The sequence below is a fragment of the Sminthopsis crassicaudata genome, chromosome 6 (genome assembly GCF_048593235.1).
Source record: "Sminthopsis crassicaudata isolate SCR6 chromosome 6, ASM4859323v1, whole genome shotgun sequence".
Lineage (NCBI taxonomy): Eukaryota > Metazoa > Chordata > Mammalia > Dasyuromorphia > Dasyuridae > Sminthopsis > Sminthopsis crassicaudata.
The window spans coordinates 117,720,930-117,781,877 of record NC_133622.1 but is presented as its reverse complement, the minus strand read 5'-3'; the positions used below and the strand labels follow the sequence as shown (position 1 = coordinate 117,781,877).

The 60,948-nt window shown below is 34.9% G+C and overlaps 2 protein-coding genes across 2 annotated transcripts; both read left to right on the top strand.

Annotated features, from left to right (window-relative positions):
• The first annotated feature begins 511 nt into the window (after positions 1 to 511).
• On the top strand, positions 512 to 19,599 carry RRH (retinal pigment epithelium-derived rhodopsin homolog). The gene is made up of 7 exons (XM_074274058.1): positions 512 to 1,162; positions 8,364 to 8,554; positions 10,407 to 10,506; positions 13,298 to 13,451; positions 14,529 to 14,697; positions 16,274 to 16,452; positions 17,706 to 19,599. The coding sequence occupies exons 1-7, from the start codon at positions 1,132 to 1,134 to the stop codon at positions 17,791 to 17,793; spliced, it is 912 nt and encodes a 303-aa protein (XP_074130159.1). The 5' UTR covers positions 512 to 1,131; the 3' UTR covers positions 17,794 to 19,599.
• Positions 19,600 to 20,719: 1,120 nt separating this feature from the next.
• LRIT3 (leucine rich repeat, Ig-like and transmembrane domains 3) lies at positions 20,720 to 41,623 on the top strand. Its single transcript, XM_074273952.1, is given in 6 exon segments — positions 20,720 to 20,844; positions 27,093 to 27,568; positions 34,571 to 34,876; positions 36,867 to 37,018; positions 37,020 to 37,281; positions 37,313 to 41,623. Coding segments are annotated over 6 exon segments (2,073 nt in total). The 5' UTR covers positions 20,720 to 20,728; the 3' UTR covers positions 38,074 to 41,623.
• Positions 41,624 to 60,948: the final 19,325 nt, after the last annotated feature.

The window sequence follows — 60,948 nt, the reverse complement described above, 5'->3', positions numbered from 1 at the left end:
TCATCTGGAGATTGGTCCCTAGCCTTGGGTCATAGAAAGCTAATTAAAAAAAAAAAAAAAAAAAAAAAAAAACCACCTTCAAATCTTTGCTAAATTTTGCTAAATTCTTCTGGGAAGTTGTTTCTTGGTGTAATGAACATTTTTTTTTTTTTTTTTTTTTTTGCCAAAATTCTCCCCTGATTGGGACTGTGAATTCTTTCACAAAAATCTGTGACACTGGCCTGGGAACTTCATTGCTGTTAGGATATTTCTCACCCCTCATTTCTCACACCTTCAACAAATACATCTCAAGTACACTTGGTGTCTGATTACAATGTGACATGGAAGAGAAATGGGTAAAAATCCTTACTTTGCAATTTTAAATCAAAAGTTGAAAATATCACCTCAATTTGTTCACTACAATTAAATGGAGTTCAATAAATTATTTTATTAGAAATAAAAAGAAATGCTGTACTGCAGTGTTTTTTGGCTTTTTTTTTTTTTTTTTTTTTTTTGGTCGTCTGTTGTTTTCTCTGACAGTTTTTACAAGTTTATGTATATGATGGATATTTGGGCTTGGGTTTGTTTTCATAGATTTTTCTTATTTTTTTTAACCAGATTTCTGATTTTACTGATATGGGGGACTCCTGGTAAGAAACTTCTTCTACCAATGAAGTTTGTTTGACAACTTCTCTGCAACTTAAAGTGATAAGGAGTTGCTTAATAATGTGAAATGGAAATACAGTATCTTGAAAAGGAAGAAATGCATTGGATGACTTGGTGGCAAATCCATAGAGGAAAAAAAAGCATTCTTTATTATCATTGAAAAAAATCTAGCAATTTTCTTTTAGAATTTTAAAAAATTGCTAAAAATGGCACTTTCCCCAGAATTAATATTTCTTTAACCAAACAATGATTTTTATCAAACTATGATTTTTATTCTAAAATGCAACTGAAAGGACATCAGAGGTAGTAAGACAATAAAGGACAGTTTTGATATTCATAAAACATTTTTATACATTTGCAGCTTTGTGCTACTATCTCACATTTCTGAAATAACCCCTTATTTTGAACTTGTTAGTAATTTGAAATATTCTCTTATATAAAAATAAGTTTTCTTTAATCAAGCTAACTTATTGATTTTGAATCTCAATGTTGATTCACACAATTTTTTGGGAGGAGGGTAAGTAAAGAAGTGTTAAAATTTCTTTGAAATTATTTTTGTATACATTTTTTGAGACCATATGTTCTTTTAAAATAATAGTAATAGTGATGGGGTACAGCTTCTGGAGGATATAGCAGTTGAGGAGGTCCCCTGATCTTAGAGTGCTTCTCTTCTAATAATCTGTCAATGATTTTAAAATCTTCTGGCTTTAGAATCAGTGATCCTGAGATCCCCGACCTTAGAATGCTAATATTCTAACAATCTGACTTTCAATAATTCTAAAGTTTTCTGGCCTTAGAATAGGCCTACAAGCATTACAGTCTGACCGTCAGATCATCTGTTGGTAGCTTTTAACCTACCACCTCTCAAACCTGTAAGCCATAAAATTAGCATATAAATAACATGAAGCTCTGGTCTAACTTTGTTCTATAAATCTATCTTCTTTCTCTTGGTTCCTTGCTAAATTATTTTAGATTGTAGGCTGCTTCAATTGGGTTTACATTTACAATAAACTTTGCCCCTTAAGTTGAATATGGGTTCAAACCTGCATATTCTTTTGAGATTCTTTTGTTATTTCTCTGCCAGGACTTTGCAACTGAAGAAATCAGTCTTTCTAGCAAAGCTGGCTTCTCATCCAACAATAAACTTTACTTTTTGCCACCTAAAACTCTTCGGGTTTGTCTTTCATGAAGCACCTGCCCCGACCAAAAGGGGATTCCCACAACTCTATGACTGCCACTAGAACCTCATCAATACCTTCTCTTCTTTGTCTCATCTTCTTGGAAATACATTTAGGAAATGATTCCAACTTAAAGACTTGATGGGTCAAGTGGATTATTTTTGTAATTCTTGTAATGCATGGCCAAATATTTTTAGAAAAAAGATTCTACCAATTTAAAATTCTACCACCACTTAAGGTGTGTACTTACTGTCCATAATTGTATAACACTGAATTTTGTTACTTTTAATTCTCTTTGCCAGTTTGATGGGGCTCAGGTCATACTTCAAAATTGTTAATATTTATAATACTTTATTCCTTCAACTGAATATTTTTTTAGGTGATTTACTATTTATACTTCCAATTTTATTTATTGGTTGGCCATATCCTCTGGCTGGAATCATTGGACATTGAGTATTATCTTTAAATGATGCTATTTGTTCCTTTTAAGGGAAGGAGTGTGGAAGAAGAAGAGGGAAGGAAAGAATAATAATTTATTTATATAGTATATGTTATGTACGAGGCACTCTCCTGTGTGATTTTTTAATAATAATTTGATAATGACAGCTAACATATAATATTTAATATGTTCTTATAACTTTATAATTTATTATCTCATTTGGTCTTCATAGCAAAAGGAAAGTTCTATTATTATCCCCACTTTATACATGAGAAAACTGAGGTTAAGTCACTTCCCAATATTCATTTAAGCTAATAAATGTCTGAGACTGGATTTGAACTTATGAATACCAGGCATGGTGTTCTATATACTGTGCCACCATCTGCCTTATAAATATCATATGTTAATTTTTTATGTTATATTTGCAGAACAAATGTTAGTTAATTATTTTAAATATTGTGGATTTTTTGTTATACAGAAATATTTACCTTGTCTCCAATAATTTCCCCAACTAGATCATGAGATGGCACCACAGTGTACAAAGCACTGAATATGCAGTCAGGAAGATTAGAGTTCAAATCCAGGCTCTTTAAATTCACTATCTGTATCATCCTAACAGGTCATCCAACCTCTTTCTGCTTCAGTTTTCTCAATTATAAAATGGGGATAATAAACTATTCCTAGAATACTTGTAAGGATCAAATGAAATAATATTTGTATAAGTACTTAACAGAGAGCCTGGCACAGGTACTTAGATTCTTAGTAAAATGTTCCTTCCTCTTCCCCCCCCCCTTTGTTCATTCTTCTCTTTCTTTCCCCTTCCCCTTCCCACTTTCCTGCTTCCCTTCTTCCTCCATCTCTTTTTTACTCCCTCCTTTTCTTTCAGTTGAATCAAAGGAATTTAAGTTTATTAGAGCATCATTAAGATTAAATAGCTAGGTGATGTTAGGTTCTTACTAAGTGCTAATGAGATAATGAGATATTAGGTTCTTACTAAGTGCTAAGTCAGTATTTAACAATTCTCTGGTTTTGCCCTTTAAGGGGAGTTTTACCCCTTCGAACTTCTGGGGAGGAGCTTGCATGTTTAAGAGGAGCAAGTTCATTGGTTGAAGTATTTTTTCCCAGAAGCCCCTGAGTTATTCCACGCCCATTCTCTGGGAGGATAAAAGAAGCAGCATTGAGCAAGGGAAGAGAGTCTTGTCTGGGCCAAAGTTGAGGTGGCTCTCTGGAGGAAGAAGAGTCTACAGGAAGAAGAATCTGGTCAAGAGATTGAGTTGGGACAGCAGATCTCCTCCCAGAGAGTGATCGGCAGTTTCTGGAGACAACAGAACATTAAAAATATGAGGGTCCAGGGTTCAAGTCCCTGTTCGGGCGCCAAAATGCGAAGGTCCGGGTCTAGCTCCTCTGAAGGGCTCAGAATAAGTCCTTGTCAGGATAAGCAAAAGTCCTTGCCCCACATTGGGCAACAATATGTAATGTTCTGTTGTCTCCAGAGACTGCCGATCGCTCTCTAGGAGATCTGCTGTCTCAACTCAATCTCTTGGCCAGATTCTTCTTCCTGTAGAGAGCCGATCGCTCTCTGGCCTAGAATAGAGACTTCTTCCTCCAGAGAGCCGCCCCAACTCTGACCCCGACAAGATTCTCTTCCCTTGCTCAATGTTGCTTCTTTTATCCTCCCAGAGAATGGGCATGGAATAACTCAAGGGCTTCTGGGAAAAAATACTTCAACCAATGAACTTGCTCCTCTTAAACATGCAAGCTCCTCCCCAGAAGTTCGAAGGGGTAAAACTCCCATTAAAGGGCAGAACCAGAGAACTGTTAAGTACTGACTTAGCACTTAGTAAGAACCTAATATCTCATTATCTCATTAGCACTTAGTAAGAACTTAACAAGGTGGTATAATTGATTCTGGTCTTGAAATTTGGAAAGCCTGAGTTCACATCCTACTCCAGATATTTACTGTATGATCTTAGACATGTCACTTAGCCTTTATTTTCTTCATCTGTAAAATGAGGGAGGTAGACATAATGATTTCTTCGCTTCCTTCCAGTTTTAAATCTTTGATCTGATGAAAAGATAAATATAACATTCCTTTTTATTCCTTTTTTCTTCTAGATGACTTACAAATTATACTACCAAATGAATATTTTCATTGTGATATTTTCACCAGCACCTTAAATTCAACATGCCCCAGACTCAACACATTAACTTCCCCCCAAATCAGTATTGTTATTTAATTTTTCTATTTCTGTTAATGGTGCCATTACTTTTCTAGTCATTCAAGCTTATATCCTTGAAACTATCTTTGAATTACTTCTCTCTCATCCCACATCAAATCTGTTGCTAAGTTCTACTTTCATAATATCTCTAGCATGTGGACTTCCTCTCCATTTCTACTGCAAACATTCAAGTTCATTAAGACTTAAATATATAGATTTATATAGATAATATGCAGAATATATAAATAATAATTGATTACATTAAGAGTTGATATTGCTAAAAATTAAAGATGTAGTGATACAAGTAAAGAAGACCCAGGACAGAGCTTTGAAGAACATGTACAATTAGGAAAAACATTTGTATAAGCACCCCTACTTCATGTCTTTTTCTCAACACACTTTCTTACTATTCTTAAGATTTCAGCTTGACCTTTCTTTTAGGATAAGAGAAAATCCAGGAAACTTTTCAGATAGCCATAGTTCCTATAGTTCTTGAATCAGTATACATAGAGAATTTCTGTCCTATTTTCCACGCATCCATCTCAAGTTCACTGAGTCCTTGGGTAAAGGATGTTACATATAGGCTATGATACATCAAGCAAGACTGGAGAGTAGTGATCAGAATGGGAAGAGAGATAGGAGTACCTGGAGAGAGCAATATAAGGAAAGAAGGGAGAAGAGAACATAAGTCATCAATGGTGTCAAAAGCTACAGATAAAGAAGGAAAAAGATTGAGAAACAGCCATTGAAATTAACAATTTAGACATCATTAGTAACCTTGGAGAAAGCAACTTCTTTTTTGTGGTCAATAACCAGATTTAAAGTAGGGAGTGAGGGGGTTAAAGTAGAAACAAGTATGAGGTTAGGAAATATCCAACAATTTGGTTATGTAATGGAGAAATGATTTGGGATAATAGTTTAAGTGAATGGTAGAATTATGAATGCATTTGTTCATTCTTTTATTTGTTTATAGAATGGATGATGTCTGAGCTTGTTTGTAGGTATTGGGGAAGGAGTCAGTAGATAAAGAGATTGAAGATGAGAGAATTGGATGGATGTTCCAAAGGGCAAGTTGCCAGAGAAGATAAAGTGATGAGATCTAGGGCAACAAGTAAAGGAGCCTTGGCAAGAATGATTTCTTCTAAGATGGATACAAAGAAAAGGAGAATGGAAAATCATGTAGAATGGTTTTGAGATGTAGAAGGAGGGAGTGAAGAGCCAATTATTTCTTTTTTTTTTTTTTTTAATTTTTTATTATATATATATTTTTTATAATATTATCCCTTGTATTCATTTTTCCAAATTATCCCCCCCTCCCTCTATTCCTTCCCCCCGATGACAGGCAATCCCATACATTTCACATGTGTTACAATATAGTCTAGGTACAATACATGTGTGTGAATATCATTTTCTTGTTGCACAATAAACATTAGAATCCGAAGGTACATGCAACCTGGGCAGACAGATATTAGTGCTAACAATTTACATTCACTTCCCAGTGTTTCTTCTCTGGGTGTAGCTACCTCTGTCCATCATTGATCAACTGGAAGTGAGTTGGATCTTCTTTATGTTGAAGATTTCCACTTCCATCAGAATACATCCTCATACAGTATTGTTGTTGAAGTGTACAGTGATCTTCTGGTTCTGCTCATTTCACTCAGCATCAGTTGATTTAAGTCTCTCCAGGCCTCTCTGTATTTCTCCTGCTGGTCATTTCTTACAGAGCAATAATATTCCATAACCTTCATATACCACAATTTACCCAACCATTCTCCAACTGATGGACATCCATTCATCGACCAGTTTCTAGCTACAACAAAAAGAGCTGCCACAAACATTTTGGCACATATATGTCTCTTTCCGCTCTTTAGTATTTCTTTGGGATATAATCCCAGTAGTAGCGCTGCTGGGTCAAAGGGTATGCACAGTTTGATAACTTTTTGGGCATAATTCCAGATTGCTCTCCAGAATGGCTGCATTCTTTCGCAACTCCACCAGCAATGTATTAGTGTCCCAGTTTCCCCACATCCCCTCCAACATTCATCATTATTTGTTCCTGTCATCTTAGCCAATCTGACAGGTGTGTAGTGGTATCTCAGAGTTGTCTTAATTTGCATTTCTCTGATCAGTAGTGATTTGGAACACTCTTTCATGTGAGTGGATATAGTTTCAATTTCTTCCTCTGAGAATTGTCTGTTCATATCCTTTGACCATTTATCAATTGGAGAATGGTTCGGTTTCTTATATATTAGGGTCAGTTCTCTATATATTTTGGAAATGAGACCTTTGTCAGAACCTTTGTTTTTAAAAATATTTTCCCAATTTGTTACTTCCCTTCTAATCTTGTTTGCATTAGTATTCAATTATTTCTTTTCTCAGGCAAGTGTGAGACAAGGAATTTTTTAGAAGAAAAGAAAAGGGATTGTATAGCAGAATATAAAAGTTTTGGAATACCAACCATGGAGAGTTAAAAAAAAAAAATAGTAAGAAAAATAAATGGATTGCCTTGAAGCAGTGAGGATCTCTGAAATTCAAAAACATTTTGAAGCTGTGTTACAAGGTCAACAGACTGAATTATTAAATTAGTGACTTTACCTGCTGATACCTTCTCTATTTTTTTTTTTTTTTTTTTGGTATGTCTGTGCTAGAACTCTTGCAGTCAACAGCCATGGACCCTTGACACCATCAATGGATATTAATTCTCTAATTATTTAAGTCTTCCTTTGTTTTTGCCAATATAGTTTTATAGTTGACTTCTTAAAAGTCACATGGATTCAAGTAAGCTAATCAATATTTAATATTTGTTTTGTTTAATATTTCAAATTTGTAGTTTTATTGTGAAACATAATAATTATAACATTTAGTTACTATAATATTTAATGATTTAATATTTTTGGTTATATTATATTTTTGAAATGTTAGTATTTTATTGCTCATTTTATTTAACTTTTATCTATCTATCTATCTATCTATCTATCTATCTATCTATCTATCTATATATAAATATATATATATCCAAACAGTTGTTTTGCTGTACAAAAAGAATCGGACTTTGAAATAGTATACAATTAGCCTGTGAAGGAAATCAAAAATGTAGCTGGACAAAAATAGAGGGATTGGCAATTCTATGAAGCGTTTCATAGTCATCTCCCAGAGTTCTTTTGCTGGGTGTAGCGGGTTCAATTCATTACTGCTCTATTGGAACTGATTTGGGTTCATCTCATTGTTGAAGATGGCCACGACTATCAAAACTGATCATCATATAGTATTGTTGCTGAAGTATACAATGATCTATTGGTCCTGCTCATTTCACTCAACATTAGTTCATGTAAGTCTCTCCAGGCCTTTCTGACATCATCCCGTTGGTCATTTTTTACAGAATAATAATATTCCATAATATTCATATACCACAATTTATTCAGTCATTTTCCAATTAATGGGCATCCACGTAGTTTCCAGTTTCTGGCTACTACAAAGAAGGCTGCCACAAACATTCTTGCACATACAGCTCTTTCCTTTCTTTAAACTCTCTTTGGGATATAAGCCCAGTAGTAACACTGCTGGATCAAAGGATATGCACAGTTTGATAACTTCTTGAGCATAGTTCCAAATTGCTCTCCAGAATGGCTGGATGTATTCACATGATTCTATTTTGTTAAAGATATTCTAAGATTTGTAGATTTTTCTCAAGTGCAAATATTACCCCTTGCTTACTAGTGCTTCCTCCAAATCACTGTATTTGTATCAGTGAAGGCCAGGAGGTCAGTATGTATACAAAATCATACTATGGTGATCATTTCTGGCTACTTTGATATTCATCTTGATCTTGCTTTTAGACATATCCAAATTATACTGAATGCCTTGTTTTTTGTGTCTTTGTAGGTATGATAAGTATTCTCAGCAACGTCATTGTGCTAGGCATTTTTGTTAAATTTAAGGAACTTCGGACAGCAACAAATGCAATTATCATAAATCTGGCTGTTACTGATATAGGGGTTAGCAGCATTGGTTATCCCATGTCTGCTGCTTCAGACCTATATGGAAGCTGGAAATTTGGATATGCTGGATGTCAGGTATTTGAAACTTTTGCCATTTTAGAGAATAATGTGGAACAAAATAGTGGTTCTGCAGTCAAAAGACCTAGGTTGAAGTTCTTCTGAAATTTACTGAATGATCTTGGGCAAAACTTTCCTTTGTCCAAGTTGCCTCAACTGGAAAATGAAATTGTTCTACCTAAGCAAGGATTCTTAACTTTTCAGGAGTCTGTGGACTTAAAAGAAATTTGATATCTTTATGTCAATACAATTGTTCTCCTTTGATTCCTGATATATTTTATTTCATTCTTTTAACAATATATATATTCCAAGAAGGGATCCAAAGGCTTCACCAGACTGCAAATGGTTTCCCTTGATAACACAAAAATGTTCAGAACTTCTGTATTAAAGAAACTCTGAAATTCCTTTCTGTTCCTAAACTATGATCTTAAATATTGAAAGCAATTTTCATTTTTGGAAAAAAAAAAAGAGTAATTGGAATTTTTTTTAAGCAGTTTTATTTTAAGTGGAAATTAATCACAACAGCTTGTTGGACAGTTAGGAATTTGATCTTAACCAGAATGACATCAGAGGATTGAATGGTTCCCCCCCCCCTTTTTTTTCATCAATCCAAAGGGAAATATGCCATAAAAGAAAGAATACTAAAATGGAAATCAGAATATGGGGTTCTAATTCTGATCTAGCTATTAGGCAGATATGTCAGAGGTTGAGGAACCTAGCAAAGGGGGAAACATTTCCAAAGCTTCAGGTGTATGTAGATTCTCAAAAGTTTATAAATTTCCTTGATAAGAGGAAAACCACCAACTGAGCCTGCTGTAACCTGAATTTATTGGAGAAGGGAAGGACTGCTAGGGTCCTTGGGTCTTGGACATATTACATTTAGCACCCAAGTCCCATCAAATAAAAGCAGTGTTTTGCTTGAAAAAGAGAATTTTTAAGGGGACTAAAAGTCACATGCATTATAGGGAATATTATGAAGAGATCTAGAATAAATTTTGCTATAAAGGACATGGAAAATCAGCTGAAATTGTTAGCTTAAAAGTAAAGACATCAAATCATCCAGCATTTTATTAAGCATCTAAAATGGTGCCAGGTATTATGCTAAATCCTTGAAGATAAAGAAAGCAAAAGAGTCTTTGCTCTTATATAGCTCACATTCTAATGTGGGAAATTATATGCAAATACTTATGTATCAGCAGAATTATACACACTCACATATGCATATATTATATACAGAGAGAGAGACTAATTTGCAGGTAATGTCTAAGGGAAAGTATAGTATTAAGATTAATTAGAAAAAGCCTATTGTAGAAAGATTAGATTTTTAGATAAGATTTGAAGGAGGCCAGGGGAACCAAGAGGGCAGTTAAGTTACACTGTGGATAGAGTGTTGGGTCTGGAGTTTAAATCCAGCCTTAGACTCTTATTAACTGTGTGACCCTGGGCAAGTCACTTTATCCTGTTTGTCTTAATTTCCTCATCTGTAAAATGAGCTGGCGAAGGAAACCACATTAGTACCTTTGCGAGCAAACCCCAAATTGGTTGAGTTAAATTGGTTTAACAGTTAGCCAAAGGTGTTGTTTTTTTTTAAACCATTAAAAAAACAAATGATTTTCTGTTAAAAAATATTTTAAAGTAGAATTGTCATCTTGAGGACATTTCTTCAGTTATGAGTTCATCACATGCTTTCCTGAAGTGAACTTATTAAAACAGTAGAAACAAACAAAAAATCCTGTTATTTTACTGATTAAAAATTAGTAAAAACTAAAATATGTCTGAATATAGATAAAATATTTTGAATCTGTTAGTCAGGTAACTGTAATTGCTTCTTGGGAGGGTGATTAAAATTGTGTCTGATTCTTACTTTCAGATTTATGCTGGTTTAAACATATTTTTTGGAATGGCAAGTATTGGATTACTCACTGTTGTGGCTATTGATCGGTACCTGACCATCTGTCAACCTGACCTCGGTATAGCTCTATTCTCACGAGCTTTCAAAAGAGATTAATAATGAGAACTGTGTCACTGCACCATTGTACACATCCATATCCAAAACAATTTTGATGGTTCTGAGCCACATTCAGTATTATTTTTATGCAAGGGCCCAGTTTTTTCAGGCCAGATTTAAATGATCCTCTTGATTCAATTATCTATTGCAGTGGTTTTTCATCTTTTTGGTCTCAGGACCCTTTCCACTATTAAAATTGGGTTACATGTATAAATATTAACCATATTAGAAATGTTTTAGGATTATTTTGAGTTGGCTGACTAGCATTAATAAGTGCCTATTATGTGCATTGTACTGTGGGTTATGATATGCTTGGGATACAAAGACAAAAAAATCCCAAATAATCTCTGTTCTCCAGGAGCTCAGCCTTTGTTTTGACCTCATGAACTCCCTGAAAGGATTTTAGACTCTCAAAGGTCCTTAGATCAAACTTTAAGAACCACTGAATTGGCATATAACTTCTTTAAAAATTTTTTCAAATTTCCTTTTCATATTAAACCTCCATTTTCAACCCAGGCTTTAACTTGGTCCTTTCTAACAACTTCCTATTAACTATAAAGTAACTATACAACCAGAAAGAATACTTGTAAGTACATTCATCAGTAATTTTGTTATTTACTCTTTAATAAAATATGCATATTTTATTAAAGCTTTTTATTTTCAGAACATATGTATGGATACTTTTTCTTTTTTTTTTTTTATAGCTTTTTATTAACAGAACATATGCATGGGTAATTTTTACAACATTGTCCCTTGCACTCATTTCTGTTCAACTTTTCCCTTCTCTCCCTCCACTCCCTCCCCTAGATGGTAGGCAGTCTCATATATGTTAAACATGTTAAAGTATATCTTACATACAATATATGTGTACAGATCTGTATAGTTCTCTTGTTGCACAAGAAAAATTGGATTCAGAAGGTAAAAATAACCTGGGAAGAAAAACAAAAATGCAAGTAGTTCACATTCATTTCCCAGTGTTCCTTTTCTGGGTGTAGCTGATTCTGACCATCACGGATCAATTGGAACTAAATTGGATCTTCTCTTTGTTGAAGATATCCATGTCCATCAGAACTGATCCTTACATAGTATTGTTGTTGAAGTGTATAATGATCTCCTGGTACTGTTCATTTCTCTTAGCATGAGTTCATGTAAGTCTCTCCAAGCCTCTCTATATTCATCCTTCCTTCTGGTCATTTCTTTTTTTTTTTTTTAATTTTTTAAAATTAATTTTATAATGATAACATTTTTTTTTGACAGTACATATGCATAGGTAATTTTTTACAACATTATCCCTTTGCACTCCCTTCTGTTCTGAATTTTCCTCTCCTTCCCTCCACCCCCTCTTCTAGATGACAGGCATTCCCATACATATTAAATATGTTGTAGTATATCCTAGGTACAATATATATGTGCAAAACCGAATTTTGTTGTTGTTGTTGTTGTTGTTGTTGCATAGGAAGAATTGGAGTTGGAAGGTAAAAATAACCTGGGGAGGAAAACAAAAAATGCTAACAGTTTACACTCATTTCTCAGTGTTCCTTCTTTGAATGTAGCTGATTTTGTCCATCATTGATCCACTGGAATTGGATTAGCTCTTCTCTATGTTGAAGATATCCACTTCCATCAGAATATATCTTCATACAGTATTGTTGTTGAAGTGTATAGTGAATATTTGTTTCTACATGTAAGGTAGTTGCTTTCTTCATTATTTTTCCATTTTATTTAAAACAATCTCCTGCATGATTCATCTTCTAAAAGATGATCAAGAAATCTTATACCTCATTTGTATCTCTTTAGGTTTTGATATTGAAAATAACACACTAACCTTAGAATCTCAATTGCATTTTTAGGAAAAAGATCATCAGTCTATTTCTATCAATCTATCTATTGATCAATGAGTTCATAGTAAAATCACAAGTATGATGCTCAGATGGTATAGAAAATCTTTCAGTCCTCTACAATGAGATATAGCAGGACAGATGCTGCCCACATAGCATCGGGACCACATTTAGGTAGTATCATAAGGTAGCTCTTGGATCAGGGTTAATCATTTTCTCTCATATGATCTTTATTCAAAAAATTCTTATAATATTCTGGACTCCAGGTCACATTTCACCTTAGTATTAGTTTTGCTTTGGTTGAGATTCTAGTCTAGACTGACATCACAGAGGAAGCTGAAAACTCTGAGGAGTTTATTTTTTATTTTTAATCATTTTCCAGAAATATGTTGGCGAATTCCATCTGGTCATTTCCTACAGTATGGGAATTCTATAATTTTCCTTACCCATTTGCTGACACAGTTTAATTTTCATTTTTGTAATATCCGGAAGAAGGCAACTGGTAGTCATTTAGCAGATTGAATTCTTCATTGCTGTGAAGGCAATGAAACTGGAGTCAGAAAAGAAGGGTGATAATCTTATCCTTCAACATGGCAAGTAGAAAATTGTCAAAGGCCAGTGTCAAAGAAGGGTGAGTAGAGATTTCTTTGTTAAATTGAATGTTCTAAGTATTAGAGAGATAGAAGATAGGTAGATACTAAGTAATGAGTAGGTCACAAACTAAATTAGTTTATCTGCTTTTGATTGCACAAATACCTTCAATAATGAAATATGTTTGCATACTCAAAAGTTAGAGAATAAAAATGCTAAAATGTAACCCCCCCATCTAATTTAATAAATATTTTACTCAGTCTCAGTTTAAAAAAAATATCAAGCGAAGGTTTATGTGAAGGCATTATGTTTATTGGTCACTAGGAAGAAGAATGACTTCTTTCAATTACACCATAATGATTCTGACTGCTTGGGTGAATGGCTTTTTTTGGGCCTTGATGCCTATTGTAGGTTGGGCTGCTTATGCTCCTGATCCAACTGGTGCTACCTGTACTATAAACTGGCGGAAGAATAATGCGTAAGAGTTTTACTATGTTAAATTACATATTACAGATTTAGACATTTTTTATTCCTCTGGGTTTTGATTTAGTTCACTTATTTTTTCACTTTTTGTTTCTGTTTAAAGAATATTCCTTACCCTTGCAAATGTTTTGAGAGCAAGAAGATTTCTTAGAATGCTCTGTAGCAGAGTTTATGATGGTGGAGATGGGCTGAATGGGAGGTGAAATTTCACATAAGTTTTTCAGATTATATGGTTTTTGAGAGCAAGATGAGATGTGTGGAAGTTCCCTTTAATTGTTTTTCGGGAGCAATATCCAGTTCCTATTCTGCCTATCAATATGGACAGGTTATTGGTAAAGTGGATAGGGTATTGGATTTGAAATCAAAAAGACTCATTTTTTATGAGCTCAAATCTGGCCTCAGACACTAGCTATGTGATCCTGGGTAAGTACTTAACTGTTTGCCTCAGTTTTCTCATCTGTAAAATGAACTGGAGAAGAAAATGACAAATCACTCCAGGTTTTCTGCCAAGAAAACCCCCAAATGGGGTCATAAAGAATAGGACACCACTACAAAACAATTGAACAACAACATATATCTATGTCCTTTCCTTTCTTGATATTTCTTGTGAGTGGAGGGATCTCATTTTTCTTTGTTATTTCTTTGTAGGAGTATCTGGAAGTTAGGACCTAGAATGGAGAAGAAGAGAATTGGGAATGGGGTGGTAACACAGAATTCATAATGATGACACTTTAGGTCCTATAGTCTACTCATTCTTTACAATCTTTAAGAGATTGCCTAGGAATAAAACATCTTTTGGTTGTTGTGTAGACAAAATGCAGTTCCCACAGGAATTCTGGGAAAAAGCTAACAGAAGTCCTGCTATATGGTTTTCCTGGGAAAATGAAGTTCCTCAGAAGAATTTTAGTATAAAAACCAGAAATAGATCTTAGATTAACTTTAAAATAATGAATTTTCTTTTTTTAAAAAAAAGTAAAAAACTTAGAATTATGAGTGATATATAGATAGGAAAAATTTTCTCTATTTTTTCATTTCAGAATTCTTTAGGGTAATAGTTGTCTTTATTTTTCAGATCTTTTATTTCTTACACGATGACTGTTATTGCTACAAATTTTGTCATGCCCTTAGCGGTCATGTTTTACTGTTACTACAATGTTTCTCAAAAGATCAAACAATATACACGTAGCAACTGCCCTGAATACATAAACAGAGACTGGTCAAATGAAGTAGCTGTAACCAAGGTAAGAGGAGATATTTCTTTTAAAAAATTACTTGATATTCACATTGCATCCCAATCTATCAATCACATTTATACTCTTACATTGCCATCACTTGATCTCCATGTCTGCTGTTCTCCCTTACTCTTATCCCTCAACATGGCAAGTAGAAAACCCTAAGGAAGCAACCTGTGGCACAAGACTATGCTAATTTTTTTTTTTTTGTCTCAAAAACATTTGCTGCCATCACATTCTCTCCTCTTGTTACCTGAATGGGAGCTTCACTGCCTTTCCCCTTCCTCTCTTCCTGTGCTGGCACACACCCCTGCCTTCAATTCCCATCTCTGGCCAGTGCTTACTCAGCATTCCTCAGTCATGTCAGAGGAAAAGGGGAGGGATCAGAATGCTGACATAACACATTCTAGAGATTGCCAATCTGTGTTCTGGGCAGCCAAGTGGCACAGGGGATAGAATTAGTAAGCAGAGAGTCAGAAAGACTCATCTTCTTGAGCTCAGATCTGATCTCACTCACTAGCTATGTGACCTTGGGCAAGTCACTTAACCCTATTTGCTTCAGTTTTCTCATCTGTAAAACACTTTGGAGAAGGAATGGCAAATCACTCCAGTATCTTTTCCAAGAAAACTCCAAATGAAACTCATGAAGGCAAGCATGACTAAAGTGACTGAACAACAAAACACATGTTCTAGGGCTGCCTAAATTTGTTTAATATTCTCAAAGTTATACTTAGAATTTGGTTAATGTGTTCATGATGTGCTTGCTTCTGATACTGGAGCTGTCTTTGAACATATAAAGAAGATGAAACTGAGGAAGTTATATGTGAATTGTACACATATAAATTATACAATATGAAACTCACAGTCCTAAGAGAAAGAATAAGAAATGGGCCTCTGATTTCATTGATATAGAGAATTTCTAGGTGAGGAATTTCCCTTCAACAAACATTTATTAAGTATTTACAGCATGTTAGACAGCGAGCTAAGCCCAAAAATGTGCATTCCAATGAAGGAGACAGTATGTGAAATAATTAGGTGTATATTAGATATATGCAGAATAGATGAGAGTAATTTGAAAAAAGCCATTAGCAGCTAGGGGAAGGTCATCATCTTCTGAGGCAGATCTCGCTCAATGGCCAGAGTATTGGGCCTGAAGTCAGGAAGATTAGTTCAAATTTGGCCCAGTCATTAGCTGTATGACCCTGGGTAAGTCACTTAACCTTTATTTATTTTGGTTTCATTAACTCTAAAATAGGAATGATGGTAGTACTAATTTGTAGCTTGTAGTGAAGATCAAGTGAGATAATATTTGTATAAATTACTTAGCACTGTGACTTGCACATGATAGGCACTATATAAATTATATTCTTCTATTTATATTCAATTATATTCTTAGAGATTTGCCTTATAGCAAAAAAACTTAAGAGACTTACCTAAGGGTCCTCATAGTCTATAACTGTCAGAAGCAGGATTTGAACTCCAGTCTTCCTGGCTTTAAGGGCAGCTCTCTAACCATTATACCACAGTGCTTTGCCCTATATTAAGTCAGAAAAATGTTTACATTGATAAATGTTTTGTTTTCCAGATGTCTGTGATAATGATTTTAATGTTCCTGTTTGCTTGGTCCCCTTATTCTGTTGTGTGCTTGTGGGCTTCTTTTGGGGACCCAAAGGAGATTCCCCCAGCAATGGCTATTATTGCCCCTCTCTTTGCAAAATCTTCCACATTCTACAATCCTTGTATATATGTGGCTGCCAATAAGAAGTAAGTGCTTCTAAACAGAAAGTATAAAAATTGTATTAATGTAACAATGTAACAGAGGTATGAATTTATGGCATAGAGTTGGAGTTGGTGGGATCATCAGATTTGTTAAGTGAAGTCCAGAGAACTAAGTGATTTGTTCAAAGATACCAGTGATAGTATGTGTAGTGAACCCAGGTTTTACTAACTCTGGTTAAGTAAATTGTACAGTAAATAGAGTGCAGGACTTGGAGTCAGGAAGATTTGAATCCAAATGTTACCTCAGATAGTTATAAACTGTGTTAACTTCACTTAACCCTATTTGCCTTAGTTTCCTCATCTGTAAAAATGAGCTGAAAAGGGAAATGGCAAACCACTTCAGTATTCTTTCCAAAATCCCAAATGAGGTCATGAAGAATTGGACATGATTGAATCAGTTGGACAACAGCAATTAATTATATCATGCTTCCTCTTTAAATTCAATCAGTAAATATTTATTAAGCACTTACAATGTACTAGTCACTGCACTAAGCACTGGGGAGGGATACAAAAAGAGGCAAAAGAGAATCCTTGCCTTCAAGGAGCTTACAACAGAGGTGACAAAATGCAAACATGTATAAAAAGTAATCTATATAAAGGATAAGTAGGAAATAATTAACAAATAGAGAGTCCTAGAATTAGGAAGAGTTGGGGAAGATTTCTTAGAAAAAGTGGGATTTTACTTGGTTCTCACAGAAAGCCAGGCATTCATTCTTTGGATCTGAGGAGAAAGAGCATTCCAGGCATAGGGGACAGTCAGAGAAAATTCTCAGAGCCTGAAAATGGAGTGTCTTGTTTATGAAACAGCTAAGAGGCCAGTTTCATTGAATGAAAGAGTTTAGCTTGCTGAGTAAGGTATAAGAAGACTGAAAAGGTAGGAACCAGGTAGATTTTGAAAGGATTTAATAGCAAACAGAGGATTTTGTATTTGATTTTGGAGATGATAGGAATAATATTTCAACTGAAAGGCAGTAATAAAGATAATGGACTAAAGTCCTCAAGCAAAAAATGGTTGCAGTTTTCAGAAAAGAAGTATCCTATCACATAGAGAATGAAAATTAAATGACTAAATTTTTTTTCCAATTTATGGGCAGTAATCTGAATTTAGTCTTTAGACAGTTTATATTTCATCTATTTTTAAAGGTATTCAAATAGAAATGTCAGACTTAGAAATTTTTAAAAATTAATATTTCAAGCAAATTATGATGTAACAGACTGATTTCTTCCCTTCCTCATAGGTTCCGGAGAGCGATCTCTGCAATGATTCAGTGTCAGACTCATCAATCAATGTCTGTATCCAAGGCATTACCAATGAACCTAACTTGAGATCAGCTTTTGAATTATGAAAGCAAAAAGAGCCAAACTGTATAATTTTCTTTATTTTTGGCTGTATTTTAACTTTATTCTATTTAATGTTCCCAAAAAACTGATTACCTACTTGGATTCATATACTAACTTGGATTCTCAAAAGCTGGGATGTTTGTCTACTTTTATTTCATGTGGCCTTTAGTGTGTAATATAGTATTATATGGTGTTCCGTCAGTATTTATTGAATGGAATGTTCCCAGCTAAAAAGACCCTAATATTTTATCACATTTTTACTGTAATGCCAAGGAAAACTGAGCAAGATAGAGATTAGAGGGTATTTAATAATTTATTAAATGGGAGAGATTTACTGGGACCAAATGGATTCATCATAGTTTGGTCCCAGGACTGAATAAGACTATCATCTCCAAGAATTCAGCCAACAATGTGAGTTCTCAATGACATATATAAACATTGCTCAGACTCAGGGGGTAGACTGAAGTAGGGTAAGAGTCAGAGTGCTGAGACCGGAACAGGACTCTCTGACAATCCGGTTCTGACAGGGTGAGGAGAGGCATGGGGGGAGGAACCCCAGAGATGGGGAGAGGCATCTTGATAAGACTGGTAGCATAGAGACATTCTGATATTCTAAAACATAAGATCTTTTATCCTTATCATTATTTTTTTATTATTTTATCCTTATACTTAAATATTCTGATAAAGAAGGAGGGGAGGTTTTACAGGACTGAGAAGCAGAGAAACTGAGTCAGGTCAGGATAATTGGAGAAACATCTGTTTGACAGTGGACAAATCACTTTACCTTATTATCCTAGGCAACTTTCCAATTCTATAAGTTACAGAGGAGTTGCTAGTAATTCTCCAATTAGTGAAATCACAGGTTTTTATTTTTTTTAAAAAATCATTTATTACCTAGATATTTTTGTTTGTGCCTATGGGGTTCTCTGTTTGAAAGTAATTGCTAATAATTTCTTTTTCTTATATTTAATTTTTTTCAATCAGTAAACATTTTTTTTTTCTGCTTCCCATCCCTGCTTCTTGAAAAAGAAGAAAAACACAATTCTTGTAACATATATTCATGTTCAACTCAACATTCCATCAACCACATTCAAGAATTTGGATGGGCCTTTCTCCATTCCTGGAATGCACTTCTTTCAAAATTCTTTTTTTTTTCCAAGTCTCTTCTCACCTTCTTTATGAGGCCTTCCTTGATGATCTCTATCGTTAGGGCTCTGTCTTTCCTCAGATTACCCTGTATTTATTATTTATGTATTATATGAGTATCTCTTCTACTATAACTTGTAATATATTGAAGTAGTACAGGGACTATCTTAATTCTTCAATGTCTTGCACCCGAGTAGATGCTTAATAAATGCCTAATTGTTAATTGAAAATTATTCATCTGATCCTTTCATTTTAAGGATGAACATAGGTCAAGAAGTATCTGATTCCTTCTGAAAGATGGCTACAATTATGATTATTTTCTTGGATTGGAAACAATATGCAGTTGTTTGGGGCATAAAAGGACAAGAATATTGCTTAATTCTGTTAATAAAAATATCAATTCTGAATATATCTTTCTTAGTATTTCTCAATTTAAAATTTTCTTGAGTTTTCATTCAAATATATACTTAAAACAGAAAATATTAACACTGGCTAGAGGGATTATTGTGCTTTAGAAATACTCAAATGTAAATTATCTATCAAATTATTGTCAGGTGAAAGTCTTATTGTTCATTGCACAGTAAACTATACAAGGTGTCCCCAAACGTTTGAGGCACATTTTAAACTATTAAAACTTAAACTTCTATTGGCCTAAGATTTCTTTCTTTTTTTTTTAAATAGTATTTAATTTTTTCAAAAACATGCAAAGATAGTTTTCATCATTAACTTTTGTTAAACCTTAAAAACCTTAAACATAAGGTTTTTGTTCCTATCTCAGTTTTAATAGTTTAAGTTACCAAAGCTCATTTAGCTGGTGATATCCTATATATACTGCTACATGGGAGGGGGACTGTCTCAGATAGGAATTGTTAGATATAATTATTAAGTATAATTTTGCCCACTAGAAGGAAGTGAAAAGATAAGGAAAAAAGACCAGTTAGGAAAACTGATGAATGGGGTTTTTTGTTTTCATATATATTTTTTGATAAATAGTTTTTTAAAGAAGGTATTAGGGAGGTAGAGTGGTAAAGTGGAAAAGCCAATGGAAGTAGTATCAAAAGACTTGGGTTCAAATTTTAGTTCTACCACTGACTATTTGTGTGATCTTGGGCAAGGTTTAACTTTTTGGGGTATAACAGTTTCCACTTCTATAAAATAAAGGAGTTAAATTAGTTGCCTATTCCAATTCTAAGTGTATAGTGGCATATTCCAATTCTAAGTGTAAAAATAACTCAGGATCTAGCTATTTTATTTTCTGGGCACCTGCTAAACTATTGCTAACCAGGAGATGGCAACATTATTAACTCACAACAACAAATTGTATTCACTTATACTTTTAAAATCCAGCTTTCTTTGTACTCTCTTTTGGAGTCATAAGCAAAGTCAGTATATTTTGTAAGAAGATGTAGTGATAATCTTAAAAGTCCAAATAATAAAATCCTAGCGATTTTTAGCATTGAATAAATACTTCAAATTGCAACCCACTTTCATTGGAAAGGGGTTTTAAAAAAACATGCATTCCTTTCTAAATCTCTAAGTAGAGAGCTATCAACATTTTCCCATTGAGCAATTTATTTTCTTTTCCCTTAGAATATGTTATTTTGCTGAAGCTATGCTAGATTGATCCCTTGTGAGATACATTTGAAGGTTAAGTAACTACAGATCTTAGTTAATCCTTTGTAATCTCTGATAAACGGGCATGTGATACTCACAGGCTCCGGAATGCTTGGGATTTGGTTTTTAGCTTTTGTTCTAATATACTTTAATAAGAGGGATGCATCTACTGGCTTATTTGAGCCTCTTGTTTAGCATTTTTGAAGGAATGAGCACTTCTTGTCCTTCGCAATGCAACTGTGATTCCCTCAGCAGAAGTGATGGTACTGGCACAAGGTAAGCATTTATTGCCATTATTCAGTTTAACTTTATAAAAAAAGATGTATACTGATAATAGCATAATGCAGCCATCTCTGCCATAACAATGATAAGAAGCAGTATTTTTATTAGCAGCCAGAGAGGAGAGGTTTAAGTTGCAGGAGGTGTATTTTACTGCTCTATGATTATTTGCCGACAAATAATATTTACTCCTGTCTTTGTTTAGTGTTCAAGCTCTTAAAACATTTCCAACCCCTATAAAATCACAGAACACACTCTGAATTGACTTATTTTCCCCCGATTATTCATAGGCAGAACACTTTTGGTTTTTTTGAGCAGCGGTCTGATTTTCTTAAGCACATAGGTAAATCTTATCATTGGGAGAGAGCCCAGTAAGCATAAGACAGATTAGTCTCTCCATACCAATTGTAGCTTATCCACAGAAAAGTGTCCCTAGCCTCAGTTGGTTTGGGTTTCATATTGCATAATTCTGATCATGACATCCAGGAGGTATTATGAAGAAGAGTGGGAAATAATAATGTTGGTGTTGATGACAACAATGGTACAGCTAATTTTGTAAAATTTATATAGTATTTATTATGTGCCAGGTCTTGTGCTGAACACTTCTAGTTATTATCTCGTTTAATCCTCAAAACAACCCTGAGAAATAGGTGCTATTATTATCCCCATTTTACATTTGAGGAAATTAAGGCAAGCAGATTATAGGAAGCTTCTTAAAAATCAATGAAATTTCAGGATACATGATATTCCCTCAGTCTAAATGGAATTCAAATGCAGTTTTTAAAAGAATATTGACTTCTGTGTTGCAGAAGCCACAAGGCCCAGAGACTTGTAGGTTACTTAATGTGTTATTAGAGAATATTTGCTTTAAACAAATATTAGAATCTTTTCTTTAAGAAATGCCAAATATTATTCTTATCCCTAATGAGGTAGTGGTTTAAACAGTGGAAATCCTAGTCAAATGAGTCTCCCCCAAGAGGAAAAGAGAACAAGCATTTGTTAAGTGTCTACTATGTACTAAACAAAGAGTGTTAAGTGCTTTACAATTGTTCTCATTTGATCCTCATAGATTCTGAGAGGTAAATACTATTATTACTTCTATTTTACAGGTGAGGAAAACAAGGTAAACAGGGTCACACAACCAGTAAGTGTCTGATATTCGATTAGAATTCAGTGCTTCCTGACCTCAGACCCATCATTCTATCCCTTTTGCCATCTACTTTCTAATCCATTTAATGGTATTAAAAAGCATAAACCTGTGTCAGAAAGGGTTACCTCCCATGGAACTAGACAAGTACTCTGATCCTTTTTAGAGAATCTGCTAAATGTTGTAAGTAACAAAAAATTACATAAGATAGGTGAAGGAAGGGGGAACATGTCACAATGAAAATCCAAGACCTTGCCCAGTATGGCCAAAATTTAACTTTGATGAGTAGGGATACTAATCACTCACCCCCATTCACCTTTAAAAATAATCAGTGCCCCTCTTCTTTTTTTCCTACTCATTATGCACCAGTTTGTATACTGGCAAATCAATGATATGGATGAGAGAATCTATTAAAATACAAGAATCTTTGGGACTCTGAATTTGAGGCTGGAATTGATCCCAGAGTACAGGAGATGCCTATCTGAAACCAGTTCAGGCAACAGAGTCAGGAGCCCTGAGTGTGAATGAATCCCTCTTTAGTATTGAATGACTATGTAAGCATGATCAAATCACTTAACCTCTGATGAAAATCTTATTTGCATTTCCTAACTCTCGGGGTTTTGTGAGAGAAATGTTTTATAAACTTTAATCTCATATAAATGTGTCTGATTATTGTTATTATGGTCTTTTCTTCGACCTTATTACAAAGTATCTCTCTTATACCTTCCCTTCCATCCAGCAGGGTAGGCAGCTACATTTGCTTTCTGTTCAGTAATATTTGTTAATAGATTGTTAATAATTTGCATGGGTATTTTTAGTTGCATTTTATGCAGTACTGATGTGAGTTCAGCACCAATATGATATGGATGATATAGATACCAAATGATGGTAGGCACCAAAAGTTTGGGGTTTAGTCATGGGAAGAATTCACAATGGCTATTCTCTTTGGTGAAAGGTAGATTTATTTTGCAAAGAACTTACAAATAAAATGAAGGGATACAAAAGACACCAGGAATGGTAAATATGAAACAGAGTGGGAGAACATATGAAAGACAATTTCCTCAGTGTAGTTCACAATTAGGCAATAGAAAGAGAGTACCCGTTAGGTTGGAGCATTCTCTTAGCTGGCAGGCTAAATCCTGAAAGGATCTTAGTACATTAAACAAGGTAAACAGGGTCACACAACCAGTAAGTGTCTGATATTCGATTAGAATTCAGTGCTTCCTGATCTCAGACCCATCATTCTATCCCTTTTGCCATCTACTTTCTAATCCATTTAATGGTATTAAAAAGCATAAACCTGTGTCAGAAAGGGTTACCTCCCATGGAACTAGACAAGTACTCTGATCCTTTTTAGAGAATCTGCTAAATGTTGTAAGTAACAAAAAATTACATAAGATAGGTGAAGGAAGGGGGAACATGTCACAATGAAAATCCAAGACCTTGCCCAGCATGGCCAAAATTTAACTTTGATGGGTAAGGATACTAATCACTCACCCCCATTAACCTTTAAAAATAAGGAGAAGAAATAGGATTGAGAAGCATAATGGAGTTAGGGAAGATACCATGTGGCATGGGGGAAGGGTAAGAGGAAAGACCCGATGAGGCAGAATGCTATGGAGAGCTGACCCTTAAGAAGTCAGCAGCTAAGGGATGGCCCATAGTAGATTTTAACTTTTTATGGGAAATATAGCCAAAGAGGAATTCAAACAAATATTTTTTTTTTTCCTGAGACAATTTGGGTTAAGTGATTTGCCCAGATCACACATCGGAAAAAGTGTTAAGTGTCTGAAGTCAAATTTGAACTCAAGTCCTCCTGAGTTCCTCCTTCAGAGCTGGTGCTCTGTCTACTGCACCACCTAGCTGCCCCTCCCATAATAGATTTTAAAGGGAAAATTTAAAGACAGCGACGTAACAAAATGCTCAAGAACCCCACAGAGGATGGGTCTCTGGAGTTTGACGTAACTTGGATTTTTGACTGGACAACTTCCCCAGAGAGTGAGACCATGAAGGAAACTTTTTTATCAATGCCTTCTTGTTTGCCTCAGGGATCATTTCTTTAGTTTCTGTCTGTCAATACACTATTCAGTTCTACATTGTGGTTAAAAGTTGTAGAAGAATGGTTTTTATCCTCTTCTTCAGAATTTGCAAGACTATCATTTTAAAATTTTGATTATGATATAGAGAGTGAAAAAAGGATAGTCATAGTATAATACAGTCAGCTCTTCTCCATTCATCCTCTCTCTTTCTCTTTGTCTCTCTCACTTTCTCTCATTTCCTGTTTTTCCTTTCCCCCTCCCCTTTTCTCTCAGTAGTTAAATGATATGATGGTTTTGGAATCAGAAAATCTTGAGACCAAATCCGACTTCAGATATTTACTACCCATGTCCCTAGCCAAGTCCATTAACCTCTGTTTCAGTTTCTGCAAGTATTAAATGGGTATAATAACAGAATATAACTTGCAGGGTTCTGGGGAAGGTCAAATGAGATAATAAAACATTTCTTGGCAAATAGTAAGCACTATATAAATGCTTATACACTCCCCACCCCTCTTTCCCTTTTCTCTCTCCCCTCCCTTTATTTTCCCCATTCCATACATTTTATATATATATATATATATATATATATATATATATATATATATATATATATATATATATATGTGTGTGTGGGGGGGGTGTGTGTGGGGGTGTATATTACATATATCAGACTTGAAGTTTCCTTAGTATATAGAACTTCCAGCAAACTCTCCCTGTCAATAAAGATCAGTACTTACTCTAAAACTGAGTCTTAGAGAAGAGTCTGGGAGTGCTGAGGATTACATAGCTATTATGTAGTGGAGGTGAGACTTGAACCCATGTTTTCTTGACTCCAAATAGTGTTTGCCTCACTCTGGAAATATTCTTATTTTTCAAGCGAGGAAACAGGCTCAGATAGTGTAAGGAGGTCCCTTGGCTAGCATGTGGCAATCAGTTAGGCTTAGGCTTAGGTCTTCAGATCTGTCCTTTTTTTTTTTTTACTATATATTGTATCTCCTCCTTTCGATTACAAATACATACTTTTGAGGTCATAGTCAAAGAAATGTTGTCCTTTGATTAAAGCTCTTATATATGTAATTAATAACCACTGAAAAAAGCATAGCTTCTTAGAGGCAGCTAAATAATGCAGTGGATAGCTATTGGACCTGGAGTCAGGAAGACTTAAGTTAGAATGTGTCCTCGGACAGTTATTAGCTAGGGAAGTCACATACCCACTGCCTGCCTTGGTTTCTGCATCTCTAAAATGGGGATAATTATGAGGATAAAATGAGATAAAAGATTTTGCTTTGCATAGCAATATGTAAATCAACATGTAAATACTAGTTATTATTATTAATCTATGCAATTTATACCTTTCTGGGATGGAGAAGCTCAGGAATCAATGGCTCAAAATAGAGATAAAGAGTCCTTTCCCATCCTGGGTATTGCCAGCTTTCCTAAAGTTATTTCCATAAACTTGTGGAACCTCATTTTCTCTGTGACCTATCTCAAGATACTACAAAAAACTAAGGCCACAAAAAACCCTTTACAATCCTTTTTTAGTATTAACTTCTCAGATCAGGCCTCATGTGGGTTTTTTCATTTCTTTTTTGGGAGAAAGGGTTCCCAACTCTGATTTCATCTATATGAACTCCCTACCAATGTAGATATGTTACTATTCTGTAGTTTATAATCTTAGATAATCTTAGGATCAGCAAACTGCAGGCCATGAGCTGAGTATAGTTTTTATGTGCAAAAATGCAAAGTGTTAACATTTTAAAATATGCTTAGGATACTAAACACAGAGTTGTACATGTCCCCAACTGCACTTGAACACAGGTTTTATTAACTCAAGACTGGTTCTCTAAGAGTCATGAAACCACATTGCCTCTCTTGGAGTTTGGCATCTCATAGTAAATAATTGAAGCTGGAATAAAAGGGCCTGGACTCTGCACATTCATCAAATACCTATGTGCTAGCATTATGTGCTAGGCACTTTGCTAAGTGCTAGGAATAGAAATAAGAAAAAAACAAAAAACAATTCTTGTCTTCAAGAAGCTTACAGTCTAATGAGGGAAGACATCATACAAAAGAAAAATGAAGTGGAGTCAGGATGGAGAGAGAAGGGATGGGAATGGAAGTAGCTGAAGAAGGAACCTAGTAAAGTCCAAAAGAGTAGTTAAATTTCTAAGGCAGGATTCTAACCTGTGTCTTTCTAACTTAAAATCTAATGTTCTATCATCTAGATCAGTGATGTCAAACTCAAATAAAAATGAGGGGAGGCAGTTTGGGAAACATATTAGGGCAACTAAGTGGTATGGTGAGTAGAGCCTCAGGCCTGGGCTCAGGAAGAGGAGCTCAAATCTGGCCTCTGGTTCTTATTAGCTATGTGACTCTTAAGTCATTCAATCTTGTTCAAACCACTCCAGTATCTTTGCCAAGAAAACTAAATGGAGTCACAAAAGGTCAGAAATGGCTGAACAACAATTGCCTAAGGAAATCACACATATATATATATATATATATACATACATGCATATATATAAAATTCATAAATAAATAAGACAAGAACTATATTTTAATCTGATTGGGCTGCACTTGGGAATGTTGTGAGCTTTATGGGGTCCACAGGCCACATATTTGACAATTCTATTCTACATGACATGGGATTTCTAAAGTATGACTCTATGTTCTGACATCTGCCAAACCTTCTAACTTAAACTGTGAGATAGCATTTCTTTATCCCTAGTTAACATATGTGAGTAAATTACTTCATCACTTTCAGGGCATGCTGTGTTATTAAGGATTGAATTGAAATTAGAACTCATCATTTCTACTTTATTTTTTGCTAGCAAAAAACATGCATTTTGTTCAATTAAACAGCTGCATAATTTAAAAACATCTCAACCCTCTTTGAAACTCTTATTTAAGGCAGTGAACCTATATCTTTATTTCAAGTGAATGGCCTTTTAAAAGTAGGTCTCTTTTAATGAAAGAGTCTCAATAAGCAGAACATCTCACAAAATTGGCATTTGAGGTTGTTTCTTTCTGTTTGTTGACCTTGCCATGGCTGTACTTAGGTTGGTGTTGTGCAGTGACCCAGATATGTATGAGATTCCTACGAACGTTCCCGTAGACACAATGAAGCTCCGAATAGAAAAGACTGTCATACGCAGGATCCCCACTGAGGCCTTCTACTACCTGGTGGAACTCAAGTACCTCTGGGTGACTTATAACTCTGTGGCCAGCATTGACACCAGCAGCTTTTATAACCTGAAGCATCTGCATGAATTACGCTTGGATGGCAATTTGCTGACTGCTTTCCCCTGGGAATCTTTGCTGGAGATGCCCACTTTACGAACTCTGGATTTACACAACAACAGAATAATTAATGTGCCAGCTGAGGCTACCAGGTACCTGAAGAATCTTGCCTACCTGGATATATCAAGCAATAGACTCACCACTTTGCCTCCTGATCTCTTGGACTCCTGGACACACTTCTCAAAAGATTTAATATCTAGAGGCATGGACTTCCCACCATCAAGAATCATATTAGGTAAGCACACCAGTTTCTTTGTTTCTTTTTTATTCACAGATAATGGCTCTGAATGGCAGGTCGCTGTATTAGGGATTATAGGCATAGACCACTGGAGTCCAGCATCCTCTTTATATTTTAAAAAATATTTCTTGACACTCTTTTTGTAATGCTGGAGAAATTAAGGCAAGATAGAGATTAGAGAGTTTTTAACATTTTCATTTGGATTTCTGAGAGGGAGAGATTTTCTGGGACCAAAGGATCCATTTTGGTCCTAGGGCTGATGTCTCAAACATTCAGCAGCAGCAGCAGCTTCAGTATCAGCATTGAGTGTGAGATTCTGTTGACATATATATGTGGCTCCAAGATCAGGGAGAAAGGGGTGGAGTCTGAACACTGGTAAACATGGGAATTTCCAGAAACAGACCATCAATCCGGTTCTGACAGGGTGCAGGGTGAGGACCATAAATTCTTGATAATTTAGGAGGACTTAGGAGCCAAGAAGTCTAAACTCCTCCTTATCTGGATTATACATTTACAGTTTATGACTCTTTTGGAATGCCAGAGTGACCAGATCTCCACAGCCCTAATTATCTCAGGCCTCATGGTCAGGAAGCAGGGGGGAGGAGGGTGGTTGCAACCAGGGGGATTGAGGCAGAACAATTTAAGGAAACTGAGGCAGGACAGAAAAGGAAACTATGGCACAACACTTTTGTTTAATATTATTATCACTAACTCCCATGCTTCCTCAACAAAAGCTCTTTTTTATGGATAATTGTTGACATATGTATATATTATTATAGCTTTTTATTTACAAGACATATGCATGGATAATTTTTCAGCATTGACAGTTGCAAAACATTTTTTCCAACTTTTCCCCTCCACCTCCTCCAGATGGCAGGTTGACCATTACATGTTAAATATGTTAAAGTATAAATCAAATACAATATATGTATACATGTCCATACAGTTATTTTGCTGTACAAAAAGAATTGGACTTTGAAATAGTGTACAATTAGCCTGTGAAGGAAATAAGAAATGTAGATGGACAAAAATAGAAGGATTGGGAATTCTATGTAATGGTTCATAGTCATCTCCCAGAGTTCTTTCGCTGAGTGTAGCTGATTCAGTTCATTACTGCTCTATTGGAACTGATTTGGTTCATCTCATTATTGAAGATGGCCACGTCCATCAGACTTGATCATCATATAGTATTGTTGTTGAAGTATATAATGATCTCCTGGTCCTGCTCATTTCATTCAGCATCAGTTCATGTAAGTCTCTCCGGCCTTTCTGAAATCATCTCGTTGGTCATTTCTTACAGAACAATAATATTCCAAAATATTCATATACCATAATTTATTAGCCATTCTCCAACTGATGGGCATCCACGTAGTTTCCAGTTTCTGGCCACAACAAAGAGAACTGCCACAAACATTCTTGCACATACAGGTCCCTTTCCCTTCTTTAAAATCTCTTTGGGATATAAGCCCAGTAGTGACACTGCTGGATCAAAGGGTATGCACAGTTTGATAACTTGTTGAGCATAGTTCCAAATTACTCTCCAGAATGCCTGGATGTATTCACAATTCCACCAACAATGTATCAGTGTCCTAGTTTTCCCACATCCCCGCGAACATTCCACATTATCTTTCTTCGTCTGAAAATTGTCTGTTCGTATCCTTTGACCATTTATCAATTGGAGAATGGCTTGATTTCTTATAAATTAGAATCAATTCTTTGTATATTTTGGAAATAAGGCTTTTATCAGAACCTTTCACTGCTTCACAACAGTTTTTGAAGATAGGTATTATTATCATTTTACAGCCAGTAAATATCTGAGGTTGGATTTGAGCTGAAGTTTTCCTGACTTGAAGTTCAATGTTCTATTTGCTGTGCCACCTAGCTGCCACATAAGTATAAGTATCTCTAGAAAGGAAAATATGTACATACACACATATATTTACAATACAAATACATAGTTAATGTTAAACATTGTTCCTTATATTGTTAAACCATCAGTTAATCAATTATTATTTGTGCTCACCAAGTGACAGGCACAGTGCACAAGTACAAAGTAAAAAACATGAGCCAATTTGTCTTTTTTTTTTTCCCCCCTGAGGCTGGGGTTAAGTGACTTACCCAGGGTCACACAGCTAGGAAGTGTTAAGTGTCTGAGACCAGATTTGAACTCAGGTCCTCCTGAATTCAAGGCTGGTGCTCTATCCACTGCACCACTTAGCTGCCCCCCAATTTGTCTTTAAGGAGCATATCACAGCTTCTTAGAAAGACAAAGACTTGTTGGAAGTTTTCAGTAAATAATGGATTACTTTAATTTGCACTTATTGATTTCTATTCAAGGATACTAAGGCAAAATAAATTAATTTATTTCATCTGCTTCAATTGTAGTTAATTTGTTATTTTAAATGAATGCAGTGGAGCTAACAGATTAGCTTCTGAGTGGCTAGTACCAAACCTTTGGAGATTATCAATAATCTTCAATTGCTGTGGCTATACTTACTTAAAAAAATTCACCACTTGCAAGAATCATTTCAGGGCTAGTATGCAGGGATACCTCATTTTTGTGGGTTACTCTGTTTTTTCATCTTTTTATTTTGCAAGAGTTCTCAAATTGTGGATTACTTTAGTTGACTTAAAATGATTTTATGTAGTATATTATTTCAAAATTTCAAAGTATGAAACAAATATATATAATTTTACACATAATAATGCTCATTTATATATATATATTTATTTTATGCTTTGAAAAATTTGAAATTAATATATGTATCTATTATATATTCTTTTAATATTTAATATTCATTTAATGAAAATTGATATACTAAAATGTCAATGAAACAAATATACATTCATTCAATGAAAATTAATATAGATCTATTTTATGCTTTAAAATTTTTGAAATTATATTTTCATAACATTATTTTGATTTAATTATACTTTAATTATAGTTACTGTTATACACACATATATTATTTACTGTTATTCATATCTATATATTTCCTGTTGAGGCAATGTGGTAAAATGAGATAATAATTGGATTGGAAGGCAAAAAAGACATTTGGATTTTTTTACTATCTTGTTCTGTGATCTTAGAGGAGGGAAGGAACAAGCCTTTATTAAGCATCTGTTAGGTGCCAGGCACTGTGTTAAGCACTTGTATGTATTTTCTCATTTGTATCCTTATTTTACAGTTGGGTAAGCTGAGGCAGCCAACTATTAAGTGACTCTCTCAGTGTCCCCCTAAGTTATCTGCAACCAGATTTAAATTCAGGTCTTCTTTACTTCAGGTCCACTACCTAACCACTGTACCAACTAGCTGTCTATCAAAATACCTTAAGCAAATAATTTCACTGGTAAAATATTACCTTCCCTGCTGCTCAGTTGTTTTGCTTCTGTTTTCTCTGCCAAGAGAATGACCTTTGGACTGAAAAGGACAGAACAAATAGAACTAACATGCCCAAGATATGTGAAATGATAATTAAGCAAATGCTTTGCCATTCTCAATGAATTCAAATTTCCCTGCCTCAGAGGAATTACTCCTTTTGATATTGCAAGAAGTGAGGGTGATAGTTTGAAAGATGTTGGAAGACAGGAGAGGTACTATAGACTGAAGAAAAGCAAGTATGTCTATTTTCAAAAAGGGAAGAAAATGATATAGGCCAGTGAACTGATTATGATTATGTAATTTGTCCTAGATGATAATACAATATAATGTAACTATGGTTTGGAATGAATAATAATATGATTTATGACTCTAAGCCTCACTTTGATTCCTGGGAAGGTGGAAAAGGGTAAATAAGCATTTACTGATCACCCACTATGTGCCAGCACTGTATTATACTTCACACATATTATGTCATTTGATTATCTTTCATTGTCACTCTAGCCAATCTGGCAGGTGTGTAGTGGTATCTCAGAGTTATCTTAATTTGCATTTCTCTGATTAATAATGACTTGGAGCATCTTTCCATGTGACTAGAAATAGTTTCAATTACTTCATCAGAGAATTGTCTGTTCATATCCTTTGACCATTTTATCAATTGGAGATTGGCTTGATTTCTTATAAATTAGAGTCAATTCTCTATACATTTTGGAAATGAGGCCTTTGTTAGAACCTTTGACTATAAAAATGTTTTCCCAGTTTATTGTTTCCCTTCTAATCTTATCTGCATTAGTTTTGTTTGTACAAAAACTTTTCAATTTGATATAATCAAAGTTTTCTACTTTGTGATCAATAATGATCTCTAGTTCTTCTCTGGACATAAATTCATTCTTCTTCCACAGGTCTGAGAGGTTAAACTATCCTATGTTTCTCTAATTTATTTATAATCTCATTTTTATTCCTAGGTCATTAACCCATTTTGACCTGACCTTGGTGTACGGTGTTATGTGTGGGTCAATGCCTAGTTTCTGCCATATTAATTTCCAATTTTCCCAGCAATTTTTGTCAAACATTGAGTTCTTATCCCAAAGGATTTTTTTTTTTAAGAAACTTGCGACATAGCTACTAAATGTCTGAGATCATATTAAAATTAGGTCTTCCTTAGTGCATGCTCACTGCTCTATCCACTACCCCATCTAGCTGCTTCCAACAAAATTCTAAAATGTATTATTAAAGAGAAAATGAACCTCCAGAACAGGCAAGTGTAGTAGTCACAAAGAACCAGTAGGGTTTATCAAGCACAGATCACATTAGACTGTTGTTATTATTTACTATATGGTAGAACAGGGTAAAGTTTAGAAAAGTTTTTGAATAAAGAATCTCATGTTCTTCTGGCAGATAAAATGAATCAATTTGGAATAGATGATAAAAATAATTATATGGTTTCAGAATTGCTTATATGGCTAGACTGAAAAAAGCATTTATTGATAGTTTCTTATCAGTTTGGCTGGAGGTCTCCAGCAATCCCCTAGGGAATTTCTTGAGCCAGAGCTGTTATAAGCATTTTTATCAGTGACAGTGAAAAACAAAGCCATAAAGTAGCATTCTTATCAGACTTACAGATACAATACTGGGAGTGATAACAAACTGTTAGAATTCAAAAAGATCTGTGTTCTTCTAGCTATCTGTTTTACCATAATTAATCTTTTATTTGTCTGATTGTTTTGTTCACAATTTAAAGGAATGATATAAAAAAATGGGGCTAGAAAATTGGGCCAAATCTAATAAGATGAAATTTAATGGGGATAAAGTATAAAGTCTTACATTTGAGTAGAAGAAATTGACTTCCTAAGTACAGGAAAAAGACATAGTTACAAGACAGTAGCTTGTTTGAAAAAGATTTGGGGATGGGGCTTAGTGCACCTTATGCTCAACATGAGTCAATAGCATGATATGATAGCCCCAAAAAGGATGAATGAGATCTTGGGCTGTATTAAGAGGCATATCCTCCAGGCTGTAGGCAGTGAAAATCTTATAGGCTCAGGTCAGATCAGATCTAGGGTTTGTCTTCAGTTCTGACCACCATATTTTAGAAAGAACTTTGATAAGCTGGAAAATATTGAGAAGAGGGCAAAGAGAATGGAAAAAGACTCTGAATCCATTCAACCTAAAGATCATTTGATAGAGTTGATTTTTGAGTCAGGTGATATGAGTCAGAGGAAGATATAATAAATTTTCAGGTACTTGAAGGGCCATCTTGCAGAACATTAATTATTTTTTTCTCTATGTGGCCTCAGAGAGTAGAATTAAAAACTGGGTGGAGGTTGTAAAGAGTCAAATACAGATTTGATAAAACAAGAAACACAATTAGAGTTGTCCAAAAATGGATCAGGCTGTCTCAGGGTCACAGGCTGCTCTTTACTAGTGTTTACTAGTGTATCACTAGGTGATATAGTGGGTAAAACTCCTAGACTCACAATCAGGAAGACCTGAGTTCAAAACTAGCCTTAAACACTTATTAGCTGTGTGATCTTGGACAAGTCACTTAAGTTCTGTCTACCTGTTTCCTCATCTGTAAATGAGGATAATTAAAAAAAAAAAAATCCATAGTTCAGGGGTTGTTGTAAGGATTAGTGTTGTGTAATAATAAGTAAAGTTAATAAGCAAAAACTCAATGACTGTCCAAAAAATGAGATAACATATATCATGCATTACAAAACTTAATGTGCTATAAAAATGTGAGTTGTTGTTATTATTACTTTTTAAACTGTTAACACATATTAAACCGTCAGTCACTAAAACTAGATTTTTTTTTCAGATAAATTTTTGTCTAGCTATACCTCTCATTGTGGATTGATTTTTCAAACCTTCAGCATTTGTGTTGACTCCTATTTAATTGCATCTTTACACACCTTCTTATCTCAAATATCTCCCCTTTCTAACCCATTCTTTTAAAAATAAGTTTAACTGATGCTATTGTCATCACTTGTTCTCTCCACCAATTGATGCATTATTATTATTCCCAATGATTTTTCTTAGAACTTTTCCTTGTAACAAAGTACAATTAGGAAAAACAAAGCAGTACATCAACCATTTCTGAAAATGTCTCTCTTATTTCATATCCATAGTTCATCATCTTTCAGAGGAAAGGTGGGAGACACATTTTACCATCTGTCTTCTGAAATCATACATAAGGGACCTTAGAGACTGTTGAGTAATTTATTTTAAATTTTTAAATCTTTTCCTCCTATTTCCTCCTTCCCTTCTTCCCTAATAGAATAACTTAAAAAAATTCTGCACAATATGCATAGGCTAGCAAAGGAAATGATTACACTGGCCATGTCCAAATATGCACGTTCCATTCTGGACTTCAAATTCATCTCCACTCTGACAGGAGGGAGGTGGTATGATTCATTTTCAATCATCTTGACTGGAGAGAGAAGTTAAGGGACTTACTCCATTAGTATCAGAGTTAGCATTTGAACTTTTGTCTTCTTAACTCCAACTCCAGTACTCTATCCATTGCTCCATGAACTCTCATTTATGAAAACAGGCTTGTTTTTGGGTAAGGCTGACAGAATGATGTACTCATCCTCTCCTTCTTATGTTTTCTACTTAAGGTTTGCAAGACAATCCATGGTTCTGTGATTGCCACATTTCCAAAGTGATGGAGTTGTCAAAAGTTTTAGATCCCACTGTGGTGCTTCTGGATCCTTTACTGGTCTGTGATGGACCAGAGAGCCTCACAGGGATCTTGTTTCAAGGAGCTGAACTGGAACAATGCCTGAAGCCATCAGTGATGACCTCTGCCACCAAAATCACATCAGCTCTAGGAAGCAATGTTCTTTTGCGTTGTGATACCACAGGGTACCCCACACCACAGCTCATTTGGACCAGGGCAGACAACTTGCCAGTTAACTCTACAGGTAGTTATTTTCTTTCAACCATTCTTAAGACATGGGTCAGGGTTCAGGGGTGCTATTTAAAAAAGTTTAACATTAATCTCATGTCTGAACTTGAATTTTAAGACCAGCAAATTCATTTGAGAAAGATACTCTGAAATTATTGAAGAAAAAGAAATGGAGAAATGTCTTTTATTGGAGGTAACAGGATCAATATCTACCAGTCTTTCACCTATCCATGAAATCCCTGCAATGTAGTTTAGGCTAGTTGTTTACTTAAAAGGTGAGGAAACTGTTCTCAAGGCTTGGTTGGCTCCAGTGTGCAAAGGCTCAAATAAAAGCTGTTAACTGACATGGTATTCAAGTCATTGAAGTACATAAAAGGCTCACTGACATGATGTTGAAGCCTGTCAGAACTGGTAGATGTCCCAAATCAAGAGTGAAACTGACAGATCAGATAAATAAAAAAAAACTCCCAAGCTTTTTTCTTAGCTCAAAAGAATCATCTTATGTCCTCCTCAGCTCCAACTTTATGACTCAACTGTGATCCTTAATTCTTGAAAGAGTACAAGCTTTGCCATATCTCTCCAACTGGGAAAGCTTTCAAAGACAGGACTGATGACAGACTTTATTTTTGTTATTCAAGAACTAGCCTATCTAAGTAGCCTTAGGAACAGAAACTTGTTAGCAACTCATGAAACTATATACTAAGGTAGGAGGGATTGCAATCTGCATCAAGGAAGTAAGTACCCCATTTGTGCAAACAGACTCTTAGAAGTATTTGGAGAAGGAAGCATAATGTTATTATGAATAATGAATTCATATTTAAGGATATTTTTCTAGCTCTGACATCAGCTTCCTCTATGACCCTGGATGAATTTGTTAAACTAACTAACATCTTTAAGTATTTGGATGATTATGCTATAGTAAAGATGAGATTTACTTTTTTTTTTTTTGCTGTAGAGGGCAGAACTAGAAGTTCTGGATGGAAGTTGTAGAAGTAAATTTAGACATAAAATGAGGGGAAAAAAACACTTATGAACAATTAGTGATATCTTAAGAAGAGGTCTCAGGGGGAGAGCCCCCACTTACTTAAGTTTATTAAACAATAGTTCAAACTACTGCCTTTTTTTTCTCACACATCTCATTAGACAATGAAAATTCATGCTATCAATGCTCAGAAGATCAATTACTGTAAACCAAAATTAATACCTTTTATTAAATTGATGACATAAATCAACCTATCAGAGGTTGGATTTACTTGTGTGGGTAAGTAAATCCAGTTTCTCCACAGGTGTGGTATTTGCAGGTTCACTGTGAGAAGCAGAGTAAAGTTTGTGGACCTTTTTCAGATTCATAGAAATCTCGCTCGCATAAATGAAAAATGATGAATAAAAGTTTGGACCTGATATTACTTTATGTATATAATTTTTTACACAGGGAAAATAAATAAACTCAGACCATGGAATATCACTTAATGTGATATTAAAATCATAAAACTTGTAAGGTTGAAGTCTTTTACTCTATTTTACAAATGAGAAAACTGAGATCCAAAGAAGTCAAATTGCTATTCAAATTTTTAAAAATTAAAAGGTGGAAACATTCTAATGTGATTTATAAGATCTTATGCAGATTTTTCATGTACTGAATGGTAATACTTGGCTTATTATTTATCAGGTCTTTTTTAAGAACCATATTTATTAGTCTGCTAATATAATCCCCAAAGAATCCAAGGTTTATCAGGATGGTGAAATTATTTTTAAGTCCAAGCATTTGGGACTTAAGAATAAATAATGAGGAATAATCCAATCCAGAAAAATGTTATACTTTGCTTTCTGTTTAAATGATGGTACTGTTTTTTTTTTTTTCAGTTAAAATATTTTTAAAATACTGTTAATCTAGACATTGAGGTAAAAATTCCCGCAAGAAGCCACATAGCTAGCTGGTCACTTCTCAGTATGGTTGATCTAGACTCTCTCTTCTTTCAATAAACATCTGGTTTTCTTTCTTTCAGTAATTCAGGAAACTCCAGAAGATGGAGTCAGATGGTCCATAATAAGCCTGACTGGAATTTCTTATGAGGATGCAGGTGATTATAGCTGCAAGGCCAAAAACCTGGCTGGTACATCAGAAGCTATTGTTAGTGTTACTGTGGTTGGCATTGTTTACCACAACCATCCCCCCTCAAAAATCAGGAAAGAAAGTTGGAGGAGATCAGCTTCTGGAAGAAGCCAAGCATGCAACTGAAAAGACTACATTCAGAACTACATTGCCATTCTCTCTACCTTCTTCTTCCTTTTCCTCTTCTTCTTCTTTTTCTTCTTCTTCTTCTTCTTCTTCTTCTCCTCTTCCTCCTCCTCCTCCTTCTTCTTCCTCTTTCTCCTTTTCTTCCTCCTCTTCTTCCTCCTCTTTCTCTTCCTCCTCTTTTTCCATCATCACTTCTACCCACTATACCTATCACCACTGAAATATCAGCAGATACTAGTATGACCAACAAAAAGCCTCTCAAGTCTTTCCCCAATGGAAAAAAGAATTCCAAAGTGATGATGCATGGAGACAAATTCCCACCAGCCAGTGCCAGAAAGAAAGAAATGTCATTATTGAGCACTGCAGCCATCATTGAGCCTGGTATCATAATAAAAAACCTCAAGGTAGTTAATGAGACCTATGAAAGTGTGACCTTGACCTGGAAGGTTATTAATGCCACAAGGAACACTGCTATTACTGTGCTGTATTCCAGGTATGGGGAGGAGGACATGATCCCACTAAGCATTGACTCCAGTGAAACGCAAATTACAATAGATAGTTTGGAGGCTGGTAAACAGTATGTGGCTTGTGTCTGTCCCAAGGGAATCCCTCCTAAGATGGAGCAATGTATCACCTTCTCCACTGATAGAATGAATGAAAAGGTAAACTCTCAAATCTCTTTTCTTATTGTGGCAAGTAGTGCTGCTTGTGTGGTTGTTTTGCCATTGATTTTCTATCTGTTGTACAAAGTTCTTAGATTTCAGTACAAGCCAAAGGCTATCAGGGAAGATGATCTAGCAAAAGAGACTTATATACAGTTTGAAACTCTATCTCTCAGACCCTATCCTGCACAGGAGCTTTGGACTCGAAAGCGCATAGATGAATCAGAAAGATTATTGCTTTGTTCTAGGTCAAGTGTAGACTCTCCTATGATCTTCAAAAATGAGGGTTTAAGTTCAGAATACTATTGTTAATCATTTGCTATAAAGATACATAGGGATTGGATAACTGAATAGAACTGACCTTTTCTTGGATGGACTGTGGGCTTAGCTATAAAATGACAACATTTTAGCCTCTGCATCTAATAAAAACAACAACAACAACAACAACAAAACCTATGGAGTGTAGGAATGTTTTTGCGTTTAATGTGGTGGTGGTTTTTTTTTTTTTTTTAATGCCATGAGATTTCAAAACTGAAATAATTTCTACAGATCTTCAATGAATTTTATATGTTTTGGGAGTGAGTTTTTAGTACTTTTTGTATTTGGTGTTTTTTAGTTTATTTGAAAAAAATAATTTCATGGCAATATTGCAAATGTATATGCTGTGTAAAGTAGATTTATTAAACCATTTTTTTTTTCTGTGCACAAACATTCAAACTCTCAACTTTCATTTAAGTTTTGAAGTTGTATGTTATTTGCTATTAAGGTGGGGAGGTAGGGCCAAGATGGTGGAGAGCAGATACGACTTTCTATGATCTACTCTGACCTTCTCTCAAACTATCAGCAGAGTAAGCCTCTAAACTGGTTTTGGAGTCAAAGAACCCACAAATATTTGGAGTACAACACAGTCCCAGAAGAAGATACCTTGAAAGAACTTCAGAATAGGTCTATTTCAAATGGGCAGGGGGACCTGCCCAGTCCAATCCACAGCACAAGGAGACCTGGGCAAAGGAGCTAGGGTGGGGAATCAGAGTGTTGCAACTAATACACATCTAAGAATCTTCTGTGAGCCTCTTAGGCTACTTTGTCCTGGTTGCAAGCAGGTGGTTTGGCCGGTTTGCTACAAAAAGCAAATTGTAAACCACTCAGTCCTGGAAGAATGTTGGACCTAGCCATGATTACCCAGCACCAGAAATCAATCAGCAGAACTGCCCCAGGGCAAATTAAAGCAGCTATCACTACTTTGCATTGAGCAGACCTTAAAAAAAAAATGAGTAAAAAACCAAAAATAACTCTCACCATAGACAGCTTTTATGGAAAGAGAAAAAAACAGACCAAATCCTGAGGTTCCTAAAGACAAAGCAACTCCAGATGAAACCCCAAAGGTCAATATAAATTGGTCCCCATTTCACAGAGCTTTCTGGAAAGATTGCATAAAGGATCATCAAAGAGCATTAGAAGAAAAATGGGGAAAGGAAATTGTAGAAGGCTGGAACTCTGGAAAAACATTCTTGAAACTAGGATACTTACAGTGTGACTGACCATATAATGGTTCTCTAGTTCACATATACTTAGTACTTAGTGTGATATGGTGATGTAATGGTTCTACAACTGGCACATGCTCAGTGTGCTGTAGTGATGTAATTCTACTAAGATATTTAAGGGCTGAGAGCACTTGAAATAAGCAGACTTGAGTATGTGTGAGTTTGAGCTCAAGACTCCAGACTTCGGAGAGATTCTCCAGAAAGCTAGCCCAGACACTACAGAAAATGAGATCATTGCAAGAAAGAATGGAAAAACCATATAATGCCCTACAAAATAGATGTAAAAAAGACACTAATTCACTGAAAAACAAAATTTATGAAGTGGAAAAAAAAATGCAATGAACAAAACAATTCAATTGGCCGGTAACAAAAGGAGCTTTAAAAAGGTAACTGAAGAAAATAATACACTAAAAATTAGAATTGAGCAAATGGAAGTGAATGACTCAATAAGACTTCAAGAATCAGTCCAACAAAAACAAAAAAAAAAAAAAAAAAAAAAAGAAAGAAAGAAAAAAATAGAAGAAAATATTAAATATCTCCTAGGAAAAACAACTGATCTGGAAAACAGATCTAGCAAAGACAATCTAAGGATTATTGGACTTTCTGAAAGCCATGCACTACAAAAAGGGCTGCCACAAACATTTTTGCACACGTGGGTCCCTTTCCCTACTTGATTATCACTTTAGGATACAAGCCCAGTAGAAACACTATTGGATCAAAGGGTATGCATAGTTTGATAGCCATTTGGACAAAGTTACAAATTGCTTTCCAGAATGGTTGAATCAGTTCACAACTCCACCAACAATGTATTGTTGTCCCAGTTTTTTCCACATTCCCTCCAACATTTGTCATTTCTTTTCCTGTCATCTTAGCCAATCTGAGAGGTGTTTAGTGGTACCTTCGAATTGTCTTAATTTGCATTTCTCTGATCAATAATGATTCAGAGTACCTTTTCATATGACGAGAAATGGTTTTAATTTTTTATGTGAAAATGGCCTGTTCATAACCTTTGACCATTTATCAATTGGAGAATGGCTTGAATTCTTATCAATGTGAGTCAACTCTCTATATATTTTAGAAACGAGGTCTTTATTAGAACACTTGAATGTAAAAAAAATTTTCCCCCAATTTATTGCTTCTCTTCTAATTTTGTCTTCATTGGTTTTGTTTGTATAAAACCTTTTTAACTTAATATAATCAAAATTATCCGTCTTGCATTCAGTAATATACTCAAATTCTTTTTTGGCCACAGATCTGAGAGGAAAACAAAGGTTCTTCTAATTTGCTCATAATATCACTCTTTATGTCTAAATCATGAACCCATTTCGATCTTATTTTAGTAAAGAGTGTCAGGTGTGGGTCAGTGCCTAGTTTCTGCCATACTAGTTTTCAATTTTGCCAGCAGTTGTTGTCAAATTACTATTTTGAACTTACTAGTTCTTATTCCAAAAGCTGGGGTCTTTGGGTTTGTTAAACACTAGATTATTATAGTTATTGACTATTTTGTCCTGTGAGCCTAACCTATTCCACTGATCAACTACTCTAATTCTTAACCAGTACCAATGGTTTTGATGATCACTGCTTTATAATATAATTTTAGGTTTGGTACAGCTAGGCCACCTTCATTTGCATTTTGTTTCATTAATTCCCTTGAAATTCCTGACCTTTTGTTCTTCCAGATGAATTTGTTATTATTTTTTCTAGCTCTGTGAAATAATTTCTTGGGAGTTTGATTGATATGGCACTGAATAAGTAGATTAATTTAGATAGTATTGGAAATCACATTTTCAAAGTTTTGTTAAAGTATTTGCTAAATGGATTTGAATTTGATATTGATCTTACATGAAGTTTTCAATCCTGCTCTGGACATCAAGAAAATAAAATGCTATGGACTCCTCCTACAAATTGCTTATTAATTTTTAACTGCCAGAGTCTCACAAAGACTCTGTGATCAACTTAAGAGGGAACTTTGCACCTTGGTGTTCATTTTCATCTTTAGTAACATTTCTTCCCAAGTGACACATTGCTGTTTTGTACTCACTACTTAAATGTAATGAAATCAAGACCATCAGGGCATAGAAAAACTTAGCAATTTTCATGTATGATCTTATAGGATTACAAAAATCAAGATATAGAGCAGGAAGAAACCTTAGAAAGCTGCTCATTTACAAATGATGAAACTGAGGCTCAGAAGCTAAAAGTTTTCCCCAAGGTTCCACATCAAATAATTCAAACCCAGGTCCTGTGACTCTTAATTGTCTTACTTCTTTACCATGTGCTATGTCATGCTTTATAATGTTTTGTCATAGTATCTAACACATCAGAGAACTCTGTCAAAGGAATTCAATCTTGAATATTTTATTTATAAACAAATGCATATGTTTCATGGGTGGATTTTTACTCTAAAAACATTTCAAGGAATGCTTTCAGAAAACAATACAAAAACCAATTAAGAGACAAGGTCCTTGCCTAATGGACATTCACATTCTAAAACATAATTACAATCAGCAATCTTGTCACCAATAGTGGAGTCCTGTTTAAATTTCAAATGAAGAGTTGGATAGCCAGGGACAGAGGGGAGAAAACGGGGGGGTGGGGGGTGGGGCAACAAGCCTATTTACCGAGGAATCCCACACTCTTAAGATTCAGAAAGTACAATGCTTTGAAAATTATAATCTTAAGTGTCTGATTTTACAAATGCACAAATTGCTCAAATGAAATGACACTATTGGGAAGATGAGACCAAGATATGAAGTGGGCTGGGAGAAGGTAAGTGGGGCACTGGAAGGAGGGATGGAATAAAGACAGAGAGAAGGAGAATTCTTTTCTAAGTGTGCAGGCATTTCCCAGGGTGAAGGAAATCCCACCATTTGTCCATCAGAGGATGGGTCAGCTGTTGTAATGGGATTTGGGCTATTAGATAGCATAGATCATGTTTAAAACAAATAAATACCTAGAACGCCTGGCTAAAATAGTTATATCCTAACCGCATGTGTGCATCACTAAATTGTATAAGCATTTATTATATCCACATGATGTGAAACCATGCATTTTCTCCATTTTTTCCCCTCAGTGTTCACCACCCCTCCCCACCCCAACCATTCCCAATTCAATGTTTGCTTTTTTTTCACTATGCTCTAGAACCAGTTTTCACACTTTATTATAATCATAAATTATGGTACCAGAGTGCCTGGTTCCTACTGCATAACCATATACATTAAGACTAATGACACATATTGCCATCAATATTTATAATGGATTTCAGTCTATATTTTAGAAACAGAGTCAAGGCAAAATTTCCATTAACCACCATCTTTCTGGTGGTCATCTGTCTTCCTGTTCTTTGTGATCAACATTCCCTGTTCTCTTCTTTTACTCAAAGAGAATTTCAAGATTTGTTAAGAAACCATTCATAGTAGGATGTTTAGGAATTCCATAGAAGTTTCTACATAAGCAAATGCTAATTCTTGGTGATTTTTTTTTAATACTGCTCCTACCACTTTTTTTTTAATAGCTTTTTATTTATAAAACATATGCATGGGTAATTTTTCAGCATTGACCCTTACAAAACCTTCCGCTCCAACTTTTTCCCTTTCCCCCCACCCCTTCCCCTAAATGGCAGTAGTCCAATACATGTTAAATATGTTAAAGTATATGTTAAATGCAATATATGTATACATATTTATTCAGTTATCTTGCTGCACAAGAAAAATTGGATTTAGAAATAAGGTAAAAATAACCTGAGAAGGAAAACAAAAATGTGAGTGGACATTAACAAAAGGAATATAAATGCTATGTTGTGAGCCATACTCATTTCCCATAGTTCTTTCACTGGGTGTGGCTGGTTCTCTTCATTACTGAACAATTGGAACTGATTTGGATCATCTTATTGTTGAAGAGAGCTATGTACATCAGGATTGATCATCATATAATATTGTTGTTGGAAGTGTATAATGATCTCCTGTTTTTACTCATTTCACTTAGCATTAGTTCATGTAAGTCTCTCCAGGCCTCTCTGAAATAATCTTGCTTGTCATTTCTTACAGATAAATAATATTTCATAACATTCAAATACCACAATTCATTGCTACTACTACTGTTAAAAACTAAGGTAATTCTATTAGGAAGCCTACGTCATTATATACTACACTGAATACATACTCATTTGTGCTAAAATAATAGTAGTAATATCAAAAATTTAATTTGGCCTTGCAAGTAAATTTGTTCCTAAATTATATTAAAACAACATATATATCCAGAATTGTAATGTTCTTCTCTAAAATGTAATGTTCTCTGGGAGCAGGTTTCCTGGGGGGCTTCTGGGAGCAGCCTTCGTTTTAGGTTCTGGCCCATAACATCTCCTTATAGGATCAGATCAGTCATACTGAACTATGCTAAATTAGATAATTATTGTCTCTATCAGTTCCACTGTCTTAGTATCTTGTAAGAATCATAACATCTCCCACTTTCTTTTCATTTAGAACATAGGTGGTCATGACCTCTTTGACTTCTCAAGGAGGTGAGAACTCCCCCCAAAGAAGGTGATCATGCTTTCCCTAACTGCTCAAAAAAGGAGTGAAAACATCATAAAAAGAGGTGATCATGTCTTCCCTGACATCTCAGGAAGGGAGATGAAAACACCAAAGGATATAGGAAATCAAATCAGATTAGCAAGTTTTTGAAGGGGCTCACTCTTAAAACAGGTATACATAAATCCATCAATATGGGAGGCATTACACGTGATTACATAAATTACATAAGCACATAGTAAAATAACATAGGCTAGTAGTGATGTAACAAATAACATGAATCAACATGAGTAATTATACATGTCTATAAGTCCTAGAAATAGCCCAAAGAAATCTATTGTCCATTAGTTCATGTGTTAAGCATTCAATAATTCCTGCAATAGTCTCATCTTGTGTTAAGGAATCCAATGATTCCTGTTGGTTTTCAAGTCCTGCAACAGCCTCATAATCAGCCATGCTCTTTCAGTGTCAGATGTTTCTTAGATCTTCTGCTTTGTTTTGAGGTTTTTCTCCTTTTCTGTCTCTCTCCAGGTACTCATTGCCACCCATCTGTTTCCTTCTCCATCTGTAGGAATACAAGCAAGCCCTCTCTCCCAAGTACTTAACCTATCTAGTTCCCTTCTATTTACCACTTTCTAGATCTTTCCTAATCACCTGGCAACTACTTTGGAACTGATCATTATATTGGAGCTGCTCTCACTGGACACTGCCCTTCTGTTGGGTTAAAAAAAGCCTGTATTCTCTCCAATTGTAATCCCTTTCTGATATTTGATTGCTTTTTTGGCTGACTGATCATGTAATCCCTTTCTGCCATGTGATTGCTTTTTGATTGATAGATCACATTAGAGTCCTGACCTTCTAAAGACTCTCTGGGTATAAACTCAACTGTCATCATGCCCTACCTGTCTTTTGATTGATATCTTGGAACTGGGCCCCACCTCTCACTTACCTGGGTCAATCTACATTCTGAGGCTCAGTGGAAGCCCTTGTGACATTTTGGATATAGGATTTTAGGTCTTCTTTCACTCTATATCTACACTGAGCTCTAAGATGTCCTATTTTTCCACACTGAATACATCAATGAGTTTCTCTAGAACTCCCTTGCCAAGAGGGTCCCTGTCTTCCCATGTTTATCATAGTCTGGGTATAATAAGCATTTGTGCCCACTGTGGCACAGCATCTTATGATCTCCTCTAAAGGAGCATCTTTATGTAGTCCCCATATAATTCTTCTGCAAACCTCATTGGCATTTTCCTTAGCCAGATGTCTGGTCATTACTTCTGTAGCTGCATTTTCTCCAATGGTTCTTGTGACAGCTGTTTACAAATGTCCCACAAAATCTGCAAAGGGTTCATTGGGACCTTGCTCTATTTTTGTGAAGGCTTGGGTTACCTTGTGGAGGTAATTCCATCTTTCCCTGGGAGGGAACCCCAAACTTTTATTGCATCAGTAGCAATTTATTCATACACTCCTATGGGGTAATTAATCTGTTCTGAATGCTCTGCATACTGACCTTCACCTGCTTAGTGGTCAAAAGTGATTTGTACATTAACTCCAGTTTACTTATTTTGTTGGGCTTGAATCCTGCATAATTCATAATACTCCAAAAGCCTCAACAAATTTTGTCCAGGTTCTAAACATGCTATGGATTTCCAGTCATTAGGGGTAAGTATTTCATAAGACAAATTATCTAGTAACATCTTAACATAAGATGTTGTAGTCCCATAAAGAGTGCAACCTTTTTTCAAATCCTTAATTTTTTCCTGATCAAAAGAAGTTTATCTTCTCCTTTTTTGACCTGAAGAGTCAAGCTCTTCAATCACAGGGTATACATTTATAAAATCAGATACATCCTGTTCTTCATTTTTTGCCTTGACCAGTGCTTTTTGTAATCTTGTCATAGGCTGCTTAATAGGTGATTCTGTTTGTGTCACTGTCTCTCTCCCCCCTTCTCCCTCCACCCATTAAAAGTTAATTGAGGGAAGTAGGTCAGGGGATTGGAAATGTTCCTATTGTGAAGTGCCACACTCAGAATTGTACTTAACTCCATTCTTATCTGATTCTTTATCCTTTTCACCTAGTTTAATTGGCTCCTCTCCCTCCTACTCTTTCTTCTTTTTCCTTATTCTAGTACTTATATGATTTCTTAAAGTCAGTTGTATTAAATTGTATGTATAAACTGTATCTTTGGAAATTGAGTCAGGATTGGAATTGTAGTATTCACTTAGTTGCTCTCCTACTAATTTCCACTCATTTGGATCAAATTCTTTTTCCTTAGAGAACCAAGGAGATGTGTGTTAGGTTCTTACTAAGTTCTAAGTTGGTACATAACAATTCTCTAGCTCAGAGTTCACACCTTTAGTTCAAACAAGCAAGTTCATTGGTTGTAAGTAGTTCCCACAAGCCCCTGCAGTACTCACAAGCCCATTCTCTGGGAGGATAAAAAGAGGCAACATTGAGTCTGAACAACAGTCTAGACTGGAATAAGAACAAGACTTCCCAGGAGAACTTCAGGGAAGCTCGAGGAGATTCAGAGCCAGGATTCAGGAAGAAGAGGATTCGAGATTCTACCTTAGCTCTGACTGGAGGCTCCAGAAGCCTCCCAAGAAACCTGCTCACAGAGGAAAAGATTTTACAGAAAAGAAACCTCCTCTCAGAGAAGGATTACAACTGAGAGAGGACAGGACATTACAATTTGGTGCCCATAATGTGGGGCAAAGACTTTTGCAGAATTTATGTAATTATGTGTAATATCTCCCATATTGATGGATTTATGTATACCTGTTTCAAGGTCATGACCACCCTATTTTCTAAATCAAAAGAAAGGGGGAGATGTTAGTTTCTTACTAAGTGCTAAATTCAACATAAAGTTGCATTAGCAACGCATACTTCCGGCACTGGGCTGAGGCGCTGGAGACAGAGTGTGAGAGGATACCGAGGTGAGGTGAGTTCCCAGGCCAGGGTGTATGATGTGGAATTTCTCTTTGTATCTCTTGCTGTTGGATTTTGTTGGTGATATATAAAAATGCTGAGGATTTATGTGGATTTATTTTGTATCCAGCAACTTTGCTAAAGTTGTGAATTATTTCTAATAACTTTTTATTAGAATCTTTGGGGTTCTCTAAGTATACCATCATATCATCTGCAAAGAGTGATAGTTTGATTTCCTCATTACCTACTCTTATTCCTTTAATCTCTCTCTTGACTCTTATTGCCGAGGCTAGCATTTCGAATACAATATTGAATAGTAATGGTGATAATGGGCAACCTTGTTTCACTCCTGATCTTACTGGGAAAGGTTCCAGTTTATCTCCATTACATATTATACTTACTGACAGTTTTAAATATATGCTCCTAACTATTTTAAGGAATAGTCCATTTATTTTTATACTCTCAAGTGTTTTTAGTAGGAATGGATGGTGGATTTTATCAAATGCTTTTTCTGCATCTATTGAGATGATCATATGTTTTTTGTTAATTTGATTATTAATATGGTCAGTTATACTAATAGTTTTCCTAATATTAAACCAGCCCTGCATTCCTGGCATAAATCCTACTTGATCATAGTGTATTATCCTGGGGATGATTTTCTGAAGTCTTTTTGCTAATATCTTATTTAAGATTTTAACATCAATATTCATTAAGGAAAATGGTCTATAGTTTTCTTTCTCAGTTTTCAATCTACCTGGTTTAGGTATCAGTAGCATGTCTGTGTCATAAAAGGAGTTTGGTAGGACTCCTTCATTCCCTATTTTTTCAAATAGTTTATATAACATTGGGGCTAATTTGGAGGAGTGTTTTAATGTGTGTTTCTCCTCTCTAGTATTGCTTGTCCTTAAAGATTAAAGGGTATGCCAGTAGTGTGTAAAATCTGATACTGTGCACCAAAATGTGCAAAATGTTTAGAAGTATATGCAAGTCCATTGTCTGTTTTTATTGCTTGTGGCACATCCATAATTGCAAAAGCTTGTATAAAGAATTCAGTGACCACTCAGGGCAGTCTCTTTTGCTGCTGGTATTGCAAAAGTAATTAGCCTTAAGTGTGTAAAGGGCTGGAACTGAGCAGATGCACTTAGATAACTGAGCACTTAAAGCTAATTAATTACCAATTGGACAATACTCTATTAACATATGCTTGAAGAATGACCCTGCCCAACTATTCTGTGCTGGCTTAATCTGTGGGTATAGACAGAGAAGTGTGAGAGGGATCAGAGGGTGGAGTAGGACAAGCAGGATCATTCTTTGGTGATGGAGAGAGAGAAAGGAGGTGTGGAGATTCCTATATCAGATTGTGCATACCCTTTGACCCAGCAGTGTTACTACTGAACTTATATCCCAAAGAGATCTTAAAGAAGGGAAAGGGACCTATATGTGCAAGAATATTTGTGGCAGCCCTCTTTGTAGTAGCCAGAAACTGGAAACTGAGTGGATGCCCATCAATTGGAGAATGGCTGAATAAATTGTGGCATATGAATATTATGGAATATTATTGTTCTGTAAGAAATGACCAAGAGGATGATTTCAGAAAGGTCTAGAGAGATTTACATGAACTGATGCTGAGTGAAATGAGCAGGACCAAGAAGAGTTCATTATATATTTCAACAACAATACTTATGTGATGAACAATTCTGATGGACAAGGCCCTCTTCAACAACGAGATGAACCAAATCGGTTCCAATAGAGCAGTAATGAACTGAAGCAGCTACACCCCACAAAAGAACTCTGGGAAGTGAGTATGAACCACTACATAGAATTCCCAATCCCTCTATTTTTGTCCGCCTACATTTTTTATTTCTTTCACAGGCTAATTGTACACTGTTTCAAAGTCTGATTCTTTTTGTACAGCAAAATAACTGTTTGGACATGTATACATATGTTGTATTTGACTTATATTTTAACATATTTAACATGTATTGGTCAACCTACCATCTGGGGGAAGGGGTGGGGGGAAGGAGGGAAAAAGTTGGAACAAAAGGTTTTGCAATTGTCAATGCTGAAAAATTACCTATGCATAATTTTTTTTGTAAAAATTAAATAAATAAATAAATGTTCAAATAAAATAATTGAAACCATTAAAAAAAAAAATAATAAAACCATGGTCCAGTTATGATAAAAAATGCTATCTCCAGAGAAAGAACAAATGGAATCCCTCTCCCTTTCTCCTTTTTCCTTTCCCTTTTCAAGTCATCCAAAATCTGAATCATATCTACCTTTCCAATCTTATTTTACACAATCCTCCTTTAAAAACTCTACCTTACATTTAAACTAAACTGACCTACCACTGTCCTGTGCCTTCCCACAAACCTTTGCCTTTTTCTGGAATGCATTCCTTCTCTCTACATTTCAATTCTTGTCTTCCTTCAAGTCTCTTCTCAGCTTCCAACTCTTCTGTAAAGACTTCCCCAGTCCTTATGGCTATTAATGACTTTTCCCTCTCCTTTTTCCTGTCTTGTACATTTTTATTAGCATATATTTTGAATTTCCCCAGGGAAATGTCAACTCTTTGAGAGCAAGGATTGATTAATTTTTTATCTTTGTATTCTCAGAACTCATCACAGTTCCTTAAAAATGGAAGGTGCTTAGTAAATGTTTACTGAATTGAATTAAATGGAATTGAGATTGTTCAGGATAGTGAAGGGACTTGAAATCATCAGATAAGGATAGGCTGTAGGAATAGGAAATGATTAGACTAGAGAAGAGAATATGTCATGGTTGTTTTTGAGTTTCTCATCATAGACTTCAAGTGAATTCATTGATCAATATGTAAATTTCTGTGATTTTGTGTTTTAAGTCTTATTGAAAGGTATTTTTTTAAAAATTGCAACCTAAAGCATCAGTTTAAATCTATGATTGTATTAACAACTGTTGACATTTCTATAAAACTTTAAGGTTAATACATCATCTTATTTCATCCGGTATTCCTCATACAGCCTTTCCTCATGGAAATAATTATTATTGAAATCCTGAATCATGTAACTATTCTCTTTTAATCTGTATCCAGTTTTTTAGGGTACTCTCTGCATTATTAAAAATATTTTTCTTTGGTTCTAAATCAATTCTCCCTTTGCATTCTTTAAAAGGTCTGATGGCTTACTTTATTACTTTTAATTTTATGCTGTAAAATAAATTTTATTGATAACTTTTGTTTTTAAATCACCAAAATTTCTCCAATTATTCTTCCTTTTCCCTCCTCCCAGGAAGCCATTTCACTTAATAAAGAATTTCAAAGAATCTTTTTTTAAAGAAAAAAAAGGAAAAAAGAGAAAGAAGAAAAACAATCAGCAAAATTAATAATATACCACAAAAGTCTGCAAGTATTTGCAAGGTACCACAACTATGGATCTCTTACTTCTTCAAAGAAGTAGCTGGGGTTCTTTTCATATCTTTACTTGGGGTTTAAGCCTCAATAATTTCATCTGAAGTGATAGTAAAGTCTCTTCCAGATCTAAAAGCTTCAGATTCTATGATCTCTTTAGCAGTTTCTTATTTGGTAATATAATTAAATGGTAAGAAATTGGGGGATTAAAACAAGATAGCAGAATTCAACTTGCATTTGCTGGATTAAACATATGTTGTATGTATAGAAGCAATGTAGCCTAATTAGTAAACAACTGAAAGTTGGAGTTTGGAAAACCTAGGTTCAAATCTGAGGTCTGACATATATTGGCCATTGTAACCCTGGACAAGATTCAAGAAAGAGATAGTGACTAGCTCTCACAGACTACAAATGTCAAACTATGTGCTGATCCACCTTGATAGGAAGAGTTTCTCACACAGCGATCCCTACAGTTATGACAAAGTCTAGATGAAAAAAAGTAACTTGCATAGTTCACCTGAATATAAATCTACAGGTATTCAGGTAATAAACATTCCACTGTGCATTCAACTGTTCATTTTTGGCATCAGGTAGAAAGGTGACTCTATGAAATGGCAATAAAACACCATGCTTTGGGTGACTTTGTAATATCCTCTCTGGAATGTAGCTAATTTGGTGTCCAAGTGCATAAAAATCATCTGAGTGAACACAAAGAATTCTTTTTTTATGCAATCCTAGTCACACTTAATTTTTAAAAGTTTTTACTGGTATTTTCTTCTTATATCATTGTAGAATTCCTTCCTTTCCCCTTCCCAGAGACCCATCCCAAAAGACAAATAGTATATTTTAGAGAGAGAAAAAAGATCACCGCACTTGATCAATACATTGAAAAATTCCAAAAATGTGTTATGTGTAATGTCTGTGGACCTCCCACCTTACTGATTGGATTTGACCTCTCTGTTCCAAAATTCTAAAGAACCATAACATTAAATTGCAATTACTTTCCTGATCTTTAAGAACTCTTGATTAGGTCTCCCAACCTATTCCCTATACTGTGTATCTGTCTTCTCGCTGCAGCTCTGCCTTCTCTTTGTCCCTAGTGAAGATCAGCCTGGACAGTTGTGCTCCCAAACAGGGTGTGTCTCTTGGCTGAGGTGCCACTCTCTAGAATATCTCTATCCCCACAGCATTTGGCTTAATGATGGGCATTCTGGCTTGGCCTTTTGGGCAGCTGGGGAAGTTGCCTCAGGGGTTGTGTAGGGACAGGGAGCCTCATGAGTGCCTGGTTTTCTAGCTATCCACAGGTTCATTATTCCCTTCTATGGTATGCAAGATGCAACTGGCTCTCTTATAGAGCTGCATGTTGCTTCTCCAGTGTAATGTCCGTGCTAGCTTTCTGGAGATCCTCCAGATGGGCCTTGGTGTCAGCATATAATTACCATAGGGATGGTCAGGAATAAGAGTCTGAAGTCTTTTTTGTCTCCTTCACAGTCTGTTCACTCTAACTGACTGTGTCCCCCATTTCTCTCAGCCCTTAAATACTCTATTACAATTATATCATTACAGCACACTATGTATGTGTGAACTAGAGAACTATTGCATCACCATACTAAGTACTAAATATAAGTAAACTAGAGAATGATTATCTCATCAATTCCACTGAGTTAACACCTTGTTGTAAGTATCCTTATTTCATACTTCTCCAGAGATCTGGCCCTCTACACCGCAGGACCAGATAGTTTTCACCTTAAATCTGAGCTGTGTTGTCAGGGCACTTTATATGAAGAAATAATATATTACACAACCAGAGCTTCCAGAACCAGGATTCTGCTTTCTCATGCTTCTTTGGGAAAGCAATGTATGCTGGGAGAATTTTTATTATCCTTGGCAAAAAAAAAACAAACTGCACAATTTCTTTTATTTCTTCAATTGTAACCTGTCTTACTTGGCCTTCATCTACATTAGCTAGGCCTTGTAGAGTTAGAGTTAGAAGAGAACTCATAGATTATTTAGCTCCGTGCCCTTTATCTTACAGATGATATCTATTATCTCCAAGACCAAATATGAAATCTATTTGGCATTTAAAGACCTATCTGTAACCTTTACCTTTTTCAGTCTTTTCACACCTTATAGCTCTCTCCTTCTTCCCTCCTCAAATGTTCTACTGACCTCTTGGCTGTCTCATGAACAAGATAATATGTCTCTCAGGTGGAGACCTTTTCATTTTTGCCCCTCATGCCTGGAATATTCTCCTTCTCCATTTCTGCTTCCTGGCTTCACTATTGTTGTTCAGTTTTTTTCAGTCATGTCCAACATTTTCTTGCTAGAGATACTGGAGTGGTTTGCCATATCTTTCTCCAGTTCATTTGATAGATGAGGAAATTGAGGTAGACAGGGTTAAGTAAATGGATAAGATAAACACTAGGTGTCTGAGGCCACATTTGAACTCAGGAAGATGAGTCTTCTTAACTCCAAGTTGTGTATTCTAGCCACTGTGCCACCTAATTGGCTTTACTGTTTTGTTTTGCTTTTTCAAATCCAAGCTAAAATTCCATCTCTGACTAAGATTAGGGACTGCCTAAATTAGAGCAGCTATCTTTCTTTTGTTTTACATTGTTTTCTTTTACATTTTTCTTCTCATTGCTATAAATTGTTCTTTTGGTTCTGTTTGCTCTGTATCAGTCTATATAGTCTTCCTAGATTTCCCTGAATTCTTCATATTTATCATTTCTTATGGCAGCTAGATGTATAGATGGCCTGAAGTGTTGCTGGACTCTATTTGCCTTAGTTCCTCATCTGTAAAATAAGATGGAAAAGAAAATGACAAATCATTCCAGTATCTTTGCCAAGAAAATCCCAAATGGGGTGATAAGAAGCCAGACATGACTGAAAAATAACTCTACAACGAATAGCTATGTCTAAGATGCAGAAGTGAAAAAGGAATGCATTCCAGGCATGGAGGGCAGTGTGCAAAAAGGTATGGATATGGAAGATGTAATGTGTACAACAAACTTTTCATTTTCTAGAAAATAATGGGCAGATTGGCTATTACTGCTGATAGAAAAAAGATGAAAATCATTCTGAATACTCTGAGATAAAGTTTTGGGAATAATTTTTAAAAACTCTTAATCTTACTTAAGAGATAAAATCAGAGACTTCCTAGTACTTCAGATGCTTTACCCTCTTAGGTATTGCTCCTACTATACCACTCTGATGAAGTGATAGTGGGAAATTACATTAGGATTAAGCATGGAAAGAATTCACTATTTGTTATTATGGCTTTCTATAACCACTCTCTCTTCTCTTTTCCCCCACTGAAATGGTAGAAGCTAGAGTTTAAAAAGTATGATTTTTGAAATGTGTAATCTTTTGATTGATTTGATTGATAAGAATGTTTTTAATCATCTTTTTGAGGACTTGGGGGAATAAATATTATTTTTTCCCCCAAGTCTAGTAATTTATTACTTTTTCAACTGGTTAGCCCAGATGATCTGAGACTTTATTTCAGTATTTTATTTATTTTAGTAATTTGAGCTGTGATTGCTCTTTCCACTGATGTCTATCACAATTTCTCTCTGGCTTAGTACTTAGTCTTTGAAAATTTATGGAGGGTAGAGCAGCTAAATGGCACAGTGGATAGAGCACCAGCCCTGAAGTCAAAAGGACCTGAGTTCAAATTTGACCTCTGACACAACATTTCCTAGCTGTGTGACCCTGGGCAAGTCACTTAACCCCAATTACCTCAGCAAAAGAAAAAAAAAGAGAGAGTTAATGGGATTAAAAAAAAAAGGGATATATAGTGTTGGGCCTGGAGTCATGAACTTATTTAATTGTTTCATTCTGGGCCTTCAGAAAGATACCTCTTTCTGAGTTCAAATCCAGGTTCAGACATTTACTAGCTATGTGATCCTGGGCAAGCTAGTCACTCTGTTTACTCATCTGTTTTTCCTCATTTGTAAAAAGAACTGGAGAAGGAAATGGAAAATGCTTCATTATCTTTGCCAAGAAAACTCCAAATGACTGAACAGCAAGAAGAATGAAACAAAAAAATACTTATGTACAAATTTGTCTACATTAGCCTCCTCATTTTAATTTATTTTTCTTTAAAATTTAATTATTTTAAGTGAACATACTGATCCACACATATATACTCCTTCACACTTTTCTCATGTTCCCTGAAAAAAGAAAAACAAAATCCTTTTAACAAAGAGTTAATCAAAATGAATTTCTTCATTAATCATGTCAAAAAATATATCTTATTCTGCACTGTGATCCATCACTTCTCCATCAGGAAATAAGCAATATGCTTCATAATTTCTCTGAAATCATCTCTTTTGTCATTTATTATAGTATTCCATTACATTCACATACCATAACTTGTGCAGCAATTACCCAACTGATGAACATAATCCTCATCCCTTAATTTTTAGTACTTTGCTACTATGAATTGTTTTGCGGCTGTGAATATTTTTGCACAAAAGAATCCTTTCCTCTGATCTTTTTGGGATCTCATCCTACTTGTGGCATTGCTAGGTTAGAGTGCACTACTTACAGCTATGTCATATTCTTTTTTTATTGTTGTTATAAACAATTGGTGGTACAGTAGATAGTGTGCTAGGCCTGGAGTTGTGAAGTTATTGAATTGTTTTATTTGCCTCTGATTCTTTGTGAGCCCATTGGAGGTTTTCTTGGCAAAGACACTGCAATAGTTTGCCATTTTCTTTTCCAACTCATTTTACAGATGAGAAAATGGGGCAAACATGGGTAAGTGACTTGCCCAGAGTCACACAGCTAGTAAGTGTCTGAAAAATTTGAACTCAGGAAGATGAGTCTTCCTGATACCTGAGCCTGCACTCTGTCCATTGTATCACCTGACTATCCTGAAATTATGAACACTTGAGTTCTAATTTGACCTCCAATACTTGCAAGCTGTGGCAAGTCACTTGGTCTCAGTTTCCACAACTGTGAACTAGCGATGATAATAGAACCATGGATGTTGTGAAGGATAAAATGAGATAAAGTTTATAAAGTGCTTAGTATGGTCCCTGGCATGCAGGAAGCACTATCTAAATATGTATTCCTTTTCTTTCTTCATCAACATTGGCAATGCAATGGATTAAGTGAAGTAGGGGTAGGGGAAATCTTAAGAGTTTCTTTAATCTACATTTCTCTATTGATTTGGAGTACTTTTTCATAATTGTTGATAGCTTGCATTTTTTCTCTTAAAAAATGCCTGTTTGAATCCTTTGACCATATTGAAGAAGAGTTCTTATTCTTAGAAATCTGAATCAGTTCCTTATATAATTTGGAAATGAACAAGAAATTTACAGAACTTGCAGTTTACAGAAACTTACTTTCTGTGATCATTTCTATCTCTTATGAGGGCATAAACTCTCTTTAGCATAGGTTTGAAAAATATTTTTATCTCTTTTTAAATTTTTGATGCTGACAATATATTTTTCCTTTTTCTTTCTTTTTAAAAAAATCTAATTAACCCCCAACCAAATACTAAACTTGAAATTCTACAATTAAAAAGAGTAAGAAAAAAAAAAAAAACAAACTCTTGAATTAATAAATAAAACTAAGAGTTGGTTTTATGAAAAAAACCAATAAAATAGATAAACCTTTGGTAAATCTGATCAGAAAAAGGAAAGAGGAAAATAAAATTTTTAGTCTTAAAAATGAAAAGGAGGAACTTTCTGTCAATGAAGAGGAAATTAGAGCAATAATAAGGAGTTACTTTGCCCAACTTTGTGCCAATTAATTTGATAACTTAAGTGAAATGGATGACTACCTCCAAAAATATAGGCTTCCCAGATTAACAGAGGAGGAAGTAAATTGCTTAAATAGTCCCATTTCAGAAAAAGAAATAGAACAAGCTATTAATCAACTCCCTAAGAAAAAATCCCCAGAAATGAATGGATGTCGATCAATTGGAGAATGGTTTGGTAAATTATGATATATGAATATTATGGAATATTATTGTTCTGTAAGAAATGACCAACAGGATGAATACAGAGAGGCTTGAAGAGACTGATCAATTGATGCTGAGTGAAATGAGCAGAACTAGGAAATCATTATACACTTCAACAACAATATTATATGAGGATATATTCTGATAGAAGTGGATATCTTCAACATAGAGAAGAGCTAATCCAATTCCAATTGATCAATGATGGACAGAATCAGCTACACCCAGAAAAGGAACACTGGGAAATGAGTATAGTATATAGCATTTTTTTTGTTTTTCTCCCCAGGTTATTTTTACTTTCCGAATCCAATTCTTCCTTTGCAACAACAACTACAACAAAATTTGGTTCTGCACATATATATTGTACCTAGGATATACTATAACATATTTAAATATGTATGAGAATGCCTGCCATCTAGGGAAGGGGGTGGAGGGAAGGAGGGGGAAAATTCGGAACAGAAGGAGTACAAGGGATAATGTTGTAAAAAATTACCTATACATATGTACTGTCAAAAAACTGTTATAATTATAAAATTAATTTAAAAAAAAGAAAGAAAGAAAGAAAAAATCCCCAGGACCAGATGGACTTACATGTGAATTCTACCAAACATTTAAAGAATAATTAGCTCCAATGTTATATAAACTATTTGAAAAAATAGGGAATGAAGAAGGAATCCTACCAAACTCCTTTTATGACACAGACATGGTACTGATACCTAAACTAGGAAGGGTGAAAACTGAGAAAGAAAACTATAGACCAATCTCCTTAATGAATATTGATGCTAAAATCTTAAATAAGATATTAGCAAAAAGACTACAGAAAATCATCCCCAGGATAATACACTATGATCAAGTAGGATTTATACCAGGAATGCAGGGCTGGTTTAATATTAGGAAAACTATTAGTATAACTGACCATATTAATAATCAAATTAACAAAAAACATATGATCATCTCAATAGATGCAGAAAAAGCATTTGATAAAATCCACCATCCATTCCTACTAAAAACACTTGAGAGAACAGAAATAGATGGACTATTCCTTAAAATAGTCAGGAGCATATATTTAAAACTGTCAGTAAACATAATATGCAATGGAGATAAACTGGAACCTCTTCCAGTAAGATCAGGAGTGAAACAAGGTTGCCCATTATCACCATTACTATTCAATATTGTATTAAAAATGCTAGCCTCGGCAATAAGAGTCAAGAAAGAGATTAAAGGAATAAGAGTAGGTAATGAGGAAATCAAACTATCACTCTTTGGTATACTTAGAGAACCCCAAAGATTCTAATAAAAAGTTATTAGAAATAATTCACAACTTTAACAAAGTTGCTGGATACAAAATAAATCCACATAAATCCTCAGCACTTTTATACATCACCAACAAAATCCAACAGCAAGAAATACAAAGAGAAATTCCATTCAAAACAACTGTTAAGAGTATAAAATATTTGGAAATCCATCTACCAAAGAAAAGTCAGGACTTATATGAGCAAAATTACAAAACACTTGCCACAAAAATAAAGTCAGATTTAAATAATTGTAAAGTCATTAAGTGCTCTTGGATAGGCCAAGCGAATATAATAAAGATGACAATACTCCCTAAACTAATATATTTATTTAGTGCTATACCAATCAGACTCCCAAGAAACTATTTTAATGATCTAGAAACAATAAGAACAAAATTCATATAGAAGAACAAAAGGTCAAGAATTTCAAGGGAATTAATGAAAAAAAAATCAAATGAAGGTGGCCTAGCTGTACCTGATCTAAAACTATATTATAAAGCAGCAATCACCAAAACCATTTGGTATTGGTGAAGAAATAGACTAGTTGATCAGTGGAATAGGTTAGGTTCACAGGACAAAATAGTGTACAACTATAGCAATTTAGTGTTTGACAAATCCAAAGATCCCAACTTTTGGGATAAGAATTTATTATTTGACAAAAACTGCTGGAAAAATTGGAAATTAATATGGCAAAAATTAGATATGGACCCACACTTAACACCATATACTGTAAGAACTGATGCTGAGTGAAATGAGCAGGACCAGAAGATCATTATAATATAATTCAACAACCATACTATATAATGATCAATTCTGATGGATGTGGCCATTTTCAACAATGAGATGAACCAAATCAGTTCCAATAGAGCAGTAATGAACTGAACCAGCTACACCCAGCAAAAGAACTCTGGGAGATGACTATAAACCACCACATAGAATTCCCAATCCCTCTAATTTTGTCCGCCTGCAATTTGGATTTCCTTCACAGGCTAATTGTACACTATTTCAAAGTTCAATTCTTTTTATACAGCAAAATAACTGTTTGGACATATAAACATATATTGTGGTTAATTTATACTTTAACACGTAACATGTATTGGTCAACCTGCCATCTGGGGGAGGGGGGTGGGAAGAAGGAGGGAAAAAATTGGAACAAAAGGCTTGGCAATTGTTAATTCTGTAAAATTACTCATGCATATATCTTGTAAACAAAAAACTATAATAAAAAATAATTAAAAAAAGAAAGAAAGAAAGAAAGAAATGACCAGCAAGATGAATACAGAGAGGCTTGGAAAGACTTACATGAACTGATGCTAAGTGAAATGAGCAGAACCAGGAGATCATTTTACACTTCAACAAAACTATTGTATGAGGATGCATTCTGATGAAAGTAGATATCTTAAACAAAGAGAAGATCTAATTCAGTTCCAATTGATCACTGATGGACAAAATGAGCTATACCCAGAGAAGGAACACTGGGAAATGAGTGTGAGCTATTTGCAGTTTTGTTTTTTCGTACCTTCTGAATCCAATTCTTCCTGTGCAACAAGACTACTGTTTAGTTCTGCACACATATATTATATCTAAGATATGCAATAACATATTTAACATGTATAAGACTACCTACCATATAGGGGAGGGGGTGGAGGGAAGGAAGAGAAAAGTCAGAACAGAAGTGAATACAAGGGATAATGTTGTAAAAAATTACCCATGCATATGTACTGTCAATAAAAAGTTACAATAAAAAAAAAAAAATGTGGCCTTCAGGAAATTATGGCCTGACTTTTTGCCTATCCATTAATCGTAAGATTTTCAAATGTGATCATTGTGATTAAATTCCTGGAATTCAAAAAAAAAAAAAATTAAAAGAATGTTCCTGAAATAATTCAAATGTAAGTGATTCAATTTCCTGGCATGCTGCTGGTATACTGTCTAGGTTTCATAGCACAATGGCTCTATATATATTCGGTTTGATAGGCAGTCTAATACCTCTTCTCTCCTACATTTTCCTTTGAGCTAACTCTGGCAGTGCATGTTTCAATCTCATCATTTATGTGTATATCCCTGGAAAATATATTGCCAAGCTAAGCGAATTTATCCACAGTATTCAAAATTTCTCCATTTGCTATAATCAATTGTTCCATGGTGTAGTGCTGGTTGGTGGAGAATCTGTTTTCCAGGTGTTGTAAGGCCAAAATTAGCAGAAGCAGCAAAGAATTGATTCATATTTTTTGCATCTCAGCTTCAGAAGCTTCAATCAGGTTTTTTTTTGGTTGTTGTAAAAAAATCATGTGCAGCTGAGAAATAGGTATATTATTTTCTATTCTCATTCAGTAATTGCCAGAGGTCTATCATACCTATCATATCCAACTTTTCTAAAATTCTATTTAAGTCCTTATTTTCTTTCTTGTTTACTTTTTTGTTAGAATTGTCTAAAATTAAAAAGAGTAGGCTGAGATTCTCCATTATTATAATTTTATTGTTATTTTCTCCCTATAACTTACTTAGTTTTTCCTTTAAGATATGCTTAAAATTAAATTTTCCTACATATCTCTTTTAATCAAGTAAATTTTGTTGTTGCCTTGTCTAAGATATTGATTTCTACTCCCACTTCCTTGACTTTACCTGAAGCATTTTATATTTTACTCCAACCCCTAATTTTAACTCTGTAAATCTTTTCTTTTCAAATGTATTTCTTATAAAGAACAAATTGTTGGATTTCACTTTCTATTTCTTTTGTCCTTTTCTATTTTGTGGGTGAAATAATCTCATCCACATTTGCTGTTATGATAATTGTTTATTTCCATCCAATTTATTCCCTATTAGATATTTCTTTTTAGCCTCTAAACATTAAAAACTATGTAGATGAGTTGTGGGAAAGAACTGGAATTAACAATAATAATCTCTTCAATATCAACAATGTTTCTATTCCTCCATCCACAATTTTTCCTTCCTTCCTTTTCTCCCCCCCTTTCTTTTCCCTCCTCTCTTCCTGTCTCCATCTCTCTCACGCTTCTCTCTATCTTTCTTACTTCCTTTCCCCTACTCCATGGTACACCTACCAGTGCTGAGGTTTATTTCTTTTTAAGTTTTTAAATTAATTGCTTTATGAATCATGTTGGGAGAGAAAAATTAGAGCAAAAGTGAAAAACCATGGGAAAGATAAAAAATAGAGAAAAGAAGTGTGAACATAGCATGTGTTGATTTATATTCAATCTCCTTGGTTCTTTTTCTGGATGCAGATGGCATTTTCTGCCCAAAGCCTATTGGGATTGCAATGAATCACTGAATCACTAAGAAGAATCAAATCTTTCATAGGTGATCATTGTACATTCTTATTATTGTCTACAATGTGTTCCTGGTTCTTCTTGTTTCACTCAGCATCAGTTCATGTAAATTTTTTCAGGCCTTTTTAAAATCAGCTTGTTCATCATTTTTTATAGAATAATAATATTCCATTATCTTCGTATACTAAAACTTGTTAAGCCATTCATCAATCAATGGGCATCTACTCATTTTTTCAATTCTTTGCTGT

Coding starts and splice junctions, on each gene's coding strand:
- RRH (XM_074274058.1), top strand. CDS start 1,132: ATGTTGATTCACACAATTTTTTGGGAGGAGG. Junction 10,507..13,297: donor CATCTGTCAACCTGACCTCG/GTATAGCTCTAT, acceptor ATTGGTCACTAG/GAAGAAGAATGACTTCTTTC. Junction 16,453..17,705: donor TATGTGGCTGCCAATAAGAA/GTAAGTGCTTCT, acceptor CCTTCCTCATAG/GTTCCGGAGAGCGATCTCTG.